Raw genomic sequence first — 55,862 nt, 5'->3', positions numbered from 1 at the left:
CCATCTCAGCCACAGCATTGTTGATTTTTGCAAACTCCTCATCCTTGACCAGTCCTTTGAAGTCATGGGAAAACCTCTTAGGTGTCTTCTTCCAGACATCATTTATACACTCCATGCTTACATCACCTCAAGGCCTAGCAAGGCTCTTGATGCAGTCATAGATGTAATCCTTCCAGAACTGCGTCTGATTCTTCTCAGTGTCTTCCTCAATGGCCGCAATAGTCCGGGATAAGGTGCCAAGCTGCCCTAACTTCTTGATCCATTTGTTGGATCAAAGAGGTGGTGACTGGAGGAAGAAACACAACTTTGATACTGGGATGCGGATCACCAATAAAAAGACGCTGGGAGCATTATCAATAATAAGCAAAATCTTGAAAGATCTGTTATTCTCCAAATAGTACTTCTCCATTTCACCGGGATAGCAATTCAAGGGGGCACCTTGGAAGAGGAGCTGGGCCATCTAGGACTTACTGTTGGTCAAAGGCCCTGGGATTCTCACTGTGCCAGATAACAAAGGGTTTCAATTTGTAGCCTACAACATTGCCCTAAAGCGAGACTGTTATCTTGTCCTTAATACCTTGAAGTCTGTCATTGACTTGGCCTCCTTGTGGGTAAAAGTTCTTTCAGACTTCTGTTTCCAGAATAGGGAGTTTTCATCCATATTGAATATTTGCTCTGGCAAGTAATTTTGTTACACAATAGAGTTTCCAAAAAGCCTTCAGCTGCCTTTACCTCGGCACTCACTTTCACGTTATGTCATGAATAAGGATTTTTGAACTGTTTAAACCACCGAGAGCTAGCACTAAATTCAACATTGTAGTCAGGTCCAACATCGCAAGCAAAGCTTTTGCTTTGGCTGTGATTGTCCTGGGGCTGAGGATACCCTTGGGCTTGGTCTCCAACCCAGATAATTAGAAGTTTTTCTGTGTCTGATACAGGCCCTTCTCAAGTTTTTGTTAGTTTCAATGCCTTCAAGGCTCTGAAGCAGATCCTTCAACAGCTTCCATCATTTTGTTCTTATTTTTCAAGATCATAGTCACAGTGGAATGGGACATGCCTGACTGGCAAGCAATAACCATCACTGATTTTCCATCTTCGAGGTCCTTAAATCCCTTTTTGCTTCCCGGTCAGTCACTTGTCGTTGCCTGTTACTGGCAACACTAGCAGTGAATTTCCAATTCTACAATGTTAAGATGGCTACCATGCCACTAGGTGATAGGAATTTTTCATGTGCAGTCTCGTTGACAGAACGATTGTTATGCAGCACACGTCAGTAGTGCCTTTATGTGATGTTCTGTGGGATGTTCAGATTTCCTATAGTTTGGATTATATTGTCAGAAGTGCAAGGGTTTACATATCCTTAAAGAAAAACAAAATGAGTATTGTCCATTTTATGTGTATGTAAACTATTTCTGGTCCTCTATCCTGATGGAGATAGGAAAAAAATTTATTTACCAAATCAATGACTAAGTATTATGTACCTGAGACCTAGTACTCCTGCTGTGTGTAGGTACTGGCCAGAAGTAAACCAGGAAGAGTGGCCTTGGTGTGAATACTGAAGTGGATCCAAAAGAATGGCAGCTGGAGGTTGGCCAGCCAACTACATTTTTCACAGCTAGTTTTAGGAGAGGTCTGATTGGCAAACCTCTATCGCTGCCACAGGTAAACAAATAGTTCTGAAGAAGAGGATGAACTGGAAAGTAAAATCCACTGGCATCACTACCCCTTCTCCTGCACTTAATCCCTATAAGGAATCACTGTTAACATCTTGCATATCCTTTCAGAATTTCTAAATTAATTTATTATAATATGTCTCTTTTTTCTTAACCCAGTGAGATCATGATATAAAGAAAAGTGTTCCACAGCTTTGCAATATATCTTCAGTAGCTTGCCATACAAGTAGGTATAGGCCTACCTCAATTTTTAAAACTGCCAGATAAAATTCTATTATTTGCTTCTACCATCATTTATTATCTTGTCTTAGTTATGTGAAATATCCCTGTATTCTTCCAATAAGTTTTTCCTTTTTGCTGAAATTTGTTTCTGTTAAGGCAACCAAGGAATTCTAATACAGGAAACAAAACCGAGGACAATAATATAAATTTTATTTGACAGATTTGCTTAGGATAACCAATTTATCATTATTTGAACACAAATTGATCATTGCTGGAGAGAGAAGCTTTTGGGGGAGAAATCTGTATACTGATGATTAAAAAAAAATAGTACCTTGGAAAACTGGAGCAGCTTTCTATAGTTATATCTAAACTGAATCCCAAAATTTGGTCAGGTGATTCATTATCAAAGGATGAGGAAAAAAAACAAGAGTTGATTAAAAAAAAAAAATAATAATAATAATAATAATAATGGCTTCCCTTCACAAACCAGAAGTCTTGGATTGACTTGACAGGCATTGTATCTAAAGAAGTATAGCTAGATTATAATAGGGTTATGGTAAAATTAAAGAATTGCCAAGTCTAATTAACATCTAGGGACTATAAAGTGCCAAGAAGTATAGTAAAGTCATTTGTACTAGTTCAATATAATCAACTGAGTATGTAAACACACACTCGGAATGTATTAAAAACCCATAGTTGGTGTAAGTAGGGTGTGGGATCATAATGAAAGCAGAAAGAAGGGAAAGGTTGCCAACTAATTCAATATTTCCAAAACAATTTTTATAGTATTCAATTTTATTTCAGTATATACTCCACTCCATCTTTAAGTCTACAGGAAAATCCATTTGAGTGAAAACACAAGCCAACATTAGCCAGTCAGAAACATTTAATATGCATTTGTTGGCACAAGTAATAAACATTTATAAATTCAATTTATGTATAAGCAGATAAATTAGCATAATTCTAGACCATTTGATGTAGGGTGTCTCTGCCAAAAAGCCTAATATATTATAAACAGGGACTAGTCTGGGTTCAACAGGTCTGACTCTTGATAACATAAATACATTATCCCCGGGACAGAGCTATACAGAGTTCCCAGTTCAAGGAGATTGCAATGAAATCAGCTAATAAGACCATTCAAGTCTATTATTTGCCCAGCAGTCTCCAATAACCCTAGTCTAATCATTTGACAAGTATTATACAGGTATATAGTGAACAAAGAACAGTCTAAATTTTAGTTTTGAAACATACTAATTTTGTGATTGTAGACAAGTTAACCTCTATGAACTTTTTTTAATCTGCAAAAGATGATCAAGACAGATTTTTGCTTTTTTTGTAAATTTAAGAGTCATGTTAGTAGCATTTGGGACATAACTGATAGTAATTAAATGGCTCTCTCAGAATTTCTCCCCTCTGCACTGAAGGGTCATAAAAGAACTAATTATAAGCGATATCCTTTGTCTTCCACTAGTATCAAAAATACTTGTGAACAATTAAAAACAAATTTGCATAATATTAATAGTAAAAAGGCAACCCTCAGAGTGGAAGAACATTTGCATGTCAAATATCTGATAAGGGATTAATATCCAGAATATATAGAAAACTGCTAACATTCAACAATAGAAAAACAACCCAATTAAAAGATGGGCAAAGAACTTGAATAGATATTTCTCAAAAAAGATGTACAAATGGCCAGTAAGCACATGGGAAAATGCTCAATATAACTAATCACTAAGGAAATGCAAATCAAAACTACAATAAAATATCACCTCACACCCATTAGGATGACTAGTAAGTGCTGGCAAGATAAGTCATCTCCTCTTAATATACATAGAATGAATTTCCCACAAGATATGGGAGTGGGCAGTTTTCTTAAAAAGTTACAGAACTACTGAAGGAAATGAAATGACGGGAATATCAATATAGAGTTTCTTGCTTTACTCGAGATAAAAATATTTGCAAGGTTAAGACATAGGTTTAGAGGAATTAAGTGACCTTCCAATGGTCACATAGTTGCAAAGCCAATATAAAAACTTGCATTTTGTTGATTGTTAGTCAGTTTTCACCGAGACGGGATGTCAAGCTGATAAATCAATTGGAGTAGCTCTGGATACTCAGAAAGGGAGAATGAAATATCTTCTATTATCTGTTGTAGTAGGCAGAACCCTAAAACACCCCCCGCCCAAGTTTCCCATCCCCTGGCGAGTAATTCCTGTATAGTTCCCTTTCCTTGAATGGGATCTATGAATATAATGGGATATCTGTCCTGTAGTTAGGTTATTTGACAAAGGCGAAAAGACTTTGCAGTTGTAATTAAGGCCTCTAATCAGTTGACTTCAAGTTAATCAAAAGGGAGATTTTCCTTGGTGGGCTCTACTTAATTGGGTGGACTTATTACAAGAAAATCTGGGGGACAGAGACAGGAGAATTTAGAGATTTGAAGCTGCAGAGACACTCCTGTTGGCCTTGAAACAGTGACACGCAGAGAAGAGTGGAGAGGAGAGGGCCACATGGCACAGAACAGTAAGCGCCAAAGCCTTCAGTCCCACAATCATAAGAAACCGAATTCTGACAGCAACTAATGAAACTGGAGGAGGACGCTGAGCCTCAGATGAAATTGCAACCTGGTGAGACCCTGAGGAGGCCTGTGCCCAGACTCTCGACACATGAAAACTATGGGATAATAAGTATCTCCCTGTTGTTTCAAACCACCTAACTTGTGTTTTGTTAAACAGCAATAGAAACCTAATACATATCTTTATAGCAAAAATATGTATATGCATTAAATATCGATTATTAAATATATTTAATAATTACACAGTAAATATTTGTTATATGTATTTTACATTTATAAATAGTCACATGTATTTTATATTTTTACATACGTAATATATTTTATAGTGTAAAAGTATTTATATAGTACATACATTCTATGTGTGGCAGGGTTGTGCTGCCTTGCCTGGTGGTGGGATAACAAGTAATGGATACAGCCTACAGGTCACAGGATAGGGATCTAGTGTATTGAATTTAGGGTAGTAGCATTGTGTAGTGGAAAGAGCACAGGATTGAGAGACAGGAAGTAGTGTTTTGGCTGACTCAGCCAATAATAAATTGTGCAATCTTAGGTACTGTATTTTGCCATGTATAGTGTGCACTTTTTGCCCAAATTTTTGAGGGAAAAAATAAAGATGTGCTTTATAAATGGGTAGTACTTATTCCATATCTATATAAATGTTTTTAATTCTTTTACTTATGCTTTAGAAGTGTAACTCTAGGGAGCAATGACGATGTCTGTATGTTTAAAAATAATGCTAAAATTCCTTTATAATACAAAACACAAGTATCTAAATATAAATAAGTAAATAATTGAGTTAAACAATTAAAACAAAAGATTTTTTTTTTCCTGAACGTTTGGGCCGCAAACATGAGTGCACATTATACGCGGCAAAATACAGTAAATCAGTTAATCTCCTGGAGCTTCAATTCCTCATCTGGAAAAGGAAGGGATTAGATGGGGTTAATTCTGACAGTCCCTCTAACTCTAACCTATATTAACCTTCCATTTTATGTGTACAATGTAGTTGAACTCGAAAGGGAAGGTAAGCCTTCCAAAGTGGCGACAGTTAAAGATCAGGTCAGAAAAGATAAGGGTTAGGAAGGAGACAGATGAAGAGGAGTAAGAGGGACTCTCTCTCACGCTCCCTTTGCGCACGCCTGCAATCCCGCTTTCCTCAGGCATGTCCTTCACTTCTCTCCTAAGCGCTAAGTGTCTCAGTGAGACCTGCACCCTGGGGAGCAGTAGGCAGAGGCAGCTCACCCGCGCTTACCCCCAATCCTCTCTCCAGGGACCTTGCTGTCCCAAGCTTTACTTTAATAAACTTATTCTCACTTTCACCTGGGGGAGAAAAAGAGCGAGAGAGAGAGGAAGAGTCTTTGGGAGCAGAGTCAAAATCAAGAAAGAAGCGAGTTTCTAAATGCAGCTGGGACATGAATTGTGAGAAACTTACCAATCTTTGAGTACTAAACAGATCACAAGCAATAAATATCCTGTATTTTCTATAACCTTCTGGTCTAAATGAGAACACCAAGATAACTACAATACTACTCTGAAAGCAAGAACATATTTTAGATCTTTTAGAGGCACTACATGCCGCTCTCAGCCCACAAACAGCTGCCAAGTTCAAAATGCAGTGGCTCAATACAGGGAACTACACCCCCATCAATGCCAGGAGAATGGGTATTGTCAGCTATCATAGAGTAAAAGGATGGAGGAACTGCCAGGTAGCCTTGCTAGTTAGACATATATTTGAAAGAAAAAAAAAGATGAGATCTGACATTATGGAAGCAGGTTGAGTCAAGGACATGTTTTTTTTCTTAAACAATGAGTTCTAAAGCTTTTCTACTTCAAAGATAGAACACAATACGTGGTTGAAGTCACACACAAGAAATTAGAAGGGACTTTTGGATTCCTTTGTATTTTCTGCTTTTGCTTACACTGTATAACTAATCTCTTCAATATCAAAGGAAGAAGTTTCTTTTTAATTCACCAATTACATAGTTAGGTAAACACAAGTACTTTTAGAAAAAAATTATTGCTCTTTTTTTTTTTTTTTTTTTTAAATTAAGAATGATGGTGTCCTGACCAGTGTGGCTCAGTTGGCTGGGTGTCGCTGGTTCAATTCTTGGTTGGAACACCTACCTAGGTTGTGGGTTCGGTCCCTGGTTGGGGTGTGTACAAGAGGCAACTGATTGATGTTTCTCTCTCACATTGATGTTTCTCTTCCTCTCTTTTTCCCTTCCTTCCCCTCTCTAAAAATAAATAAAATCTTTAAAAAAAAAGAAATGATGGTATTGAAACAGTTTTGGAGGTGGTTGGTGGTGATGGTTATACGACGATGTGAATGTCCTTAATGCCACTGAACCGTACACTTAAAAATGCTTCAAAGCAAATTTTATGTTTTACTACCATTTAAAAAAATTAACAAATATTTGTAACGTACTTCTACCATTAATTTATAAGGTGCCCATTTCACCACATCTTTCATCAGCATTCAAAATCTTGAAAAATTGATTTTTTTTTAGAAAAATGATGGTATTATATTGCAAGTCAATGAATTCTAATAGGAATAATATTTTCCAAGTGCACATCCAAACTCCTCCTGAAGTTCTGCTATTAGACATTTTTGTCCTCTGAAATCATGTTTTTGAAGCATTTCAGACTAAGCTTAATGTCTTGTCCTGCTTCCCACAGTTTGAATCACTTTATCCCCCCATCAGCCCTATCTCTAGGTTAAATTCTGGTCTTTGGTAAAACACCTTAAATAGCTCTTATCCAGCAATAACACATGGCATCAAATGACGTTTGTTACTGGCAAGATTCTGATATTATACTCCATTTTTGGTAATTGGATTTTTGTTTTGTCTTCTATGGCTTAATGCCTGTTTTTTGTTTGTTTGTTTTTTTAATTTTCCCGATATCCTAAATGCTCTGTGATTAAACTCATACTTTCATTTAAGGACATTTCAAGGGTCTACTATGTGTCTTGCACATTTTAGGTGCTGTTGTTAAATCAGCAATTAAAAAATAATCCTTGCCATCATTTACTTTATAGTACAGCAGGCGGAACAGTAAATTATAAATGTTATTAAGCTGGAAGTGTGCCTGGAATGTCTGAGCAGCAGCGAGGAGGCCAGTATGCATGGAGCAGCGAGAGCAGTAGTAGAAGAGGGAGGTAATCTTCATTAAGGTCAAGCAGAGCCTAAAAATAACTGCGGACACATTGTTTTATTTTTAAAGAAATTGAGAAGCATGGGACAGTTTTGATCAGAAAAGTAATATGATCAAACTTACATTTTAAAAGGATCATTTTAGCTACATCGTTGATAATATGCTTTGGATAGTCAGGTAAAAACAGGGAGACTACTGTAATAATACTGTCAGGAGGATTTTTGCTTCTGGCCAAGATGAAGAAACAAAGACTGAATTTACCCTGCCGTCTGAAGCAACTAAGAAGTAGGACATACTATAGAAAACAATGGTTTTCTAATATTGGACATAAGGTAGCACAAGGTACTGTTTCCTTAGGGGTAGACAACAACTAAGGTGAGTGCTGTGATTGGCCCGGCTTACTACCTAGGCTACTTTCAGGTCACAGAGCAAGGAAGGCAACCTAACAGGAGCCTAGCAGTCTCACTGAGTTAAGAAATGCAGTTGAGAAGTAGAGGGCCCCCGTAGCTAGAATTCTCAGAGCAGAGTACCAGAGAGGAAAGAGAGAGAGAATAGAGATCTGTAGAAGGTCTGGCTGGGGTTTTGGGTGAGTACTGATCAGCACAGGCCTGTGAAGAAACCACCCAAGGGCAGAGGAATAAAAAACAAACCCTCACATTATTAGTGGGAAGTCCCTGGGACTCACAAAAGGACCAGAATAGTTTGTATTCTCACCAGCCAAGTATATTACTGGACAAAAAGTAGAGAATTCTAGTGAATGTTCCATTTCAGTTACTTTACTTTTCAAATCCAGAATCTATTTGGGTTCTTGAAAAGATTTCTGGTTTGTTTGGGGTTTTTTTTTTTTTTTTTTTTTGCTTTTTTTTATTGATATGTTCTGCTTGGTGAGATATTGTTCTCATGCTTTCTTTTGTTTTTTAGACATGGTTTCCTTTAGCTCTTTGAACATATTTAAAATAATATATTTAAAGTATTTATCTAGTACGTACAACATCTGCGCTTCTTCACTAGTTCTATTGATTTTTTTTTCATCTGTATAGAGGTCATACTTTCTTGTTTCTTGTAATTTTTTGTTGAAAACTAAATATCTCAAATGATATGACATCTCTGGAAATCAGATTCTACTCTTCCCCAGAGTTTATTATTTTGCTGCTGTTTTATATGTTTTACTTGTTCAGTGATTTTTTTTGACCAATTCCATAGAATTTTCCCATGTCAGAGTGTTCAGAGTCTCTAGGGACAGCTCATTCGGCAGCTTTTCCTTTTAAGTTGTTCAGTTGGTCTGTTGTTTATGTCATCATCTCAGACAGCTGTGATGTTTAAAACATAGCAATCAGGTCAAATAATGACATTTCTTTGGGAATGAGACCCTTTCTGCTCCCCCCAAGATTAGGAATGTAGGCTGTTATATCTCAAGGCTACAGGGGAGCTGGAGGATGGGATGAAGGGAAATTAAATGCCACAAAGCTTACCGCTTGCACCAGGATCTAGCTGTTTTTCTTAACCAAATGTCGCCTAGATTGCTGTAAGCCTAGAGTTAATTTTTTTGGGCGGGGAGCCCAGGCTTTTTTGTTGCTTCTATAGAGGGATAAACTTTTGGAAGTCTTTACTGTATGAATTTTTAAAAATTAATTAATTAATTAATTAATTATTTTCCGAAGTCACCCCAATGAGGTCTTTTGCTCTCACTTTTTATTTATTCATGTTTATTAAATGCCAGCCACATCCAGACACTGTCTTAAGGGGGCTGAGGGTATAGCATGTTCTTCCCTGGGCTCACACGTTATACAACCACAGTAATAAAATAGTGATTTGTTGTATAATGTAATATCACCCAGTATTTTGCTGTGAAGAAGTTGTCTTGTTCTCTTAAGCAGTCAATGAAAATTTACTGAATGCTTACTATGTGCCCAGCATTGCAGAGTTTGTAGGAAACTTTTAATTCCCCTCTCCCATTCATCCCTTATAATCTTCTTTTCCAGAAGAAAGTTTATACTTCACAGGAAGCACTTCTATTTGTTCCACCACCTTTCAAAGTAGTACCATCAAATTCAGAAAGGGTGGTTTGATATGGACAAGCAAGTATCTCATAAAGGAAATGATAGGATTGGGGCTGAGAAGGAAGGTCTTATCTTTCACAAAGAAGACTTTTTCTTTATTTGAAAGAATTTAAAGTTAAAAAGTAAAAATAAAAATATAATGAACTTAGATGAAAGGTTCATTGAAGCTTCTCAGTTACATGCTGTACTCCATTGAATTTTCTCTATAAATGTAACCCAGCCAACAGATCTATTTTCCAAATGAGTAATACTTATCATCAGTAGCACACATTAGGTACAAAACCATATGCTGCTCAGTGGCATTCCTTTAGCATTTTTTGTTTGTTATTGGGCTTTTCATATGTGAATATTTTAAGTTATGAAATATTTCCCTTGAAGGCTAAGAAAAGGTCTTCAAATATATTCCCTATTTCCTATTGTGTCCAACATCCTGAAGGTGTTATATAGAATATCAATAAATTTTATATATAGTAAAGGTATATAAAGAGAGTTGTAATTGGCTCACATGTCTGTGGAAGCCGGCAAGTCCAGAATTGTAGGGTAGCCTGGCCCAATCTCCAAATGCAGCCACATTCTTACATATGGATAGTTAGGGCTTCAACATATGAATTTTGAGGGGACACAATTCAATAACTATATGTTGAAAAAAGTGCCCCCTAAGTACTGAACACATGAACTCTATGATTCTTCCTTACCTCTTTAAATGTGAACTTTCAGGGGTTTTGTGTGTGTGTGTGTGCTTTAGGAAACTAAATGATTCATTTACTGTCGGGGTTTGGGTGTAGTTGGGTGGCAACCTTAATTACCTAATGCATTCATATTTGAACTTTGACACATTGCATATTTCACTTGAATGAATTTGAAAAAGGGAAAGTGAAGCCTATAGTTAGTAGAGATGGGGAGAGGAAACACAGAGGCAAGCAGGGAGTGGCCCTAGCTTCAGCTGGTTCCTTCCTTCTTTTTCCCCAATATTATAACTGATTTGATTAGTCCCTGCTCTCCAGAGCTAGAGCCTCAAGTCAGCAGTTCTGGAGTGGGACAGAAACAGGTCCCTCTCTTCTGGCCTCTGGTACAAGGAGAGCAGGAAGCTGGCTTGCTGAGAATACCATTCCCTAGGGGATGAAACCAAGGTATCTCCTAGGAACTTACCAAGTAAAGTAGCTTTTTGGAGGGTAAGGTATTCAAAGAGAATGTTAGTGGATGGAAGACCAAAGACTGTATGTGAAGAAGTAGAAATAATCTAGAAATTAGAAAATAACATCCTTGAGTAGAAAGGTGTGGACAAAATATACATTAAAAAAGATCAGGAAAACTGGAATTATATAAAAAGAACTACAAACAAAATAAAATTTTTTTAATTTCTTAAAAGCATATATTATTTTTAAGTATATTTTATTGATTATGGCAATACAGTTATCCCATTCTTTTCCTCCCCTTTATGCACCTCCGCGCTGCACCACCCCACCCTCCAGCATTTCCCCCCTTAGTTCACATCCATGGTTGTATATATATGTTCTTTGGCTTCTCCATTTCCTATACTATTCTTAACTTCCCCCTGTCTATTTTGTGTCTACCAATTATGCTTCTTATTCCTTGTACCCTCCCCCCCATTCTCCCACCACCCACTCCATGCTGCTAACCCTCCCTGCGATTTCCATTTCTGTGATTCTGTTCCTGTTCTAGTTGTTTGCTTAGTTTGTTTTTGTTTTGGCTTTTGTTTTTAGGTTGAGTTGTTGAGTTATAAGTTTTTTGTCATTTTAATGTTTCTAGTTTTGATCTTCTTTTTCTTATACAGGTCCCTTTAACCTTTCATATAATAGGGGCTTGGTGATGATGAACTCCTTTAAATTGACCTTGTCTGGGGAGCACTTTATCTGCCCTTCCATTCTAAATGATAGCTTTCCTGGATAGAGTAATCTTGGATGGAGGTCCTTGCTTTTCATGACTTTGAGCACTTCTTTCTAGCCCCTTCTTGCCTGTAAGGTTTCTTTTGAGAAATCAGCTGATAGTCTTATGGGAACTCCTTTGTAGGTAACTCTCTTCTCTTGCTGCTTTTAAGATTCTCTCCTTTAATCTTCGGCAACTTAATTATGAAATGTCTTGGTGTGTTCCTCTTTGCATCCAACTTATTTGGGACTCTCTGAGCTTCCTGGACTGGAATGTCTATCCTTTGCCAGATTGGGGAAGTTTTCTTTCATTATTTTTTTCAAATTAGTTTTCAATTTCTTGTTCTTTCTGTTCTTCTTCTGACACCCCTATGAGTCATATGTTGGAATATTCAAAGTTGTCCCAGAGGTTCCTAAGCCTCTCCTAATTTTTTTTGAATTCCTGTTTGTTCATTCTGTTCTGGTTGAATGTTTATTTCTTCCTTCTGTTTCACATCGTTGATTTGAGTCCCAGTTTCCTTCCCTTCACTGTTGGTTCCCTGTATATTTTTCCTTATTTTACTTTGTGTAGCCTTCACTTCATCCTTCATTTCATATCTCTACTCAATCATTTCTGTGAGCATCCTGAGTACCAGTGGTTTAAACCCTGCAATCGATATTGGTGCAATCGATATCTCCTTGGTGCTTAGTTTTTTTCTGGAGTTTTGATCTGTTCTTTCATTTGGGCCATATTTCTTTTGTCAATTTCTTTTTCTTAACTGTATGGATGAGTGCTTATCATTATTAACTTTATGGTGTGGATAAATTGGAAATTTATATGAGGACTCCTGAATAACTGTTATACATTACACACACATACTTATGCCTAAGACTATATGTAACATAAGATAATAAGCTATTATAAGATAATAAGATAATATATAATTAGTATAAATCTTACTCCTAAAATACTTTTATTGTTTCCAATTAAGGTCCACATGCAAGAACCCTTCCAGGTAATAAATTATGATGCCTCCTTTGGCTAAAGCCCTCAAACAAGGATTCTGATACCCAGAACAAAACTAAGTGAGCTAACTCTTTACAGTATCACCATTAACATGGCTATTTTATCTGTATGTGTTACATGATATGCCAGGAATAGATTTTATGCAGCCTAAATTTTGGAGGTGATTAAATCCTGGATATTTCCCCTCACCAAATTCCAGGCAGATTACCAGGCTAATAACTACATTAAATAGGTTTAAAAATGGGTCAGGTGATATAAAAATAATTGGTGGGCCAATTTGACTGACAGAGCAGTAAAGAGAAGTAAATAACTTCGAATGGAAGAACAGTTAGCCTCCTACAGCAGAGTTGGTATTATTGGAGCTGAGTGATTCCCCTTATCAGAAAGCAGAAGCAGAGTGATGGTGTTATAGGCAAACCACATTCATGGGGGCCTCAGGGAGTGTTCATGTTTATTTTCAAAAGTAGTTTGATTAATATTGAGAGTAAACATACAGGTTTCCTGATTCTAACTCAAAAGAGCTATGAGATCAGGAAATATAATTGATAAGAAAGCTTTGGACTAAATTAGTATACATATTAACTAATGAAGCATATTTGAAGTTTCCCCTCCCCCAACTTTATTGAGATTTAATAGATTGAATAAGGTGTATATTATGAAAATGATTACTACAACAAAGTTAGTAACCACATCCACCATCCTACATAGTTATCATTTTTTGTGTGTGGTAAGAACATTGCTTTTGTTGCTTGTGCTTTGGGCGTCATATTTGGCCTATGTTTTTATGCCAACACCTTACTGTTTTGATTACTATAGCTTTGCAATATAGCTTGAAATCATGATGTGTTATGACCCCAACTTTGTTCTATCTCTAGATTACTTGGGCTATTCAGGGTCTTTTGTAGTTCCACATGAATTTTAAGATTTTTTTTTCTATTTCTGTGAAAAATGCAATTGGATTTTTGATAGGGATTACATTGAGTCTACAGATCACTTTGGATAGTATGGGCATTTTGACAATATTCTTCTGATCCATGAGCATGAGATAGCTTTCCATTGATTTATGTCTTTTTCAATTTTTTTCATTAATGTCTTATAGTTTTCAGTGTATGGATCTTTCACCTCTTTAGTTAAATTAATTCTTAAGTATTTTTATTAGTTTTGATGTTATTGTATATAGGATATATAGGATTATATCTTTTTTTAGATAGTTTGTTGTTTGAACTTTCCAAAAGGCGAGACTGTGCCCCTTAAGCAGTTAAAAGCTACCTGACACCTACCCTACATGGACATCTCAGGGAAGGGTAGACAGAAAAAGAGTCAGTATAAGATAGAATCATGGATTTAAAGGTAAGTAGTTATTAATAATGAAAAAAATATATAATTCAGGATATCTCAACATTCTGGGTTTTATGTTTCTCTAAACTGGTATTCATTTTCACACATACTTTCAGTAGACTATAAATGTATTTGTAATAAAATTATTTACTTAAGAATTTGATGTAGACTAAAATCTAAATCAGGTATACTAGTTTTCCTTGCATCTGTATCAGTTTCAGCCTCCAGAGGCAACCACAAAGTGTTCCATATCTAACCATGACTTTGGAATGTGCATGTATGTGTGTGCCTATTGTGTGTTTGTCCTGGTAATGAGGGAGACATGGAGGAATTATTTTAAACTGTAGAAGTGCGTTTTCTAGGGTATTCCTCACAAGACTCTGAGGTGATATTTATGGAGGGGACCATGATCTCACCAGTACTCACCAATATTGACCGATTGACTGAAAATGTTAGATATTATATTAAATGAGGAGATAAAATAATTAGCAAAAGAGTCCCTGCCCTCAGAGTTTATATAGTCTGTACACACTGAAGAGGTTTCCAAATGAATATAGATGTGAATCTTATACTCTGGGCTTTTACTAACTAACTACTCCAGGAAAGAGATTAAATTTAACATTTACTCTTTTACTTATGCATCACTGCTTCTATGGATATATCTTAAAGAAAATTATAGATGATAAAATAGAGAGACACCCTCTCGTATTTTCTGAGAAACTCTCCTTTCCCATCAAGGGAGAGTTAGTTCATCTGGATTCATTCCACAGAGAGCTCATTATTGTTGGCATCTTATTTCTTCTACCGCACATGGTTAGTATTTTCATTTTACTCCTGGTAGCAGAGTACCAAATTAAAATTGTTAACTACAAACTCAAAGAAGTCCTGGGGGGAACAGATGGCAAAAAACAGAGGATGAAGTGAGAAAGGGAGAGAGTTTCATGGCCTCTTTCTGTTGGACACTGATGAGGGAAATACAGAAGAGAGGCTGACATTCTGCACCTTTGGTACCAGAACCTTGCTCTTATCCCCAGGAAGGCTTTCTGATTAAGTACTCTCAGTTACAGCCTTACAGCAGCTGTTCTGAAAGTGTGCTCCCTGGACCGGCAGCACCAACATCACCAGAGAACTTGTTCAAAACGCATTCACAGGCCCTGCCACAGAAACTCTGGGACAGGCGCTCAGCACAATGTGTTTCAACAAGCGTTTTGTCATGTCTCCCTTCTTAATAAATCAACTGAGACAAACGATGGCTGTTTCTCCACACAGGATGTGACGTGTGTGAAGTTAGCTGTAGGAAAGAATAATTAATGATGACACTAATTATTAAATCATACCAAACAAGAGCCCCAAGCAGAGAAGAAACATTGAAAGAGTTTAGGAGATCAGGAGTAGAGGAAATTAATTTGTAGGAATGAAGAGATGGATGGGATGCGGGATCATCTTTGCCCTCGGCGCCTCATTTGTGCATTCATACTGAACACCTAGGCTAGGAGAAGATGGATAAGCTTTGTTTGTCACTCTAAAGAGTTTTACAGTGTAGGTGGGGAAAAGAGGAATGCAAGTAAAGAGTGACAAGACAAGAAGGCTAACGCCGGGGTCACTAGGACCAAATGTTCATTAGGTCCTGAAGTTTGGGCATAGAAGAAAGAGGAATTCGTTTTATCTGGAGCAGGGAGAATATGAGGTAGGTTGGAAATGCCTCCATGGAGATGCTAGGTGTGTCTGGAAGGACAATGAGAAATTCTCCAGGTAGAAAAGGAGAAAAGGCAATCCAGGCAAAGGGAAAGAATGGCATGGACAAAGGCACAGGTGTGAAGAAGCTGTCTTTCAAGGTTTTTCCTGTCTGTTTTGCTGTGCTCTTTGTGCCTTCTGAGAATCATGTGGAACCCTGAGTGCACCCTAACAGAAGCAAACATCTGTCTATTAATCTTTTTTTTAAATGAAAGTTGCAAGCTTTTTTTAATTTAAGAAATATTAGAACTAATGTACTTTGTACTCTTTTTACCACCCTCAAGATCTTTCTCTATTGTTATTATTAATTTTTAATTGTGGTAAAGAATACATAATATAAAATTTACTGAAGCACAGAGAGGTTAATAACTTGTCATGGGTCACACAGCAAATAAATAACATTCGCTGTACAGATTCTTTGCACCATTATCTCTCATCTGTAAGAAGAATGATGTCTTCTGTTTGCCAGGGCAGTAAATAGCTGTTTTAAATCTCCTTTAGTAGTAAATTTGACTTTCTATAAATACAGGCTAAATTAACACCCCTTCCTAACTCAGGCATTACTGTTGTTTCATTACATGACTAATATATTACTGGATGTACAAATAGCCCCCATAGCTGGAACCATACCTGTCTCCATTCTAGCTTTTCTCTTCAATCCACAAGGTTGGAAAATGTTCAATAGAATCCTGAAGTTAACAAATTTTATCTGATGGCATCAGCGGGCCAGGGTAAAAGAAGATTCATGGCTGGAGGTATCTTTACTGAGATTTTAGGAAAGCTGAGAAAAGTAGACATGTGTAGTCTTGAGCCCTGAACAAGTTAAAAAGGGAAAAATTTAGAGTCAGAAAATTCAAAATAAGAGAGAAGGAAAATGTGCCAAAAGAATTATGCTAACTTTCTAAAGTAGTTTTTTACTTTTAATTCCCTTTGTCTTGACATGTAAAAAATCCCTCACCCCTACATTATAACTGAGAATGAACTGTTTTTTGCTTTAGGCAGTCATTTATCTTTTGAAGTGATTAAAAATTGATTTAAATGTCTTTTATATTTATTTTATTTGGTAGCATTTCCAGAGATCTTCATTTGTGATTCCTTAAGTCTACCATGGTAACACAAAAATAAACAAATGTTACTGTGCTCCAATAAATCTCTTTCTAAAAAACCTATGGCAGGATGGATTTGACCTGCAGGCCATGTTTGTCAAGCTGGGTCTTATATCTTCTGTCTTAAGAACTCCCTTTAACATTGTTGGTAGCACAGATCTGCTAGTAATAAACTCTCTCAGTTTTTGTGTGGCTGATAAAAGTCTTGTCCTCCTTCCTTACTGAAAGATATTTTTGTTGTGTACAGAATGGTAGATTTTCTTTTACTATTTTAAAGATGTCAATCCATTGTTTTCTGGCCAACATTGGAGAAGTTTATTATAATTCTTATCTTTGTTCTTCTCTATGTAATGTGTCTTTTTTCTCTGCCCACCTTTAAGATTTCCTCTTCATCTCTGATTTTTAGCAGTTTGAATATGATGTGATTGGGCGTACTTTATTTTGGTATTTATCTTGCTTGGAATTCTCTATTCTTGGATCTGTTTTTGATGTCTCTCATTACCTTTGGAAAATTCTCATCTGTTATCTCTTCCAACAATTATTGTTTGTTCTCTTTTCCTTCTAGAATTCCAATAACATATATGTTAATTAAACCATTTGATATTGTCCTGTAGCTCTTCAATGCTCTATTTTTTCAGTTTTATTAAGAAATAATTGGCATACAGTAATGTGTAAGTATGAGGTATACAGCATGATGATTTGATTTACATATATTGTAAAATGATTACCACAATAGATTTAGCTAACATCCATCATCTCATAAAGATAATTAAAAGAAGAGAAAGAAGAAAAGAAAAAAGAATTTTTTTTCTCCTTGTGATGAGAACTCTTAGGATTTACTCTCTCAATAACTGTTCTACATATCATACGTCAATATTTCCTATAGTCAGCAAGTTGTACATTACATCCCTAGTACCTATTTATTTTAAAACTGACAGTTTGTATCTGTTGACTATTTTTCTCTACTTCTTTCTCCTACTCTTCACTTCTGATAATCTCTAGTCTGATCGTTTTTTTTTAAAGATTGTACATATAAGTAAGATCACACAGTATTTGTCTTTCTCTTATGTCTCATAAGTCTTATGTCTGACTTATTTCACTCAGCATGATACCTTTAGTTTCCATGCATTTTGTCACAAATAAGATTTCCCTATTTTATGGCTGTTCTTACAGTAATAGATAATACTGTCTTCTATGCCTATACTGCTGAGGAAGACTTTTTTCAGACTCATCTGGCACCCGTCTTTCTTGTGAATATCTGGTAAAGGTCATGGAAAAGAGTTTGTCGGTAAGTATGAGCTTCCTTTTCTTCTGTGGTGAGGGAAGGTTCTTTGTAGTTTCTCTAACCCACACTAGGCCTTTAGCAATTTATTAAAACTCTGGAGGAACTATGCTGTCTTGGATTTCAGGCTACTTAGTTGACCTGCAATGTCAGCTGAGCTCTTAGATTCAACATTTTGGTTCAAAGTGAGTTGTGATTTTGCAGTTTGTCTGGCATTTTCTCATTGTCAGGGAGGAAACAGTGCTCTTTCTAGATTTTGACACCCTAACAGGAAGTGGACTTCATACATAATTTGTGTCATATTCCCCTTCCCCACTCCATCATCCACTTAGTATTGCAAACAATTCTCCTTGTCATGAAAACATTATTTTTAATAACTGTATATTATTGCTATATATTAATGTGGCAAGTTATTCAACCAACTTCAAATTATTGGGCATTGTGATAGACTTAATGTTTTATTTTCCCATCATCTTTATGCCAACCACGTCCTGTAGTAGTGGGCTTCTTTCTCTAGAGAACCCTCCAATTTCACGTGGCTCTATGGAGTCGCCAATCACATGTTCTATCACCCTGGCCTCTGATAAGGACAACCCAGGTCCTCCCTATCATAGTACTCTGGGTGCAATGATTGATTCAGAGGTGAGCATGTGAGAGAGGAACAAAATCTTTCCTCAGAAATGCTTATAGCAGCCCTAGCTGGTGTGGCTCAGTGGATTGAGCACTGGCCTGCGAACCAAAGCGTTGCCAGTTCGATTCCCAGTGTAGGGCACATGCCTGGGTTGCGTGCCAGGTCCCCAGTAGGGGGCACATGAGAGGCATCCACACATTGATGTTTCTCTCCCTCTCTTTCTCCCTTCCTTCCCCTATCTATCAATAAATAAATAAATAAAATATTATTTAAAAAAAAAGAAATGCCTATAACATAGACAAAAACTTTTGTCTACCAGGATCATAAAGCTGGAAGAATATGGATTGAAGACTCATAGCTGCCATCTTCTCTACAACTTGAAGGAACTCTTGTGTGCATTAGGGAAGCAGGATAGTAAGAAGCTGGGAAAATTCCTTGGCAAATGGAATGGGGACACTGAGACAGAGAGTTGAACAAACTGCTTGAGCAATTTACAGACAGATAGAGAAGGTCACCAGGGAAGGAAGTCCCAGGCGCCTAGCAAGGGGCAAAACTGTCACTGGAGCTCCCCACAGGGTGACTTTTCCCCCCTGGCATATTGCTGGTCATACTGTTTAGACTCTTTGACCTTCTGTCCTTAAAGATAACATCTAGGCTTCAGTTACATTTCAGCTCCAGGCCCAGAAAATCAGCAAAACCAGGTGGATGATGAAAGACCCAGCACTCGCTTTCCTTCCTAGGAGCACCCCCATGCCTTTTTCTCCCTCCTCCTTTTTCCCCTCAGGCACAAATCTCCTAACCCCAAAGGGACCACATGAGATTGGCAACCAGGGGAGCAATGAGCAGTGGTGGCTCGTCCTGGGCTATCCCCCTGAACCTGTCCCCAAGTGCCCCTTTTCTCTAACTCTCCAGTGAGCTGACAGCAGCCATGCCTTGTCTCAGTCCTTTCTCATAATATTTCTACAGAGTCAAAGCAGCCCCACTTATTCTACTTCCTGTTGCTCCTTCTATCCTAATCTCTTCTTTGTTTCCCTGTTCCCCAGCTTTAATAAATGTACGTTCAGAATCACCTGTACTCTTGCTGTGAAATCTTTCCTGCATGAAGTCAAGAACCCACACACTGCAGGCTGGCCCTAGGCAGACCTACCGAGGTGGGATGGGTCTGCCCCTGGCAAGGTCTGAAACGTGTGAACGACTTGCTCCTAAGTGTTCTTAGTTAGGGAAGATGAGATCTTGTGATTTATTATCTGGCTGTAAATTGCTCAGCCCTTTAATTATAGGTCTCCATTTCCCCATTCCACCTGTCAAGGGATTTTCCTAGCTTCTTCCCCACGGCATCAATTGTCTGACTTCAGGCTATAAAGTCTTCAGAATTTCTCAGTTTCCTTCTTTTGTTTCTTCATATCTTATCCACCCCAATTACAAAAAACTCTTTTTTGCTTATGTTGGTTTTCTTTGGGTTGGTCATTGGTCAAGAAAGTATTCTCAGTAATTTATATTCTAGGTGGCTTTCAAGTCTTGACATTATAACCAGCACTACAAAGAAACTCAGTGTAGATACTTATTTTGCATGTGTGCATGCTCACTTTCCCCATGAAGAAACATTCCCATAGGAGTGGCTGAGTCAACAAATAGGCAACTCTGGAAAGCTTTTGATGTGCATTGTGAAATTACCTGCTGTCCATTTAGTTTCTCAAGGAGTGTACATGTCCCTAATTCCACAGTCACAATATTGAGCAGTGTTAATTTTTAAAAATTCCCAATTAGATAGAAGCATTATGTTTTTCTATTGATACTACTCCCATACCTGTGATTCCAAATATGTTTTAATAGAATAAAAAAAAAAGAGGCGAAAAGATCAAATGGGTAAGAGAAATTTGAAATGAAACCCGAAAAAAAAGGGTGGAGTCCAAAAATTGTCCTGCGAATGTCACCACTGAGAATGCTCAGTCCCGGCTTTCACCCGAAACAGGTATTATGGACTGGCTGAGCCAGTATGAATGTTTCAGGAAGAAATTAATTGAAGGAGGCGAATCAAAGCTGAAACCTTGTCCACCACCTTAGCCTGAGGCCTCTTGTAAGGTGATTGGAGGGAGCTTCGGTGGTAGCTCCACACCCTGCCTGGGGACTTAATATATACACTCCAGCAGGGAGCACATCTCCTGAGCCTTAGGAGTGAGTCTATGTTACCCACAAAGATGTGGGCTTGGCTCCTTCTAGGAATATTGGCTCTATCACCGGCTATTGCAGAAAAACTCCTTCCGTAAGTGTTTGATATCCGTCTATGTTTCTCAAATATAAATATAGGGGAGAGTAAATAACCTTAGGTTTATTTTAATTTCTTTCTCATATTTTCCCTTTTTTGGGTGCCTTTCTCCTTTACCCAAGAGAGAAAAGGTGAGGCCCAAGACGAAGCTTTTAAGGATACTATTAAAATATAATAGACTCCCTGTGCCCTGTTCTCTGTAATAGAACTAATTTCCTCCTTAGAACCCTAGACATAGGTTCTTATTGTTGGCTTCCTGATTGCGGGACTTTTAAGGCTGTGCACTGAGTTGTTTGTTACTTGTCTTCTTCTTCCTTACAGACAATAGGGTTCATTAAGGCAGAAGCTCAGTCTGTTTAATTCACAGCTATATGCTGAATGTTTATGAGAGAGCTTAATTTTCCCTTGAATGGATCAATCACGACTGCCCTGAAATCCTTTTGCTCCCTTAATAGGCACTACCTGGTGACATTACCAGCCCAGCTGAACTTCCCCTCTACTCAGAAGGTTTGTTTGGATCTGAGCCCTGGGTACTATGATGTAAAATTCACTATTACTCTGGAGACCAAGGCCAAGACCCAGAAGTTGCTAGAACACCATGGATTGAGGAAGGGACACTTACACTGCATGTCTTTTTTGGTAAGTACAGACTTAGCCCCAATTCTAATTCCTTACGTTTGTATTCCCCTCCCTAGATACTATAATCTAATTTCAATTATGCTTTCTGTCATCTTACTTTTGCCAAGGACCTTAGGCTTATCTCCCCCAAACCTCACTTCAATTCCTGGCCATAACTCATCCATAACGTGCCTAACCTTAAATTTCTTCTTTTAGTTCCTGACCTTAACCTCTGATTATTGTTTGTCTTCTTCCTGGCTACTTGCATAACTCAGTTCTTTCTTTCCCCCATCCCACTCTGGGGTCGAGACCAGTAGACCGTTCCCCAGTCTCCGGCTCCTCAGAACACCCTTTCTTGGCCAGGTACCACCTCCTGCAGGTGGCACAGTAGAAATGGCTACAATTCGGGTGTCAGGAACTGGAAATAACATCGGCTTTGAGGAAAAGAAAAAGGTTCTAATTCAGAGGCAGAGGAATGGCATCTTTGTACAAAGTGACAAACCTATCTACAACCCAGGGCAGCGAGGTAAGAGGCACACTTGTGGGATTAGACAAAAGGCGGGGGGAAACAGCGGCAGGTATTTGTGAACAGGGCCTTTGTGATTGGTGGCAGGCCTATGGAATAAATGCAGAAGAGAGGAAGGGCTGGGCGGATGATGTGTTGAGCAGATGTCATGTTCTACAAGCCAAAGAGCAGTGGGTGGAGTTGCCGCTGTGTGTGTGTTTCGAACACAGAAGTACACGTTTCTTCTGGAATGGTATTTGGCAAGTGTCATTGGGTTGCTTGGCCCTCCAGCAAGCTGCTTGTATATGAAATATGCAAATACACATTTTGCTTGAGCTCCTGCTATTTGTTCCTTCTTACTTAGAGAGGCAGTTCATTCTGAGGTTTCAGAGTCAGCAGCCCTGAACAAAAACCGCGTGAGGGCTTTAACTTTGTGACTAGGTGTTATTATTGGTATTATTTTTTAAGTAGAACCTGATGAGGTTTTGCTGACTCAGAAGGGTGTGTGAGGCAGTAGAAGAGTGGGAGAAAGAAAGGCTCTGAGAAGGGAAATATCTGCTTTGCTAATGAAGCCTGTTTCCTTCTAGTGCACTTCCGCATCGTCACCCTGAACAGAGACTTCGTTCCAGTGAATGACAAGGTGAGGATTTAGCTGGGAAGACAGAAAGGGAAAGGAGCAGGGCAGGCTGAGAGAGAGTAGGGGAAAGAAGAGATTCTTTCCCAGGGCGTGAGGAAGTGAGGCCCTCTGGGATGCAGAATGCAGGTGGGACATTGAAGTACAAGTCGAAGTCCTCATAGCCCCTGTCTGCCTGAAAGCAAGCAGGTAGGCCCAGTCCTCAGATCTGAGAGCTGAGAATGACAGTGAGGTTAACATTCTTGGGAGACGGTTACCTTCCCTGAGGTCTTAAAAGAGTGTCTGCAAACTTGGAGACTTTCCGGGAATGGCACAAAGACGCTTTGCAGTTCAAATATTAAGAAGCAATCCAGGAATGTGTTTAACCAAAGGAAGAGATAGGAATATTCACCCCCCCCCATCTTCTTTTTTTATACTATGAGGCAATGTAATTCATACAATAGACAATTCTCTTAAGGCAACATTTAAAAATACCAATGTATAATGTTGACAGTTCTCTTAAGATAACATTTTAAAAGTACCAGGAGGAAAAATATGGTAATGTTTGATGAATACTTAAATTTTCCTTAAACTACCCAATCCCTAGAAGCGTAAGTCTTAGGAGAGGTTTGATCTACATTCAGGGCTCATGTCGTTTCTCCATGCGTATGAAATACTTAGCTCTCACACACCCCTGCTGCCTTCTTTCTCCTTCAGTCACAGACCACATATTCAAAAGAATCTTTTAAAGATAATTATGGGGAAAGCATTGTTTTTATTTCCATCTCCTTCTTCTCAGAGTTTCTCTTTCTTTTCCCCATGTAGAGAGAGGCTGTGGGCTTATTGATTGGTGACCTCCCCCACCACTACTTTCTGTCCCAATTTAGAATTCTTTTTAGTTTCTCCTTCTTATCACCTGTACCCTATCTTTATCAAAAGTTCGGCATAATAAGGAATAGTAGTTTAACAGGCTGTTGATTCTAGAGCTAAGAAGAGGAAATGCTAAGGTGAAAGTGTGGCCTCGACCAAAGTCATCTCAGATTCTGCTGCGCCTTTGAGATTGATCTCATTACATTACCTTTCCTCTGCTCATTTGATGCCATATTACTCACCTGTATTCTGATTTCCATTGTTATGCTCTGTTTTTGATGTAAAATTGCTTCTTCCTCTGCACTCCACTTCTCTAGTCAATCCCCCACCCCAAATTCCAATTTGAAACACTGAAAATTTAAAACGCTGACATTAACAAAAGAGATTTTACTAAGAAACTGAGAGACAAAAATTATGAGTATACAGAGCACAGCGTTTTATCCTTAAGCAAGTAAAGTATCATTGAGATTAACTGACCCCGTCTAGTTTGGTTGCTACACGTTCATTGATTCAGAAACTTTAGGCAGCTGCTTCCAGTTGGAAATATTATCTTCCTAGATGAACATTTGTTTCCTTCCAGAGCCTACTTCTGGGTAACTGGTGTCCTCCCTGCTTCTTGGCTCCCTATGTGAGAAAAATACCTTGTTACCTGAGGAAGTGTTCTTTTTCTGGAATTTATAAGATTCCATAATAATCTCAGTGATATTTGCCTCCTTATTGTCTATGTAGCCCTGGTTTATGAAAGTCCTGTCCTTCCTTGATCCAGAGTGGAGCAGAATAGCCCACCCCAAAATGTGCCACTTTGCAGTGTGTATTACTTTGAGCTGAAGGCAGTCAAGACTCTACAGACTCAAGAAAAACTTTCACTTCTCCCTTAACAGGCTAAAAGAATTTAGGTAGGCACCCTGTACCAGAAAGAGCTGTTATTGAAGATAACTCTTCTTTTTTTTTTTTTAATCTGAGAGATTTACCTGTATGGCAAGGCAAACATCTGATTACCAAACGTCTGCTCTTCTTACCTTCCTGTGAAGTGCCCTCCTCCCCTTTGAAGCCCCTGTTCCATTCCTTAGCTCCAGATGACACATAAGCCTCAATTGCCTCACTCCTTTCGAGTCTGATTGTTTTTGTGGTGCTCTTAAATATACATAATTACATTTTTTCTTGTTAACCTGTCTTAGGTCAATTTAGTTATTAGACTAGCCAAAGAACCTAGATGGGAAACAAAGAAAAAACTTCCATCCCTACAATCTTTCTCTCTCATTCTTTGGCTTTCCTAAAGAATTGTCATTATCCTTGATATCTTGGCTGATGTTTGCATTTAGTGATGCTCTCCTTCTTCACTGGTTGATACTGCATGGTATGTGGCCCAAGAATCAAAGGAAAGCACCAGCTAGGTTTCATGCCATCTCCCTTCCAAGTGAGACCCAAACTTTGTACCCTCTGTTAAGACCTCCATCTCTAAATTCCAACTTTCAATCTCATTTAGCTGCAAGTCCTTTTAAAACTATGTAAAACTAACAAGAAAACCCTGAATCCAATAAATGTACAGTCTCTGATCAGACTTTTAATTATATTCATATCCAAGACATTGTAATTATCTATTTCCATGGCCATGACTTTATAAAATTCTAACAATTATAATGAAAAAAATCAAAACATCTTACACAAACAGAAACAACACAGTAAAAAGTAATTCTCTCATAGGAAAATTATCTTGAGCAGTCATTTTGTTTTCAACTTCTAATTATTAGAGTTTTCAAGCTTAACACCAAGATTCAACATTTGTTATCATTTTGCTGCGTTTGTTTTAATCTATCTTTTTTTTTTTGCTAATTTAAAATTAGGTTGCAGACATCATAACAGGTTACTTCTAAATACTTTAGCATATATTTTCTAAAAAGAATGTCTTAAATAATCATAATATTATTATCACACCTAAGAAAATTAATAATAATTAGTTAACATATTTTAATATGCAGTACTAAATCAGTTTTCTCCAAATTTTCAAACTAGGAGGCAAAAAAAAAAAATCTATGCATTTCATTTAAATATTTTACATTTTTCTTAATATAATCTCCTTTTTTTATTATATTGACTTTTTTTCTGACAGAAATCAAGCTAGATGGCTTTTAAAATGTCCTCATTCTGAAATATGACACTGACTCTAGGCAGGGGTCCCCAACCTCCAGGCCACAGACCTGTGGCCTGTCAGGAACAGGGACGCACAGCAGGAGGCGAGCTTGAATGGAATGCACTTGAATCATCCTGAAACCATCCCTCTCACCCCTGTCTGTGGAAAAAATGTCTTCCATGAAACTGGTCCTTGGTGCCAAAAAGGTTGGGGACCACTAATAAGGAAGCCTACTTGTCTTGCAGAATATTTGACAGTCTTAATTTGTCTGATTATTTTGTTATAACTTGTGTAATATAACTTGTTCCCCTATCTTCTGGAAGAAGGTGTAAGGTCTTAACTAGATTTGAGCTAAACATTTTTGGCAAAAATATTTAGTAGGTCAGGCTGTGAACCTCAAATGCACCTCTTCAGGAAGGAAGCACATAATGTCAGGTTTCCCACTATTAGGGATGATGAGTTTGATTACTGGTTAGGTGGTGATAGCCTAACTTCTCTGATGTAAAGTTATGTCTTTTTTCCTTTGAGATTGGCAAGTTATTCTGGGTGATACACCCAGCACAATGACCTGTTCTCCACCAACTTAATGGTTTTAGCATCCATTTTCTTGAGGAAACTATATATGATCCTTTGATGGGACTCCTTTAAACAAATTTTTTAGACATTGCTTTGCAGTACTTGAAAATAAGGTTCCCCCCCAGGGGCATTCAAATAGCGGAAGAGGGGCTGGGAAATAGTTGGCTGTGAGAAGAAGTTTAAACACAGGGCCTCCAGATGCTCACACTTTCTGGAAGAGCTCAGTCACACAGAGCACCGAGAAATGCTAAAGTGTCTAGAGCTCCACTTCTTCAAATATTTTGGAGGTTGGCAGCCCCTTTGATGGAATCCCTTCTGTCTACTTCCCCAGCGAATAAGTCTTGGCCCCACTGTGCCTCTTATCAGAGCAAAAAGAGTTGTTTGAAAGGAAGGAGTGGGCAATTAGAAAGAAAGAGACCTTTGTGAACTTCTTGCTTTCGATAATCCTATATCCTTATTGCTTTATCCTGCTTTAACCTACAATTATTTGGTTTTCTTTTTCAGTATTCTATGGTGGAACTGCAGGTAAGTAGAAGTTTCTTCCTCCCTCCCTCCTTCCTTCCCTCTCTCCCTCCTTCTCTCCCTCTCTTTCTCCCTCTCTTTCCTTCCTTCCCTCCTTCCTTCCTTCCTTCCTTCCTTCCTTCCTTCCTTCCTTCCTTCCTTCCTTCCTTCCTTCCTTCCTTCCTTCCTTTTGTTCTTTCTTTCTTTCGTTCTTTCTTTCTTTCTTTTTTCCTGTCAGTTGTGGAGAAAGAGGCAGAAAGAACTCTGAGGTCTTGACCCAGAGCCTGAGACTCTGCCCTGCACCAAGTGCCCACAATTCCACCTACATTGTGCCTGTTCCCTTTCCTCTGCCTGCCCCGTCCTCTTAGCCCTAAACCTCTCTAAGGAGAGTCAGCAACCTCTGCTGAGAGTAACCCTCCCACTCTGATTCCTGTAACTTCTCTGTGCCACGCCAGTTCACCTGGTTCTGGACTCCTCTTAGTTTTCAGTAATAAACTCTTGTCATAGACCCTCGACAGTGGAATATGACATGAATACCTGTGAGAAGTGTTAAGAAGCAAAAGGCCTAGAATTCCAAATTCCCCACAGCATTCCCTCCATTTTTCTGTTAATTACCTATCACTCAGGTATCTTGCAATCAATCTCTTCAGCGTTGGTCCTTAATTGGGACCAAAAATAGAGAAAACATTCTTTGTAAAGGGCATCCTAAATACCACTTTCTGAAACTGGTCCTAACACCTTAGAACTCAGACTGATCATTTGAAACCACAAGTACCCTTTTCTTCCCAAATAGGGGCTGACCCTGTAGGTAAATTTATCCCATCAGTAATGAAGAAAATTATAAGTAACCTCGGGCACTGTTCTTCCTCGACCCAGACCATGGGAGGGAGTCTTTACCTTTTACCTTTACCTTTTGCTGTGCAAAGTAGGAGACAGACAGGCAGGCACATCATGAGATTTCCCTTTTAATGGACACAGGATCCAAATAGCAACAGGATTGCACAGTGGCTGGAAGTGGAACCCAAGCAAGGCATTGTGGGGCTATCCTTCCAGCTGGCGCCAGAGGCGATTCTGGGCCCCTACACCGTGGCGGTGGCTGAGGGCAAGACCTTTGGCACCTTCAGGGTGGAAGAATATGGTAGGTGGGAGAATGACGAGGTCAGAGTGTTGGACATAGTCTGGTCACAAAATCAGCAAAGGTAAAGTAAAATCTGGGAAGGGTATTTATTAGTTTTTGAATCAGGGCTAAAGCAGCCAATAACTTGAGGAGCACTTTACCTTAATAAAGTCTCCCTTAATTAATTGATTGATTGATTGATTAATGAAATGATCACCATGTTTATACCCCACTGTTCATTACCTATATGGTTAAGTTCTCCTATTCCTTTTCCATTTTTCTTTGCACTCTCTCCAGTGTTGCCCAAGTTCAAGGTGGAAATGGTGGAGCCCAAGCAAATATCAAAAATGCAGGCATCTTTCATAGTAAAAGTTTGTTGTAGGTAAGAATAAGGCTCTGGATCTAGTGGAGACTAACACTATATTGAGAAGTATGTTGAGGGAGTCTTATGGAGAGATGGAAGTGGTGGTTAAAACTTGGCATATTTCATGTAGTCCAGAGTCACGACTTCTCCAAGAACACATTTCCTAATTGCGTTTCTGCTCTTAACTTCCATCTGCTCACTCAGTTGGCATTATTGATTTCCAGTCTACTTTGTGCTTAATGGAATATTGAATGTCACGGAGAAATAGGAGTAAGAAAAAAGACACTCTTCCATACTTTGGATGGTACTTATTGTGTAATGGCAATACTCCAAGGCTCTGAGTGAGCAGGGGAGTGAATGAGAGCTGCAGAAGGGTAGGGTTGTCAGAGTGCTTGCAGAGGGTGATGTGTGGGAAAGAAGGAAAAGTGGTGTTTTGGGGTAAAAGGGTTGGATCCCAAATGGAATTTCCCAAGTCTGACTCCTCATGTTTTTCTGCGTTAGGTACACCTATGGAAAGCCAGTGGTAGGGGCAGTACAGGTATCAGTGTGTCAAAAGGCACACCCTTACAACTTGGGATATTCAGAAAAACTGCTACCCGACAAATGCAGGAACTTCTCCGGACAGGTGAGTAAGGAACCTTATCCACATATCCTAAAGAGTAAGTAAACAAAAATATAGAAAAGTTGTAAAAGGCCCAGAGTAAAAAACATTTCACTTGATTATTAGCCCAGTTCCAAAGAACAAAGCAGTCTTCTTTATCCTAAACAGACAAAATCTTTTAGAATCTATCTTATAATCAAGAAATGAACTTAAACCTTTGGGAGATAGAATTCTCCTGTACTACAGTTGGTTCTTTTCCTCTTGTCATATTTTGGAGCTTCAAGTTTGTTTCATGATTATACATGTGCAGGTGTATACTCTATATGTGCAAGTGTATATTCCAGGTCATAAGAGAGTTTTTCTATCTTAAAGATGGAGAAGACAAAGTGTGAAGATTATGAATTCTTTCTTCCTACAGTACATCATGAAATGGAAGTAGCGATTATATTATTCTTCCTCTCCCTGTCTCTCTCACTGACTCACTAGATTGACAAAGCAGGATGCTTCTCAGCTTCTGTGGACATGTGTGCCTTCAGCCTCACTGGTTATAAGTACAGACAAAGCATCGATATTGTGGCTACTGTGGTAGAGGAAGGGACAGGTAAGTGGGATACTGCTTGGTTCATTGAGAAAAAAGAAAGGAAAGGGGCTGTTGCAGGGAAACGCCAACTCAGAAGATTCAAGACCTGTCCTCATTTGTGTCTGCGAGTGACTTCCTTGTTCACAAAGAGAAATGCCAGATTCCAATCTGCCATCCACTACCTATTTCCCCCAAAAAGTTTGGGGAAGAGGAGTTGGTTTGGATCTTTGGCTAGAAATATATTCAACTTTATACTTCCAGAGTCACCATCCTTTCAGAGATTTCATATTAAACGTAAGGATGAGGATTTCAGGCACTTAGATTAACGTACATCTGGTTTCCCTCTGCAGGCGTGGAAGTCAATAGCACTCAGGAAATCTACATTTCTTCACAAGCAGGATCAATGACCTTTGAAGACACCAATGATTATTATTACCCCAATTTCCCCTTCACTGGGAAGGTATGTCAAAACCTGTCTCTACACAGACATAAAACAATCTTAACTGTTGCTTCCTTCCTTTTGACATATAAAAATAAAACAAACAGCATTGTTCTAAGTACTCTATGGGTATTCACTTATTTAATCTTTGCAATAATCCTGTGAAGTAGACACTATTATTGGCCCCATTTTACAGATGAGGAGACAGAGGCAAGGGGGGGTAAGTGATTTTCCCCAAGATCATATAGTTAGTAAGTGGTAACTATGATAAAAAGCCAGGCAGCCTGCGTCTAGAATATATACTCTTAGCTCCTTACATTGTGCTGCCCTTAATCTCACATGACTTGTACCTTGAATATTAGTGTTACTTTGATGTCCTGCCTATTGCCAAGGGCTTGTATTCTAATGGTCAGATCTTTGAATTTTAGAGCTGCAAGGTATTTGGAGAAATCATTTAGTCTGTGCTCCTGCACCTAGGCAAGGTTAACATCAAACTTTCCTTGACAGCCATTTATAGATCCTTAAGCATTTTTTTAGAGAGTTTAAAATTTCCTTTGTTAATATCTCCTTTCAAATACCTGACATCTACCCCTCTCTCCAGCTTATCTTTCTTCACTTCTCAAACAATAATGTACATATTTAGATCCATTTATGCTTTTGTCATCTTTTCTCTAGACTGAGAGTAGATCCAGATTTTCTTAGAGCCTAATGATTATACAGTCTGAGAGTGGGAGAGGATTCTTTTTAAGAAAATGAAAGGAAAATACTGTACAGAGCCTTAGGAAGAAACTGTGCAGATGAAAGGCCAGAGAACTTCATTAGCTACATGGCTACTATACTTTTACTCCAGGCTAAGCTACTTCTGTTTGTTTTTCAGATTCTCATAGATCCTAGTTTCTAACCTTTGAATACATTTCCCTCTTTCTGGACTTTTTCCTGAAAAGTATTCTTAGAGTTTCTGTTATCACGTTTCTTTACCTCATACTCAAGCCTACCCCAAATCTAACTGTAATGACCTTTCCCCCTCAGCTAAGAGTTAAGGGTCATGATGACTCCCCCCTCAAGAATCATACAGTGTTTCTGAAGATTTTGGGCATAAATGCAACAATCAGCCATACCCTAATTACTGATGATGATGGCCTTGCTTTCTTCACACTGGATACGGTTAATTGGAATGGGACAGCCATTTCTCTGGAGGTAAGCACTGGGGAGGACCAGCTTTCCAGCAAAGAAGGCTTTGGAGGAAAATTTCAAAAAATTTTTTTGTTTCTGCCCTGGCTGCTATGGCTCAGTGAATGGAGTACTGACCTGCGAACCAAAGGGCCGCTGGTTTGATTTCCAGTCAGGGCACATGCCTGGGTTGTGGGCCAGGTCCCTGGTTGAGGGTGTGTGAGAGGCAACCACGCATTGATGTTTCTCTTTCTCTCTTTCTCCCTCCCTTCCCCTCTCTCTAAAAGTGAATAAAATCTTTAAAAAATTTTTTTCCTTTTTTTCTCCCCCACCCATCTCCATTTATAATTCCAATTTCCTCATTTACCAGTCTGTGGCCCAGTTGGCAAACTCTTTTTTTTTTTTAGGTTGTTTTTACTTTTAATAACAATCAAATATTGACGCTTCAGATAAAAATTGCTCTTTATACTAATTCATCTTATAACTTATCCCATCTTGGTCTAGAGTTGCCTTCTTCTTCTTGTCCTCTTACCCTTCCCCCATTATTTGTAAAAATCCAAAAAAGAAAACTCTAGATTTTGGATTCTTATAAGGAAGTCTACTTGTATCAGTTATCAATTGTCACAAAGTGCTGCTTAACAAATAACTACAAAACTTTAGTATTATAGAACAAAAAGCATGTATTATTTGTGCATCTGGGGTAGTCAGGTAGGCAGCTTGGCTTATCTTGGTGAACTTCCTTACATGCTTGTGGATTGGCTGGCTGGCTGTAGACTGGTTCTCCACATGTTCATGCTCCAGCAAGCTATTGAAGTATATCTCATGGCAATGATGAGTTGTAAGGGTAAGAGTGGATATGCAAGGGCTTTTTACAAGCCTCTCCTTATCTTGCATGTGCTAACATACTATTTCCAACAAGTCATATGGCATGCCCACAGTTAGACTAAAAGGGTACAAAAAGGTTACATGGTAAAGGATGTTGATGCAAGGAAAGATGAAAAAGTGAAGCCACTAATGCAATCATTCAGCAACACTACTTAAGGAAACACATGCTATTTGCCTTGTGGCTAATTAACTATTTCTTTAGGCATCACTTGATCACTCTACTTAGCAATAATTATTTTCAAACCTCTTACCCTTTATACTTAGTTTTCTTGTCTGAGAGATATATTCTTTAATTTCTCTATCATCTTAGTCATGATTCTCTACCCCTTAGGCATCAGTCTGTAAAAGTATATCATCAGTGCCCTGGCTTGTGTGGCTCAATTGGTTGGGCATTGTCCTGCAGAGTGAAAGATCGCTGGCTTGATTCCCAGTCAGAGCACATGCCTGGGTTGCGGGTTCAGTCCCTGGTTGGGGTGTGTACGAGAGGCAACCAATCGATGTTTCTCTTTGACATTGATATTTCTCTCCCTTTCTTTCTCTCTCCCTTCCCCTCACTCTAAAATACATATGTAAAATTCTTTTTTAAAAAAGTGTATCATCCACAATTTCCCATTACTTTACAACCACAGTTCAGCCCTTGTTTCACTCTCCTCCACAATAAAATGCTGCTTCATATAACTGCTATTATAGGTTTCTCAGATATCCTTGGCTGGACTTCTAGTAAAATATCTAAATACCATTCTTAGGCAGTGAAGATTTGAGAGAAATCTGTTTGAAAATCCTAACAAGTCCATGTGTTTAATATGGTTGGAGTACATGCTAAAATAGCTTTTTCCCCCTGTCTTTCTCAGGGAAGGTTCCAAATGGAAGAAATGATGTATATTCCAGAACGGATGCCTCCGCACTACCAAAATGCCTACATGAACCTGCAACCTTTCTACAACACAACTCGCAGCTTACTCAGAATCCACCGGCTAAGTGGCATCTTGCCATGCGGGCAGCCCCAGCAAGTGCTGGTGGAATATTACATTGACCCAGCTGATGCAAACCCTGACCAGGAAATCACCTTCTCCTACTTTGTGAGCCTGGGAAATGAGGGTTGGTGAAAATGTGCCAGGAAGGAAAAAGAATGGGGAGAGTAAACTGGAGAGTGTAGGTAGACTGTCCAGATACAGATACTGCAAGTCACAGAGATAATTTCAAAGACTTTAGAAACCACATTAAAAAAGCAGATGAAACTAATTTTTATAATTTATTTTAATTCAATATACCCAACATATGATCAATGTACAATAGGTATAAAGGAATAGAGAAAATGAGGAATAAAGAGATTTTGAGCAGGACCCCAAGGAAATTGTGTAGGGAAATAAGATGAAGAATTAACAAGAAAATGTTGCTGGCCAGGGCTGAAAGAGAACTGGCTGGGTGGGTTGGAGGGAAGTCGAGAAAAAGATGGGACTCAGAATAAATTTTATTAAGTTATATTGGTCAATATTTTAACATAGAGGATCTAGGGTTAAAATTAACATTGATAGCACCCTTGATGGAGGAATAAAATCACAACTTGTAGCCTGAAAGGCATGTACAAGATAACAGCTTTATCGGTCACCTCGGTGATAGTGAGGATTAGATTCCAGTAAAACTCAGCTTTGATGGTCCAGAGTCTCCTCACTCCCTTATCATCCTCCCAAAGTCTCGGAGAGACTTTCTCCCCACTGAGTCATCCCTGTATCTTCTGTCATTCCTGCGCCTTCATCAAGCTAAAACAATCATCCTGAAGCAACAAAATGAGGAGTAGGTGGAAGATAGCAAGTCAGAATGATAATGCAGGTGCTGTTGTGAGAAGTGTAGGGAAACCTAGGAGAAAAGCAGGGTTGGGGCTGTTCAGTGTGGAAGGGCTGAGTGTCAGACGATAGTCTGAGGAACCAGTCATAGAGCTCTTGACTGGCACCAGAGATGACAGCCTTCTCAGGAACCATTTCACTGCATTCAGTTTCAGGTGAGTGTGAACAGGGAGAGTTGGAAAAGTTTCTCTACCGGAGAGTCAAATGTCATATGTGCCCTAGGCAGTTTGTGGTGCACTCATTGCCATGGGATTTTGAATTGAGTGATAATATTTTAAAACGTTGTGAAGATGGGTTGTAGCTAAATTTATGTTACAAAGATTATAAGAAAATAAAACCTGGCGATCTTTAAGAAATTGTGGACAACTGTCTACTGTGAAGGCAGTCTATTTGGCTTCAAGGCAATGATGATATTTTCTCCTTCCACCAACCCCCCTGATTCTCAGGCAGCCCTTCACCTGGAGGAAGAGTCCTCAGGACCCTGGCAGTGTCCAACACTGGGCGAGCTACAGGATCCTCTGTGAACTATCGAGTCAGGCTCGGGAACTATGAAAGGAGACTCTCCCTATAGAGAGATTCAGGGATACTCCAGAAGTAGGCTCAAGGTTAATCTCCATGACATCTGTGTTGTTGATAATTTGTTTTTTTTCTCTTTCCTAGTTAATAGGGAGAGGAAGTTTGGAGATGGAGGGGCAGAAACGCCTGAACACTAAAAAGAGAGGTGAGTGTTTACATTTTTCTTGGAAGAGAAAAGAGTGTTTTAAACTTCCAGGAAATAGTTCTTAAACATAGAAGGAATGAGAACAGAATAGTAACAATAACTATAGAAGAACAGGAAAACCATGAGGCATGCAGCTGGCCCAATGAGAAGTGCAAACATATGGTTGGTTGTCATGGGTATGTGAGTGCATTCTCATCCCTGTATCCCCTCGCCTCTTTTTCAGGACTGAAAGACTTCTTCTCTCTCTCGCTGACATTCAGTTCCAGACTAGCCCCTGCTCCTTCCCTCGTGATATATGCCATTTTCCCCAATGGAGGTGTTATAGCTGACAAAATTCGGTTCTCAGTAGAGATGTGCTTTGACAATCAGGTAAAATGGCAGTTGAGGAGGGTGAATAAAGGTCTGGGAATAGAGAAAGATCTTGTGCATGCTGGTGCTGAAGATAAGGCAGGGGCAGGGAAATAAGAAGATAGCATTGAGCTCTGGCTGGTGTGGCTCGGTGGACTGAGTGCTGGCCTGCGAACCAAAGGATCACTGGTTCAATTCCAAGTCAGGGCACATGCCTGGGTTGTAGGCCAGGTCTCCAGTAGGGGGCACACGAGAGGCAACTACACATTGATGTTTCTCTCCCTCTCTTCCTCCTTCCCCTCCCTTCTCTCTAAAAATAAATAAATAAAATCTTTAAAAAAAAAAAGAAAACCATATGTATTAAAAAAAGAAGATAGCATTGAAGCTGGATGTGATATTGTATTTATAGTACCTTTAGTATGTTTGATTGAACTCTCTCTCTCTCTCTCTCTCTCTTGCTCCTTTTTAAGAAGTCATGCTGGAGCCCTGATCAGTGTGACTCAGTTGGTTGAGCATCGTCCACAAAGGAGGAGGTTACCGGTTTGATTTCTGATCAGGGCACATGCCTGGGTTGCAGATTTGGTCCCTGGTCAGGGTGCTTATGAGAGGCAACCAACTGGTTTTTTTCTCCCTCCTTTCCCCTCTCTCTAAAAATAAATAAATAAAATCTTTAAAAAACAAGTAAAAAAATAAAAACTCATGCCAGGAAATCATATATATAGCTCTTCCAAATACAACTATTCCAAATATAACTATTCCATATGCTTTCATCTTTTCTACTCTTTATTTTTTAAACATTCTATATCATTCTACTGTGCTGTTCACTTTTGTCACTGCTATCACAAGACACTGGTTCTCAAGGGCTAGAATTTACAAAAGGAAAATCAGTATAAAAGTGAAAGAGCAGGCTGAGATACCATAGTTGAAGCATATTGTCTGATGATCCAAATCGCCTGTTTTTCCTCCTCCTCTGCAAGCTGACATTATTCCCAAGTTATATTTTTTCTTCTCCAGGTTTTCCTTGGCTTCTCACCTTCCCAGCAGCTTCCAGGGGCAGAGGTGGACCTACAGCTGCAGGCAGCTCCTGGGTCCCTGTGTGCAGTCCGGGCAGTGGATGCGAGTGTCTCCCTACTTAGGCCAGAGACAGAGCTGAGCAACCACTCTGTGGGTAGTCTGCTAATGGGGTGGGAAGAGGGAAGTGACAGAGAACACAATTCTACTGTGTTAGAATAAGGGATAGATTTCAGGGAGTGGGAAGGAAAGAAAGTCTTAGGGAGATAGAGCACCACCATAAGGTGGTAGACGAGCGGGTATGAAAATAAAGGTGGAAATGATGGTAGGGGAAGGGCATGGTTAATATGGACATAGAGACAAGGAATAAAGATGAAATAAGAGATAAAGGTGACAAATTATGAAAAAAAAAAGAGCGAGATAAAGGTTAAAGTTTAAAAAGTGAAAGAAAAAGGAAGGGGTTATGATAAAATAAACATAGAAAGAATTCTGCAGTAAGGAAAAGAAATACTATGGGAATGGTGAGCTAAGGCACCAGAATCGGAGAGAAGTTTCTGAGCTGATTTCACTGTGTCAATACTTTATTTCCTTTTCCCCTTTTATCTCAGGTCTATATGATGTTCCCATTCTATTATGGTGACTACCCATATGAGGTGGCTGAATATGATGAGTGTCCAGTGTCTGCCCCAAGGGACACTCCTCAACCCCTCATTCTTGAAGTGACTGAAGAGCGTTGGAGCAAGCCTGCCATTATGAGGCCCTGGTTCTCTGAAGGCAGGGACCTTTTCAGTTTTTTCCAGGTAGGCGTTGTTATCCATTTTGTTCTCGTAAAAACAATGATAGTGGGAGAGGGAAAGCAAAGTATGCATCTAAAAAACACAGAGAGAGTCATGTGAGCACTGACAGGTAAAATCTTGAAATCCCTGATATGTAAGGTAGCCTCTCTTAGTTCTTATGCTTGAAGAAGTTGCTCAATTGCATTGGAAGAGAACCACTGTGAGAGGCTGTACACCTAGTCTTCCTGTCTTGGAGGTCCCCAAATATTGATTTCCATGGGATTAGTCAAGAAGGAAAATGAGGAAAGGTAGACCAGCATTCTCTTTTCATTATGATTTAAAAAATATTGTACCTATTTTATGAACAGAACTTAGGATGCTGTGGCCCAAGTCTGACCAAGAGGCCACTGACAGGAACTATGTCTTGTCTATCTTTGTATTCTCCCTAATGCCTGATTCTTCCTAGTGCTCAATGTATTTTTGTTGAATTGATTGAGCTAACATGGTCCTTGGTCTCTGAAAGTTCAGAGTCTAAATCAAATAATAATTTTTTTGACTGATATTTGAAAGGAGCATTAAACATATTTAACAGTGAAGTAAGCTTCATTGAAAGCCTTTCACACTAGCTGGAACAGAAGTATACCAATCTCGGTGGCTGAGTATTGGGTAATAATCACCAGTGTCAACATTAATAAGAAAAGAATGTTTTGGGTGAACCCGTTGAGAATGCAATTCCTAGGCAATAGCCCTTATTGAAAGGGAAGGGACTTAACATCTTATTCTCTCCTCTCTTTGGTTCCTATTAGAACATGGGACTGAAAATACTGTCCAATGCCAAAATCAAGAAGCCAGTAGATTGCAGTCACCAGTCTCTAAAATACAGCACCAATGGGTACATAGGTAAGCTTCCTCTGCAGCTTATGGAGTCATGGAGTTATTTAGAATCATAGAATTCTGAAAGCTCCCTTTTTGCCTCTGGTTCATGTCCTGAGCTTCTAGCCTCAGAATGGGTTGTGAGCCATTGATTCAGGTAGTTTCCCAAGGATCTCTCTTTCTGAGGAGGGCTTCTGATATCTGAAGGTCTTAACTATTCCTTCCCTGGCCAAATGTCTTTTCTGTCACTGGCCTTGTGACCAGTAGTCCCTTCATCTCAGTTTATTTCACTACAGAAGCCTTCTGTTTTCTAACATTTCCTTATTCTTAAATCTCCACAGGCACTGGTCGTGTTGTTCCGCTGGCCTATGAGTCCTCACCTTTATCAATTGGGTCAGAGTATTCTCAGGTTCGCCAGTACTTCCCGGAGACTTGGCTCTGGGATCTGCTTCCTATTGGGTAAGTGACCTCTCAATGGTATAGCAAGACTATACTGTGTGGAGGCTGCAGAAAACTCAGGATCAGACAATTTCTGAGTGACTCTAAGTCTCAAGCCAAGAAAGTTTAATGGGGATACAGGAACATGTCTCTTTCCTGAATTCTTATGCACTCATATACAATCACTCAAAACAAATTCATGTGTCTTCACATTTACCTAAGACAGATAGTGCATTCTCACGTCAGATCCACAAACCTTAAAGGGACATATTGACATTAGTTTAGGTCTTGCTCACTGCTTACCTGCTCATTTTGACAAGCCATAAGAATCCATATCTTCATTGACTCAGAGGGCACTGGCCACTCTTTCAGATACATTTGCACACACATGCCCACCCACGCATACCACCCCCACACACTCAGGCACCTGTGTTATTTATACATCTTCACTCACCTGAAATTTACACTCTGAGATTCACATGGTCCTCCAATTCTGTTGCCTCTGCTTGTCCACGCAGGCATGGCAACAAAAATTTATTTCTGCAGATGACTTTGTAGCTTAATTCTCAAATGTTCTCTTTCATTTACTATCTGCCTTACCTGGTTCTTGTGTTCTCACAGTAACTCCGGGAAGGAGGCTATGCACGTCACTGTTCCTGATACCATCACCAAGTGGAAGGCCATGACTTTTTGCACCTCTGAGTCCAGTGGCTTTGGTCTTTCACCCACTGTTGAAATAATTGCATTCAAGCCATTTTTTGTTGATTTGACTCTACCTTACTCAGTAGTTCGTGGGGAATCCTTTCGTCTTACTGCCACTATCTTCAATTATCTAAAGGAGTGCATCAGGGTAAGAGCTGGGGGTTCAGGAAACGTGCCATCCTTGAAACCACAGCCTCCACTGTAAGTTTCCCTACATTGGAAGAATACTAGCTTTCCCTGGGAGAGAGATGCGATGTTGGTGTGTTGGCCCCCATGTTTTCCTAAGCTTCTGAGTTCTCTCTCCTTTACTCATGTCCTTTATTGCTTAAACATCCTCTTCAGGTTCAGACTAACCTGGCTAAATCAGAGGAATACCAGGTGGAATCATGGACAAGTTCTCAGGCCTCCAGCTGTCTTTGTGCTGATGAAGTGAAAACCTATCACTGGAATATTACAGCTATCGAACTGGGTAAGAGAAAGAAAGCACAGAGAAAAAGCTCTGAGCTTGAGAACTCCGTCCTTTCCTCCACTGTATTTGCTTTGTTTCCTCTTTCCTTTTCTTTTTCTCAGACTCTGTTTTTCTCCTTCCTAAGTCTCTGTTACAAACAAATAAGCAAATACTCTCTGATAGATAACCTAAAGAATTACCCACACTGGACTATTTTGAATGTGAGAGGGGGAGGTTTTATAATATTTATGCCAGGATAAGGTCTATGTGGTCACGTTACTCATTTGGGCCAGGCACTATTTGAACTGCTCTACATGTATTAAGTCATTTCATCATCACACTAACTCTAGGAGATATGATTTGCTCATGGATTAAATCCTTGCAACTCAAAGTACAGTTTTTCAATGTGTTAGTTATCTACTGCTGCTGAACAAATCACCCTACAATTTAGTGGCTTAAAAGAACAAACATTATCACACATTTTCAGTGGGTCAGAAATCTGGGTGCATCTTAGCTGGGTGCCTTTGGCTCAAGGTCTCTCATGAAGCAGCAGTGAAGCTATCAGCTGGGGCTGTGTTCTCATCTGGAGACCTTGACTAGGAGAGGATCCATTTCTAAGCTCATTCCATAGTTTCAGTTCCTCCACACTGGACCAGCATCATTTGCATCAACCGGAAGCTTGTTAGAAATATAGAATACAGGCCCCTACCCCAGACCTACTGAACCAAAGTTCGTATTATAACAAGATCCCCAGGTGATGTGTATGCTATTAAATTTAAGAAGCACTTGTCCAGAGCGGAAGAGACCTCATTGGTTCCTCTGGCAATAAGGCTAATACCTTCTTTTGTCCTTCTTTCTTCTCAGGTCATATAAACTTTACTATCAGTACTAAGGTTCTGAACAGCAATGAACTCTGTAGGGGCCAGAAAGGGTTTGTTCCAGAAAAGGGCTGGAGCGACACACTCATCAAACCAGTTCTGGTCAAGGTGAGTTTCCTGCTGGTCTAGCTTCAGATGTACAAACAAGGATGTTCGGTGTGTGTCTAACATACGAGTTAGTCTCTCGCAGCAGTCTTATTCCAACTCCAATCAGGTAGCTCTCCTTTCTTCTTCCCTGGCCCTTTTCTAACTTGAATGATTTACTTAATCCATATCAATGGTCTATGAAAACACCTAATATACTTGCCCTGGCTGGTGTGGTTCAGTGGATTGAGCACCAGCCTGCGAACCGAAAGGATGCTGGTTCAATTCCCAGTCAGGGGACAACATTCTGCGTTGCCTGAGTTGCAGGCCAGGTCCCAAGTAGAGGGTGCGTAAGAGGCAACCGCATATTCACCCTCTTTCTCTCTCTCTTCCCCCCTCTTTAAAAATAAATGAATAAAATCTTTGTTAAAAAAAAAGAAAATGCCTAATATACTTTATTGGTGCCTGGTACTTCATAGACACTCAATGAATATTAGTTTCTCTTATTAAAATCCCTAAAGTCATCATCAGCTGTTTTTTTTTTTTAATCCCATTATAAACCCCCTTGTCATCGTGCTTCTTGGAAGTTTCCCAAACTTGTCCTTAGCTCTTGCCTTTGCCCAGAAAGAATTTTACTGAGAGGCTCATCCCTGGGTTGAAATGGAGCCCTCCTGAGCTTCGAAGAGAAGCTCTGTTCTTTCTAATTCTGAGAGAAGCCCAGAGGGCACAGGGAGGCCCCCTTCTCCCCATTTTCCTTTCCCTGCCTGTTCCTTCAGTGCCACCTGCCCTGACATTCATTATCTTTACCCATCCATATCTCTCTCTATGTCAGCCCGAGGGAGTCCTTGTGGAGAAGACTCGCAGCTCATTGCTGTGCCCCAAAGGTAGGTGAACTCAGGGAGTGGTTGGTGGTGAGAATTCCCTTAGGCAACAGGAGATTTTCTGAGGCAAAAGGAGGAATATACAGGGCAAGAAGGTATAGGGACATCCAGGGGTGCCATCCCAAAAGGGACCAATTAGCTGGGAGGCAGGAGGGAGAGAAAATGTACAACACAGTCATGACCCTCTTTGGAATATATTTTCAGCAAAGATCACTGTGAATAGGTTAAAAAATCTGCCTTCATCCCACAGAAAGCACTGGGTCCAGAATACCCTGGGTTATGAAAAGCTTTCCTATGGTTTGGGCTTGAGAACCCCACTGTTTCCACCTTCTACCTTCTATTGTTTCACCTCTTCACTGCTTTTCACAGGAAAAGTAGCCACAGAATCCATATCCCTGGAACTTCCTGCAGATGTTGTTCCTGATTCAGCCAAGGCTTATGTTACTGTTCTGGGTAAGCAGTTAGAGATTCTTGGCTCAAGAAGGAAAAATCTGGCCAGAAGCTGCCAAGGTGTGGAATAGGGTGGGCATGTGAACCTAATGAAGGAAAGTGTGGTGGGTTAGAAGTGACGAAGGGAAAAAAGCTTATTTTATATAGTGGGCAGTACAGCCAGTAAATGATAGTAAAGCTGGGGTTAGGCAGACTTGGACTCTAGATGAAAACAGAAAGGGGCCAGGGCAGGAGGAACTTGAGAGTCACTGAAGCTTGATATATATATAGGTTTAGGTTGTCTATCAGTTGGGTGGAGGGAAGCCAAAATGTTTACAGCAACCATTTAAAAAATGAGAAATTTATCTATTTGAGTATGGTGTGGGGAAGATTTGACCATATTTACATAGGCAGGATGCTTGACTCCTTTGGGCAAGGAAAGGGAGTGAATGGAAAAGCGTGAGCTTGAAAATCACATCAAACTGAGTTAGAATCCCAGTTGTACTATTTACCAGCTGTGTGACCTTGAATAAGTTAATGAACAAGTCCGATCCTTCTCTCTTTGTAGGGGTGTGATAATAACCTACCTCTCAGGATTGGCGTAAAGGATAAATATATATATATGAAATCCCCAGCACAACATCTAGTTTATAACGGGAGCCCTAAACATGTTAGGTTCTTTCTTTACTCTTACCACCTTTTCAGATCCTTTCCAGGTTAAAATTTGTCCATTTTGACTGTATTTGATTCATACCTCTGGGATAGCACTTACAATACTATGAATGTATTCCAGCTCATTGTCTGTCTTCTACAGTGCATTGTGAACTCCTTGAGGACAAGGGCCATGTCTTTTTTATTTCTGTTCCTACTATACAGTTCCTGAAACACAGTTGGCATTCAGTTCGTATTTTATACTTTTGAATTAAACTCCATGGCTGATATGCAGATATTCATGGGTCATTTAGTTCAGGCTCTCTGGCTTACGAACTGTATGGAGGGGTCAGTAAATATAGCTTGAAAAATGGTACCAGATTGTGTGTGCCTGGGAGAGACTCGGTGATTTGGAGGGCGGTGTGCTTATATGCAGTGGGGGAACTTAGAGGTTGAGTCTAAGCATTGCAGGTTTTGTTACATCACTCATCACCTCCAGCAACATGTTTCTTAAGAGCCCTAAACTCCCTCAGGTGGCCTAGGTGCCTCTCTGTGTGCTGCAGCATCTTGTACATTCCCAACACTGAAGTACTATACTATTTTGTTTATAATGAATTATTATTGCAACATATTGTACCTGGTTGCATGAGCTCTTTGAGGTAGAGACTGTGTTTGACTTACTGTGGTCTCTCAGGCCACAGGGTAGATACTCAGTGAACGATAGCTGATATATGTTAAGTGAATGACAACAACTTTTAAGCGTTCCTTCTTCTACCACCACCTTCTTTCTCTCTTTCTTTGGATCCCAGGAGACATTATGGGCACAGCCCTGCAGAACCTAGACAATCTGGTGCAGATGCCAAGTGGCTGTGGGGAGCAGAACATGGTGCTTTTTGCACCCATCATCTATGTCTTGCAGTACCTGGAGAAGGCAGGGCTGCTGACCAAGGAAATTAGGTCACGAGCAGTTGGTTTCCTGGAACAAGGTGAGTTGGTTTGATTTTTCTCCTTGGACACCTTCTCAAGGGCCTATGATAGCTTGATAAGATACAGGGAAGTTCAACCCCTGAAATGTCCCACACCCTTGAAGGCCATGGGGGTGTTTTTTGAAGTTGTCACCATGATCTAAAAGCACATCTGGCTTCCCAGGGTACCAGAGGGAGCTAATGTACAAACACAGCAACGGCTCATACAGTGCCTTTGGGGAGCAGGATGGAAATGGAAACACATGGTAATATTGCCCAATTCTCAACGCACTCTGTGCCCTAGAGCATAATTCCTTTCCTGTTCCTTTAACCCCGTTCCTTCTCGTACTCTCTCCTCCACCTCTTCCATTCTGCTTACTTCAGCCTCATGAATGGTTTTCACTCTGACTTGGAGCCTCCCCAGTTCTTGTGCCCAGTAATGCCTATAAATGCCTCCCTTTTCCAGGCCTTCTGGGGCATTATATTTCCTTAACTTCCCTTCTGGAACCATACACCAGAATAAAATATAAAACTATTGCACCCTCACTTAGAAATCCCCCCCTCATGCAGTGTTTCCCTCTTCACCCATACAGGCTGACAGCCTTTGTCACCAAATGCTTTGGCCAAGCTCAGGAATTCATCTTCATTGATGACAAGAACATCAAGGACGCTCTCAAGTGGATGGCTGGAAACCAGCTCCCCAGTGGCTGCTTTGCCAGTGCGGGGAAGCTCATTCACACGCAAATGAAGGTGTGGATCTGCCTGGGGGCCTGGCCTGTTCTCCCCTCGCCCGCTCCCCCCCCCGCCCCCCCGCCCCCCCGCGCTGTGTCTGGGAGGAATTGTACCTCTGACCCAGAGCAGAGTCAGAAGAGCACTGGCCTGGGAGCTGGCGGTGTTCACTCAGCCCAGTCTCTGGGTGACTTTGTCAATATATTCAACCATTCTGAGCCTCAGTTTCCATGTCTGTAAAATGAGAATATGTTCTAGAACATGAGAACTAGAAAATGAGAACTAGTACTAGAACTACTAATCACGTTTTACAGATGAAGGAACTAAGGTTCAGAGATTAAGTCACTTGCTCAAGGTGAATGCTAATGGGTGGTTGGACTAATGTGAACTGCAGCGACTGGGCCTCCAGAGACACTGCTCTCCCCCATTCACTCCGTTGCCTTCCCCTCCCAAACACAGGGGGAGGCGTTGATGCTGCAGGATAACTTTTCAATTCAGAACATACCAGTGAAAGAAAGATTTGTATGAACTTTCCTAGAGAAATTATTTAGAGTGGTACTGCAGGTATTGTAGCACCTGGAATAAAAATCTGAAGCAATGAAAAAAAAGAAAACTCCACATAAGATTTGTTAGTATTCCTTATGCAGAATCTTATCAGTGCCCCTCTGCCCACCAAGCCTCTTGCTTTTCCTATACACTGTGTCAGATCTACCTGGGAGTAGTACAAACCAGGACTTGACTAGAACAAGGTCCCAGAGGTTTTTCTCCTCCTTTCTGATTAGAGCCAGCTAGTCTATTGACTATCTCACGTGTAATCAATCTTAGTGGTCTACACAGGAGCTCCAGAGTTAAACTGCCTGGGTTCAAATCCCAGCCCTGATTACTTACTAGCTGTGAAATCTTGAACAAGCTACTTAACTCCTTGAAGAGTTTTTTTTTCCTTTTATCTATACAATAAAGATAATAATTCAGATGAAATATTTTTTAAAACTTGCTAAATCTTTCTGTGAAAGACATTAAACAGGGAAGGTGTCAATTCCTCTCCCCTGGAGAAGAGATGGGCTTTGTGCTGTTTGAGGGGACATCCATTTGAGGCTGAGATTCTGTAAGAATCTGCGAGTCAGAGTCTTTTTATCCGCCCCTTCCCCCCTTCCCCTTCCTTTTTAACCTCTCATCATTTCTAACCCCTTCTCTTGGGTTTCCTAAATACCTGCTCAGAGCTAAAGACCTCCTGTTACCTCTCCCAGGCTACTGATTAAGGTTGTGCGGTTGTTGAAATCCAGCCAGTTCTCCCTCATTGTGTGTCCTGGAGGCTTGGGGCTGCTGTCAGCCTGTGGAAAGGAGTGTATGTGTGTGTGTTTGTTTGTTTTTTAATAATCCATCCATTGTGGGGAGGGAGACTATTTTGTAATTTGTACACAGTTCTCGCCTGTGCTGGCTGCTTCCCAGACTTACTGTCTCCCTGTTTCCTTCCAGGGTGGTGTTGACGATGAGATCTCCTTGACTGCCTACATCACAGCTGCCTTGCTGGAGATGAAAAAGGCCAAAGATGTGAGTTCTCTGGCTCCTCTTCTTTATGGTCATCTTATCTTGCCTATTTCTAGGGAAATTTACCTAGTTTTTTTTGTCCCTGGTCAACATTTGAAATGAAAGGAGATATAATAATTTCCTTATCACCTCCCATTTTAGAAGAAGTGCCTTGTAAATTCAGTCCTTCTCTTTCCCTTTTTAGGACCCAATGGTGAGTCGGGGTCTGCAGTGTCTCAAGAATTCTGCTTCTTCCACCACCAACCTCTACACACAGGCCCTGCTAGCTTATACGTTCTCTCTGGCTGGGGAGATGGACATCAGGAACATTCTCCTGGAACAGTTAGATCGGCAGGCTGTCGTCTCAGGTACGCAGTCATGTTATGAGTTTTTGGAAATTATGAAAATATGCTGGGAATTATCTATAATTTTTCCTAGTCTCCATAGTCCCGCATATATTGAATTCTAGGATTCATTTTAATAAAAGTTATTGCCGTAAAATTATTGTTGAGAGTTTTGTGGGAAAGCCCATGTAAATCCTCAAAGGTATTGTTATACTTTTAACATGAAGAGAAAATGGATGGTAGAAGCTAGTCAGAAAACTTACTGGCATTGTAGAATCACCCTTTTGCAGGTATTTAACAATTCTTTGGTGTAAGATCATTGAAGTTGATGGAGTAAGACTAAAACTTAGAGATTTCTCAAGGTCCCTTTCAAACTTTAAAGGGATGTATGTAAGATAATATTTGATATTCAAACATATCTTGTAAATAAAATATTAATGCATTTTATTTAGCTGTATACTTAAAATTATACTTCTGGGGAAAAAATTTAATTTCAGCTCTCTTTTGTACAAATGTCATTGCTGAGTTTCCCTCGCATATGGACTCTCTGGGTAGCTTTGGGTCATAAAATGGGCTGTTCCAGGGTATATTGATTCAATGTGATTATTTCTTCTCCATTGTCTTACATTGTAGGTTCACATGTTTTCTGCTATGTTCTTCCAATTAGATTGCCTCCTGTGGGTTATTTACTTATTATTCTTATTATTGATAAACATATTTAATTAGACTTCTCATTTCTGTTTGTTTGTCTTCTGACCCTTGGCTGTCATTGAAGGGTTTTTTTTTTTTTAATTTTTAAAATTGATTTTAGACAGAGAGAGAAAAGGAGAGAGAAAGAGGGAAAAACCCCATCAATTTGTTGTTTCATTTATTTATGCACTCATTGGTTGATTCTTGTATGTGCCCTGGTGGGAGATCAAATCTTCAACATTGGAGTAACAGGATGACACTCTAAGCAACAGAGCTACGTGGCCAGGGCCGTAGAGCTCTGATTTGGTCTCATACTCTATTTGAGGCCTCAGTCGCATTTCTCCTATGGCTTCTGAGAGTTCTTAGGCATGCTCTGCCATGTTTATTCTTCTTAAAATGTTAAGTCTTTAAGTAAAGTAAATGCTAAAAGTTAATCAAATTTTGTTAACCAAAAACATGCCCCAAACAGATAAGATTCTTTTAAGAAGTGTCTACCTACCTATCTCCATTAGTATTAGAATTTATAAATTAATGAGGGCTGTTTTCCTATAATTTTTGAAGGCACTTATTGACACTCCCAGCTTTACCCTGGGGACTTATGTGTGAGGATACACACACACACACACACACACACACACACACACACTTACCATGTGAATATGGGAAAACCATTTATGCTTCTTTCTCCATAGGAGAGTCCATTCACTGGAGCCAGAAGCCTACTAAGTCATCGGATGACAGCCCTTGGTCTACGCTGGAGGCTGTAGATGTGGAACTTACGGCATATGTATTGTTGGCCTGGCTTAGCAAAGCCAGTCTGACTCAAAAGGAGTTAACCAAGGCCACTGGTATAGTGGCTTGGTTGGCCAAGCAACGCAATGCATATGGGGGCTTCTCTTCCACTCAGGTAAATGGCCTACTCTCCTAATGACACTTGTCAGGTAGGATTAGATCCCATGTAGAGATGGAGGAAAAAACTATTGCTCTTGCCCTGTAGGTCTGGGCACTTATAATTCTATAGAGAGAGAGAAAAAGCATGTGGAAAATATATAGAAGGAGTCATAAATTGGGTCATACGAACACATAAATAGTACTATTTATTAAGTAATTTTATTAAATAATTAATATTTAATAAAAATAATTAAATATTATTTATTAAATAAATTTTCATGTAATGCTCTTTCTTTGCAGAGTATGAAACATCATGAGATTCATGTTTTATATGTAAAGAGGACATATACAACTACTGCTAAATTTATACATTAACAAAGCTAATTATGGGATCTATAAGCATAAAAGCAAGATTTTATAGCATACCTTCTTCTACTATTTCAGGATATTGAAAAGCTAATAAGATACAGTCTACAAAGTTTACAATCTAGAAGGAAAGCTAGAAAAAGTTCTATATATTACAAAACAGGGTCTGGTTATATAACATAAGAAAGATACAAAAGGCACAAAATATTGAATTTCAAAAAAGAGAAGAAAATTAAAAAGAAACAAAAAGGAGAGGGAGCTCACATCAGCTTGAGGGTTAAGAAAAGTCTTCACAGGGGAATGGCATTTGAGGTAGATCTAAAAAAAAATATGTAAAATTTTGGTAGGCAGCTATTGAAAGGAACTGAAAATGGTGTGAGTAGAGACACCCATTTACAAAAGTGAAGAGTAGCTGTTGGGAAAACTGGTTTACCTGAAGCATAGTGAGACCTAAGTTAGAAAGGCAGGGTAGGTTCATACTATGAAAGGCCTTGCATAGCAGATTCAAGTTTGTGCCTAATGCTGAGGAGCTATTAATTTTTTTAACTTTGTTTCAGAAAGATCAATCTGTCACTCAGTGTGTAGGATGATTTAGAGGCTGGATACCCTGAGTCTGAAGAGATCAGGAGATTATGTCATTTATTTAGAGTAGGGTGAAGGAGAAATTGAATTAGTGGGGTGGCAGTAGGGGGGAAAGGGTATGATAAATGTAAATAGTGACATAAAAATGATCAGGTGATAACAAAGAGAGTCATCATTCATTTGTTCTGCCAATGTTAAATCGTACCATGACCAAGTTGCCAAGGATATAGAAGTAAACAAGGAAACATATTTCTTGTCCATACAGAGATTATATTCTTGTTGAAATTAGGGCCAGTTTCATTGAGGATGTATCATGTAATTTAGGCCTGGAAGAATGGACATATTTTAATAGGTAGAATGTCTGGTAAAGATGTTAAGTGCGCTGAGCTGGAGTATGGTAATAACTTAATTGAAATTTTAAAGTGTCCTATGGGACTCTGCTTCCTTACTTCAGGGAAATTCTTGGCCAAAGATCAGGAAAAAATTCCTTCTTCTTGGTGAGCCCTAAATAATTATAATACATAATTTTAAAAAGCAGTGAATCAAATGTTGAGAACTCTCATTGACAAATATATGTCAGATTTGTTTCTCAGTAAAAGCCTTGGTTATTCTAAGAAGTAACATATCACCCACATCAGTTTTTTGAGCTGATATTGTGGTCTCATTCCTTGAATTGTTTCACATGTCCAAGCAATGAAGACCGCTGTGGCTCTAGTTCACAGGGGGTAGACAAAAAGCTGTTTGTCGATTGTCAGGCTGCGTGAGTATAACTTGTTCACAGCTTTCCCAGGGTGGTGACATGTCTTCTTATTTTTATATGATAGTGCAGTGTCTAAATATGACTGTTCTTTTTCATGTGGGATAGGAGGAAGTGGGTTCCTTTATTTAGTAATAGATATTTTACTAAGTGTGAAGCATGTAGAAATTCTCAATACAGAGTAAGATATGACAATTTTGCTGAACACCTCATTTTTTTTCTTTCTCCTATGTGCAATTTATATAAATAAAAATCAAATGTTTTCAGAGTGAAAAGCTCCAGAGTACATGATGCTGCACAGTGTCAGGGACAGGTTACCTGTCTTATTCCCAGATGAAGAAAAGATCATCACATGGCATAATGGCTAGGAAACCTTGGCTGGCAAGGAAGGATTTCCCAAATATTTCCTAATACCCTTCCCAACTGTGTCATAAAAGATTATTACAGTTAAATAATTTGAAAACTGTGCAATTTTCTAGGGCAATCCATTTGATGCTGTTTCCTCCTCAAATAAGGAGACTGTAATATATATACTGAATGGTTATCAACTTGCTTCTAACAATAGCCCATTTTGAAGCTAGGTTTGGTTGCTGAATATAAATATATGAGATTAGCCTACTGACCTTCGGATGTCCAATAATTAACTTGATAGAGATTTTTTATACAAGTGAGATGCTGTGATTTCTATATCAGCTCCCCTATCGCTAATGAATGTGGTTCTTAGATACATAAAAGATGTATCATCTAAGCTAGCAAACTGCCACCAGATGTGTAGGTTACAGTGTTGTTTGAGGTTAATTCCAGTGGCTCACAAAATGGTAAGCATGTGCTTGATTGTCTTCCTCAGGATACTGTAGTTGCTCTCCAAGCTCTTGCCAAATATGCCACCACTGCCTACATGCCATCTGAGGAAGTCAACCTGGCTGTAAAGTCTGCTAAGAATTCCCAGCGCTCTTTCAATGTTCAGGCTACCAACCGGTTGGTATTTCAGCAAGAGACGCTGCCCAATGTCCCTGGAGTGTACACCTTGGAAGCCACGGGCCAGGGCTGTGTCTATGTCCAGGTACGCAGAGATCCATGAGAACAAGTGTGTGTTGGGAAGGACAGTCTGAGGGCATCTTCACCTCAAGTAGAACCTTCTTTCTATGTACCTTATTTATAACGAAACTAATTTGAACTGTGCAATTTCTAAAGTTCTTCTCAACTCAAATTTGGTTCTCTATTTCTTCCCACTAGACGGTGCTGAGATACAATATTCTCCCTCCTAAAAATGTGGAGACCTTTAGTCTTAGTGTGGAAATGGGAAAAGCTAGATGTGACCAACCAACTTCACCTCGATCTTTGACTCTCAAGATCCACACCAGGTGAGGAGAGCAGAGGTTGTGGTGGGGGGACCTGGATCACAGAAGTTGCATTGGGATTTGTGTGTGTGTATGTGTTGGGGCGTAGGGTATGCTGAGAGGAAAAATCATGGGCTCACATAGGCTTGCTTCTTTCTGCCCGCAGTTATGTGGGGAGTCGCAGCTCTTCCAACATGGCCATTTTGGAAGTGAAGATGCTTTCTGGGTTCAGTCCCGTGGAGGGCACTAATCAGTTAGTAAGTCATTTCTCTTTTCTTCGTTTAATAGCTCCCAGGGGACCTACCGTTATCATTAAAAGGCTGGTGAGATTGACATCATAGTATATGCATACAACTCATGATCGCGATATCTGAAGGAGCTGCAAAGGTGCATCGGATATATGAAATGGAACCTGGAATGGTCTTGGTTCCTTTTCTTACCTTTCCAGAATATATACTGTTTCCTTGATCATGACAGAGCTATGGAAAATTCCTGCAGGGCATAGGGAAGGCTCTGGATCTCAGTCTCCTTTTTTTCTCCTTTCTTAATTAGCTTCTCCAGCAACCAATGGTGAAGAAGGCTGAGTCTGGAGCTGACACACTTAACATTTACTTGGATGAGGTAGGTATTCAAGAGTTGGACCGAAGATCTTGACTGTTTGTTTTTTGCAACTCCTCTTCTGATCTGTATATGCTAGTGCCCCATGCACAGGGATGAGGGACCTGAGAGAGTAAGTCCACAACCATGAAATGAATTCTGCCCCTGTGCTGGGATACCATAAATAGCCTCATGTCCTTCAGGGCAGTGCTGCCTAGCAGATACAGAATGTGAGCTGTCTACGTCATTTAAAACTTTCTGATAGCACATTTTAAAAAGTAAAGAGAAACATAAAATTAATTTTCATGTAAATATAATTCATTTAACTGTATAGACCCCAAATATTTTCATTTCACTACATAATTAATATAACAAGTGTTAATGAAGTATCTTCATTCTTTCTTTTTGTCTTACTACATCTTTGAAATCTGGTTTGTAGTTTACACTTACAGCACATCTCAATTCCAACGGGCCACATTTCAGATGCTTGGGAGCCACGTGCAACACACGGCTCTAGAATAGAAGATAGGTGTTGATAGCAGAGGCGTTGATGCCAGACTGCCTGGGTTGAAATCCTGGTTCTAGCATTGACTGCAACTTGTTGAATGTCTGTTTACTTCATTGTAAAATAACAGTGCATAGTGGTAAAAATAGTTATCTATCTTGTCGAGCCATTGAAAGAATTAAGTGATCTAAGACATGTAAAAATATTTAGAGTGCCCTGGCTAGTGTGGCTCAGTGGATTGAGCACCAGCCTGTGAACCAAAAGGTAGCGTTTGATTCCCTGTCAGGGCACATGTCGGGGTTGTGGGCTGGGTCCCCGTTTAGGGATGAAAGGGGCAATAAACTGATGTTTCTTTCACATATTGATATTTCTTTCACACATCAATTATCAATGCTTTTCTCCCTCTCTTTCTCTCTCCCTTCTCCTCTCTCTGAAAATAAATATATAAAATCTAAAATAAAAATAAAAATATTCAGAGCTATGCCTGGTATAGAGTAAGCCTTCAATAAACATCACTATTAATATAGAGTTAATATAATGTTAATATTAGCCCTGACCGGTGGGTTCAGTGAGCTGTGCATTGCCCTGCAAAGTGAAAGGTTGCCAGTTTGGTTCTTAGTCAGATCACATGCCTGGGATGCTGGCCATGCCCCCAGCTGGGGGCATGTGAGAGGCAACCAATCAATGTTTTTCAGGCACATCAACATATCTCTTCCTCCCTTCCTACCTCCTTTCCCTTCTAAAACTAAATAAAGAAAATCTTTAAAAAAATATATAATGTTGATATTTGACATTCATGTAACCTTTCATGTCAACAAAACAAGTTCTCAAGGACTAGTAATGTTATAAAAATTGTTACAAATGCCTATTTTATCATATTTTACTCAATGCAAGGTACAGAAATGACCTTATTGTATAATTGACAGACAAGGATATCTCCGGTTAAAATCTGTTCCCAGCCCCCTTCCCTCACATCACCTCATCTATCACACTGTGGTTTCCTTATCTTCCAGAGAGCCAGGGGTTTGTACTTTGAGTGAGTCCAGTATAGTTTCCTTTCAGACAACCTTGAAATCATGATGTTAAACATTTTTGTAAAGTTCATGATGCTTTCATACACGTTTTTTTTTAGTATGGTGTGATAGAGAGGCCTGTCCAAGTCCAATAGGAAGCATAGAGCAATTGGAGTAGATGTCTCTGTTTCTTTGGCCACTTCAATTAATTTAGTGGAGAATCCATGGATTAAAGTAGACCAAGGATGGAGGGAAGCATTTTACAGAGGGCCAAGGAAGCTGTAAGATGCTGAGAAGAAAGAGCCAGAAAGTTAGCAGGAGTCAATAACTTTAAGCCTGGCATAGGGCAGAAGGGACAGATAGAAGGGTTTCAGAAAATTTGTGTGAAAACAAGAGACTTTTATCTTCCTCATTATATAGAGTGTTATTCACTTTAGTTTTAATATGATGTTGTATCTTCCCCGTAGCTCAATAAGAAGACTCAGACCTATACCTTCACCATCAGCCAAAGTGTGTTAGTCACAAACCTGAAACCAGCAACCATCAAAGTCTATGATTACTATTTACCAGGTAAGGGCTGCATCTCTCGACATAGTTCTGCCTTATTCTTTAAAATGTCTCTCCTAATTATAGAAATATTGCTTCCCAAGGCAAGTAACATATAATTACATTATCCAATCTCTTAAAATACTTTAATTCAGTTATATGCCATTTTAAAAAGTCTTTTGCATTAGTAATATTTTATAGGATATGGCCCATAGACAAAAGAAAAATAGGGGCTATTGTTCTCTAAGGCCTGTTAATATTCTTGCTGTGATTAATAATTTACCACAAGAGTGCAAATATCAGTGATTGGAACCTTCCTGTAATTCTGAATGTAACCTGTAGGGTTTGAAAAGAGCTAAAGCAGTAGCCTTCATGAAGTATTTTCTCTCTAATGTGTGAGGCCTACAATGTAATAAAATGTCATTTCATTTCACAGATGAACAGGCAACAATTCAGTATTCTGATCCCTGTGAATGCGGTAAGGCCAAAGGAGAGAAGGGTGGGCTTTGGGGTAGGGTGGTAGTATTCAGAACTTAAGGGGAACTTCTTCTGAGTTACTGTTACTGTCTTTTGGAGGATTAGTTTTGATAGAAAATGGGTTTTTCTTTTTTTGTCCTAAACTCTTGAAGAGAGAATAATAATCTCCATAGTTCACATCAGAAAAACTTAACAGTGTCATTTGTATGAGGGGTTCAATGTGATTTTTAAAAACAAAGTGTTTTTTTCCTGATAGAAAATTAATACATTTTCCTAATTATTTTTACATTATGTATTTTTGTTAGATGAAAATACTGAGACAAAAGTGAAGATTACTTGATTCTACTCCCGTGACATAACACTATTAATAATGCCATCATGCATTTGTGAGATTTTTTTTAGGTAGGATAAAGCTCCTTTGTAATTGTGAAAACTTTCTGAGCATCATGATGTACTCTCCCATTTTTGTTTTTGTTTTTCCCCGCAGGACAGAAGTTGGAAAGAGACTATGTTAATCCTCTATGACGTTACTGGACAGTATTTCTCTACATCTTAAAGCAGAACTCATTCAATCAAAAGACTTGACTTCTCTGACTATCTAGAGAGTGGCTAACAGATGAGCTGGCTTGAATCTCAGCTAGTTTTGAGTACTTCACGGATACTTAGATGCCAAAATAAAGAGTTGGCGGAAAGGGCTAGGGATTGTCACACAAAGGAGGAAGCTCATGGGAAAGGTCACTGGGGGAGGAAGTGTGGTTTAGCCATTTAGGAGACCCTCCAGAGAGGAGACTGCAGTAGAGGATGATACAGGGAAGATAAGGATGGCTTCCTGGAAGTTAAATCTAGGGGAATAAGCAATTTAGTTAGGGCTTTGGGAATAGACTAAAAAAAAATAAAATTTTTTTTTCCTTGAAAAGAAAACCTGTGACCATGCCTCTGTGAATATTTCTGTGGATAACAAAGTTTCTCATCTTTTGGCCTCTTCCTTAAACCTTTGATCCGAACCTCTCAAAGAATCATGTTAAGGATTCAGGGAGGGGTCAGAATAGAGTCCTAATGAAGGGATGGCGGAGCAAACAGTGACTGATAACCAGGAAAGGGGCTGGCCAGGCCCTTCTCTCTATCTCTGCTTTTCTCCTGCACGATCCCCCAGCACTTAGGCACATGGGAAGGCCCTCATCGTGCACACTTGGTTTGGAGGCCAAAGGATGGGGGGAGGGGATGCGGAAGATGAGTGATATTTAAACAGAAAAGATCTCTACATAATTACATGATTTACCCTAGATGTCCGCACTGTGCACTACTCCTCAAGATGGTAAACTCTGAACGACGGAGTTAGGAAAAAGTAAGTCCATGATGTAGAGATACTTTCCTGAGCCCAGAGCCACATGAACTATTCATTCCCTGCCTCCTTCACCCAAGACTCTGCCCTGGTCCTCCTAGGAGTTCCCACACTGAGAGAAGATGGGGAACACACTCAAAGGAAGCAACCTCGAAGCCTGCTTTACCCCTCAGGTATCACAGGAAGAGAACAGAGAGAACCCCAAAGAGAACAGGGCAGTCATGAACACTATTCCCACCCAAGGAAGGCCCCGCCCTCTGTTGCATTTGGCTTTGTAGCTTCTACCAGAGAGTTCTTGTCTCGCCCCCCACCCCTCCACCCTTTTGCAGCGGAGGTGGAATGATGGTCCTCAAGATACAAGAAGTTATATCTGGGTAGAAAACATTTTATATGATTACAGAAACTATTCTTGTATCTTTGGGGCTTCCAACAGGAGAAAAAGAACATTTCTATGACTTAAATCAACTACACTGAACAGCATGGTAATGAGAAAATTTACATTGTTCAACTTACTAAAATGTAAACATTTGTGCATACTTCAGGAGTAAGGTGATTATAAGGATTAAGTGATGCTTGGTGTTATAGTACATATAGTAAATTCTCCATACATACTTTTATTATACACCAGGTACTACTCTACCAGGCCTGAGAATGCAAAAATAAATAAAATGAGTTTTTATCCTCCAGGATCTTACAGACGAGTGGAGGGAGAAAATAAACAAATTAACTGTTAAAATGCAGTGTGCCAAAATATAATAATAGAAAAAAAGTACAAAAAGCTATGGGACTACATAGGTGAAGCACCTTCCCAGACTGAGGTGAACAGGTGACCAGGAAAAGCTTCTCCAGGTTAAGCCCAGGGCTCAGGTAACGCTCGCCACGGTCATGACTGCTCCAGTGTAAGACAGGAGAGTCAGCGGAGAGCCTGGGAAAACTGCCAGGATTCTAGACCGTGGATTACAGAGGAGAGGAAAAACTTTTTTCTCTTCTACCTTCTCATATTCAGTGGCTAAGTCCTGTGAATTAAACTGGCAAAGAACAGGTAAACAAACAAACAAAAAACACAAAGAGATTCACAGGAAAAAGGGTTTGTTTTACATGAATATGGTGGCTTAACAGGAAAAAAGTGCAAACAGAGTCCCCCGGGCTTCTGTTACCATTTTAACAAAGGGTGGTAAATCGTGGAGAAATGCCGAAACACAGCA

At 39.6% G+C, this 55,862-nt stretch overlaps 1 protein-coding gene across 1 annotated transcript; it reads left to right on the top strand.

The window, feature by feature from the left end:
* Positions 1-20,864: 20,864 nt before the first annotated feature.
* Positions 20,865-53,840, top strand: A2ML1 (alpha-2-macroglobulin like 1). The gene is made up of 36 exons (XM_054590833.1): positions 20,865-20,929; positions 21,388-21,571; positions 21,914-22,076; positions 22,643-22,695; positions 26,750-26,770; positions 27,725-27,884; positions 28,161-28,245; positions 28,729-28,852; positions 29,315-29,429; positions 29,759-29,868; positions 30,877-31,044; positions 32,754-32,981; positions 34,407-34,467; positions 34,691-34,836; positions 35,830-35,979; positions 36,435-36,626; positions 37,409-37,502; positions 37,817-37,934; positions 38,535-38,763; positions 38,958-39,084; positions 39,928-40,049; positions 40,858-40,909; positions 41,276-41,359; positions 42,796-42,972; positions 43,136-43,217; positions 43,545-43,701; positions 45,157-45,231; positions 45,413-45,575; positions 46,934-47,148; positions 49,685-49,900; positions 50,074-50,201; positions 50,344-50,434; positions 50,730-50,798; positions 52,760-52,862; positions 53,275-53,316; positions 53,803-53,840. The coding sequence occupies exons 1-36, from the start codon at positions 20,865-20,867 to the stop codon at positions 53,838-53,840; spliced, it is 4,407 nt and encodes a 1,468-aa protein (XP_054446808.1).
* The last annotated feature ends 2,022 nt before the right edge of the window (positions 53,841-55,862 follow it).

This window comes from Pteronotus mesoamericanus, unplaced genomic scaffold, assembly GCF_021234165.1.
Source record: "Pteronotus mesoamericanus isolate MK-2021 breed Mesoamerican mustached bat unplaced genomic scaffold, CSHL_Meso_final scaffold_21, whole genome shotgun sequence".
NCBI classification, from domain to species: Eukaryota; Metazoa; Chordata; class Mammalia; order Chiroptera; family Mormoopidae; genus Pteronotus; species Pteronotus mesoamericanus.
This window is presented reverse-complemented; position numbering and strand designations above follow the sequence as displayed.

Excerpts from the sequence above, each read along its gene's own strand:
- A2ML1 (XM_054590833.1), top strand. The coding sequence starts at position 20,865 with ATGTGGGCTTGGCTCCTTCTAGGAATATTGGCTCTATCACCGGCTATT. Across the intron at positions 28,853-29,314 it reads GCAGGAACTTCTCCGGACAG|ATTGACAAAGCAGGATGCTT; the intron begins GTGAGTAAGGAA and ends CTGACTCACTAG. Across the intron at positions 49,901-50,073 it reads AGGGCTGTGTCTATGTCCAG|ACGGTGCTGAGATACAATAT; the intron begins GTACGCAGAGAT and ends TCTTCCCACTAG.